The sequence below is a fragment of the Taudactylus pleione genome, unplaced genomic scaffold (assembly GCF_031769625.1).
Source record: "Taudactylus pleione unplaced genomic scaffold, aTauple2 ptg000717l, whole genome shotgun sequence".
Taxonomy (NCBI): domain Eukaryota; kingdom Metazoa; phylum Chordata; class Amphibia; order Anura; family Myobatrachidae; genus Taudactylus; species Taudactylus pleione.
In genome coordinates this window covers 160744-232832 of record NW_028285119.1, presented here as the reverse complement: position 1 = coordinate 232832, position 72089 = coordinate 160744, and the positions used below count along the sequence as shown (strand labels likewise).

At 41.5% G+C, this 72089-nt stretch overlaps 1 protein-coding gene across 1 annotated transcript; it reads right to left on the bottom strand.

Annotated features, from left to right (window-relative positions):
- Window positions 1-20998: 20998 nt before the first annotated feature.
- LOC148477415 (uncharacterized) lies at window positions 20999-70445 on the bottom strand. Its single transcript, XM_088456779.1, has 2 exons — window positions 70360-70445; window positions 20999-21929 (listed from the first exon to the last, which is right to left on the bottom strand). The coding sequence occupies exon 2, from the start codon at window positions 21908-21910 to the stop codon at window positions 21068-21070; it is 843 nt and encodes a 280-aa protein (XP_088312905.1). The 5' UTR covers window positions 21911-21929; window positions 70360-70445; the 3' UTR covers window positions 20999-21067.
- Window positions 70446-72089: the final 1644 nt, after the last annotated feature.

Here is a 72089-nt window from a genome sequence, read left to right as displayed (position 1 = left end):
GTTCCTTGCTGAATCAGGCCAAGAGACAACTTTAAGACAGTAACCTTTAAAATCAAGTCTTCTACCTCAAGCCAGAGAGGACATATGAAAGGACAGTTCCAAAAAACATGGAAGATCTCTTCTATATGACCACAGGAACGCCAACACAATCTGGATTGGGAGGGCCATATTTTATGTAGTCTGTCTGGAGTCAGATATTTTCAATAGAACAACTTTATATAAATTTCAGTATGTGAGATACATTTAGACATTTAGTAGATAGAATTAAATAGTAGAGACCATACATGAGGTTCTAAACAAATATCCAATTCTTGTTCCCATTTCAATGTAGCTTGGGTCTTATGAGGTTGTCCTGTTGACAATAGATGAAAGTACCAAAAAGAAATTCCTCCTTTGCTAGAATTTCAGGTTACATGGGATCGAACATGGGAGGGATCATTACTATTCAAACCTACCAGGTGTGGAAAGCATTGCATCCAGTGCCTAATTCGAAGAAATGTATAGAATTCTCTGGAGGGCAAAGAGAAGTGGGATTGTAACTGGGAAAATTACAAGAGGATATTACGATCAAACAAATCACAGAGAGTCTGATTATCATTAGCGTGGAATCAGTATGAATGATCAAATCCTGACGCTGGCAGACGAACAGTAGTGGAAATCCCGACAGGGGAAATTGGTGAGTATTACTAACCCTACTCCCACCCCTATCCCTAACCCTCCCTTAGGGTGCCTAACCCTAACCTCTCCCTCCAGTGCCTAACCCTTCCCCGCAGCCTAAATCTAAGTCTCCCGGGGGGGTGCCTAACCCTAACCTTCTCCCAGGGATGACTAACCCTAACCCTCCCTTCCCCTAGCCTAACCCTAACCCTCCCAGAGGGGTGCCTAACCCTAAGTCCCCAGGGGAGCCCCTAACCTAACCCTCCCCCCCGTGCGGCCATCGTCCTACTTACCTTCGATCCGCATGCCGGGCGCCGGTCTTCCGTTGTCAATATAATGACAGGCGTTGGGATTTTGATGCCTGTCATTAGTACCCTGCCGGGATTTGACAGTCATGAAGCCGGCGGTCGGCATTTCGACCATCGGCTTCCTTTCTGCATCCCATTAGCGAACCAGAAGGAAAGGGCCAGATTTGGAATTAAATGTGACAGACCCTGGATAGAAAGGTTAGCAGATAGTAGAGGAGACTGTAAAAGAACAGATAGGCTGCCCCATGCTTTGAGGGTTGCAAGTGTTGCCCTGGATATAGGTTTAGGGAAAACTCTGGATCCACAGCAAATCAAAAAAGGAGAATCTACCCAGCATGTCACTCTCCAGCTTGACCCAAGGTTTAGGAGAGGGGACCATTGACCAATCACTAATTTGATCAACCAGGCATGCTGCTTGATAAAGTTCCAGACTATAATAAACTAAGATCCCCACTAATCTGGACATAATAAGATATTTTTTAGCAAGTCTGGGTCTCTTGTTATTTCAAATATAGTTATTCAAAACTGCGTTAAATCAATTTAGCTATGAGGAGGGGAAGGGATAGACCTAAATAGTTACAGAAGTTTGGGAAGAAGTGTCATTTTGTCAGCCGCCATTCTGCCTATCTAGGAAACCTCATGGTTGAGCCAATCCTTCGTGAAGGCAACAAATTGTTTTAAAAGGGGTCCATAATTATATTCAAGGATAGTTTCCTCTTTAGCTGACAAGGAAATGCCTAAATAAAGATGGGACCTGGATTGCCAATTATATTTAAATTGTGTCTTTTTTGTATATTGTTTTCATTAAGATATAGATAAACATCAACAATATAGAAATTTCACATCTGATATAGAACATAGCAGAACTTGCTCAGAAGGCAATTGAAAAAACACAATAACCGAAATAATATACTGCATATCAAATAGAGAACATAAACAACAAAACAAACAAACAAAAAAAAAACAATAAGGAAAAAAACAAAAACAAACTTAAAGGGGAATAAAAAAATATAAAGAGAGAGAAAGGGATCATCTCAAATAAGAAAAATATATAGTACCTTTCTAAGAGTCATGAGTCATATGATAGTTGAGTTAGAAAACCTATAATTCTTGTAATCGTCTGTGATTTATACTCTAACCAAAGGGAACCAGATATTGTTAGTCAGAAAATTTATCTGGAGAGGAGTACAAAATATCTTCCATTGACATAAAGTAGTCGAGTCTTTGGAACCAATCTTTACATGTAAGTGGTGTTGTAGATTTCCAGAGGACTGGAATAACAGCGCGTGCTGCGTTACTGAAAAGACTTTCTGAACTGGGCTACCGAAGTTGTAAAGTGGTTAAGTAGCCAGAACTCTGGGCCTGTGGGAACAGAACTGCCTAAAATTTGTTGGGAGACAGAAATAATATCAGAACAAAAATTTTATAGAAGGGGACAATCCCACCAAATATGTTGCAGGGTGCCTAGAGCATTAGAACATCTCCAGCAAGAACTGGGTACAGATGGGAATATGTTGTGTAGCAAAGCTGGATATCTGTACCATCTCATTAGGATCTTATACAGTGTCTCCCTAATAGTTATACAAATAGAGCTGGTGTGAGTTTTAAGAAAAATTGTCTGCCACTCTGAATCAGAGGAGATACCTAGATCCTTTCCCCAGCTTTTGGCCCAGGGTGGGATTGAGGAAACCTGTCTAGATAATAGTAATTGGTAATGAGCAGATACTGTATGAGAAGGGGATAGAGGAGAGACACATAATCTTGCAAAATTAGTAAAATCTCTTCAAGCTAGAGCAAGCCTGTTATCTGAGGTAAAAAAAAGAATGCTCTTGTAGAAATTTCCAGAAGTCAGAGTTGGGAATGTCCCACTTTTTTGGGATCTCTGAAAAGTGTTTAATTCCAGATGCATTCACCAGCTGCCCAACTCTGAAGAGGTCTGCCCTGGTCCAAAAAGAATAATGGAAAGGGTTAATGCCTAGCGGGAACCTGGGAGTAGCCAAAAATGAGGCAAGAGCGACAAAAAGTGATGAAATGGAAGGGAGAAGCCATAAGGTTTTCCATTAAGAAAGTGTAGGAGATATAGTTTGGTGAGGGGGGGGAGATTTTGAGAAGAGAAAGTAACCATTACACTATTTCAGGGTACTGTTTCATGAAGAAGCCTTCAATGGCAACCCATTGCTTAATATATCTGTTTCTGGTCCATTCAAGCACTCTATTTAAATGCATAGCATGATAATATGACTTAATTTCCATAAACTGAAGACCATCCAACAGTTTTGGGCGTGATAGTAAATCACATCTAATTCTAGGTCTTTTCCAGGACCAAATGAACTGATGGATCAGTAAATTAAGTGCTCTAAACCAGGACTCAGGTACAGTAATCATCAAGGCCTGGAATACAAAGAGCAATTTGGGCAACATATTCATCTTAACCATGTTGATTCTTCCAATACAAGAAAGCTGTTTCAAGTGCCAGTAGTTATAGTCTGAACTAATTGAGGAAAGAAGGTGAGATAAATTAGTTTGGAAAAGATGTGATACATTTCTGGTAAATTTAATCCCTAGGTATGTAATATGAGAAGGATGCCAGGTAATTGGAAAGGATGTTTGAAGACCCATTATTTTAGAGGTCAGGGAAGAGATATTAAGGGCTCTAGATTTTGAGAAGTTAATTTTGAAGTTGGATAACTTCCCTCATTTCTCAAATTCTAACATTAGGTGAGGTAATGATGTAACTAGAGAAGTCATCAGCAAATAGAGCAAAATTGTGTTCCTCCCCTCCAATTTCTATGCCTGAAATATGATTATTTGCTCTAATGGATCTCGCTAAAGCTTCTATGCAAAGCACAAAAATTAGTGGGGATAGTGGGCATCCCTACCGGGTACCATTTGCTTATGGAGAAGGCATCCGGCAATGTGCCATTGATCCTTACTCTTGCTGATGGAGACATATATAAGGCTAGGATCCTTTGTAGGGAAAAAGGACCCAAACCCACGTGACCAAGAACAGACCTCATGAATGTCCAACTGACCCTGTCAAACGCCTTTTCACCATCACTTGCTTCTCTGCCCCTGACAAAACCCACCTGATCATTGTGAATTAGTTGTGGGAGAAGTGGGTGTAGTCTATTGGCTATCAACTTAGCATATAATTTAAGGTCGACATTCAGGAGTGAAATAGGTCTGTAGCTAGGACACAGAGATGGGTCCTTGCCTGGTTAAGAGATAACCAATATATGTGCCTCCAAAGATTGGTTGGAGAACTATATATTTGTGGAGACTGCATTGAAAGCACAAAGAATCATAGGAACCAATTTATCTTTGAATGTTTTATAATATGTGATTGTTAGGCCATCTGGACCAGGGCTTTTACCGGAGGGGGAAGAGGATATGGCCAACTCAAGTTCCTGCTGTGTAAACGGAAGTTCTAGGGAATCTCTATCTGAGGAAGAAAGCGTAGGAAACGAGACTGTAGAGAGATAATCTAATACATCTTGGGAAGAAGGAGGTGATGGCAATCAAGTAGAGGAACCTGCCAGATAATAAGCATAGAGCAGTAATCTGTAAAGCAGGAAGCAATTATTGAGGTCAAAAAGTGGGTTTTGAATAGTCTTAAATTTTGGGTATAAATCCAGATGTTCGCTGGGCTCGCAAGGCCCGGGCTAAAAGCTTCCCTGGTTTGTTCCCCCATTGGTAGAACCGGCTTTTACATTTCCATAGAGATTATTTTATTTTATCAGAAAGTAACTTGTTGAGAGCTATTCGAGCCTCTGAAAGTTCCAGGTAGGTGTCACCAGAAAGGGAAGATTTGTGAGACGACTCAAGCAGGCTTATACGCTGAAGCAAGGCTGAGACCCGTGCGGATCTCTGTTTTTTAATATAAGAACCAAGTTGGATGAGTTTGCCTCTCAGGACACACTTATGAGCTTTCCAGACTGTAATATGGGAGATATCAGGGGTGTCATTATGTGCTAGGTAGTCATAAAGAGCCAAATCAATCTCATCCTTGCAATAAGCATCTTGTAGGAGAGACTCATTAAGCCGCCAAGTCTACTGACCTGGAGAGGGATAAGGCAATGCCAATTGTAAAGAAATTTGGGCATGATCTGACCAGGTAATCGACCCAATAGTAGCGTCAGTGACCATGTGGAGGTGTCTGTGACTCACAAATAGATAATCTAAATGGGAGTAGGTTTTATGGGGGTGGGAGTAGAACGAGTAGTCGCGACCAGTAGGGTGTAAAAGAGTCGGCCAGCAGGTGATCACGGAAGCTCCATTGAACTTTGATGGTATTTAATTAGCAAAAATCAATAGGAGCTATAGGAGGTATCAAACATGGGGTCTAGGGTCCAATTGAGATCTCCCCCTAAAACTGTAATACCCTTTACCAAAGGATCAACTCATTCTAGGGCTGTCTTTAAAAAAGTGTGTTGGGCTTCATTAGGGGCATAAATATTAATAAATGTAAAGGCTTGGTTAAAAACCTGACAGGTGAGTAGAAGCAATCTGCCTGGAATCAGCTTATGAACTATAACATCAGTGACGGGTAATCTCTGTGAAAAATGAATAGCTACGCCTTTAGATTTCCCTTCAGGACTATTGTTAAAGAAAGCTAAGGGGATATGATGATCATAAAGAGAAGGTGTATGCGGGCCAGATTTAAAGTGGGTCTCTTGTATCATTGCCACACCTACCCTACCAGCCCATAAAGAGCATAATAGCTTAGACCTTTTTTCAGGCATGTTAAGACCTCAAGCGTTCATAGAAGAAACTGGAAGTTTAGTGGCTGCAGTCATCATGTTGTATTTGAGGAAAGTATGGTGGTGATTCCTGGGGCAAAAAATGAAAAAAAAGAAAAGTGAGAGAAAAATAAAATAAAAAGGAAAACAGACAGAAATAAAGTATCAAACAACATCAAAAACAATGAAATGTTTTTGTCTGAGACAATGGAATATATAAAATAATTAAGCAATAACATAAGTTATTATAATAACATAAGGTGCGGGTCGGGGGTCAAAGGGGGTCAGGGTCAAATGCCATTCTAATAGTATAGAAAATAACAAGTCTAAGCAATGACTGACATTGTATCAGTAGATAAGGCGAATTATATAAATAGTAAAAGTGTATGCGAACAGAGAAAAATTTGTGAAAGTTTGAATTATAACATGACAATATGTAATAACAATGTAAATGACAATTTGTCCCAGAGAAGAGAAAAGCAAATAACAATATGCACGGAACTGGACCTAGACAGAAACATAAAGAAAAACAGAGAAAAACCACAAGAAATATACAGCAACAAAAACATCAGATGTCATCAAACGTAGTTGGATCAGGAAGATTTCTCGACCACCGTCTTGAGTGTTGGACCTGTTTCCAAGAAGACCATAATTCCAGATGAACAGGCAAATCCAGCTGAGCCAAGGGATCTCTCCATTTGGGCATCTCAACTAGACGTAGACCCAGTGTAGAACAGAATGAAGGAATAGCGGCACAGATGGTGTAATGGTTAGCATTACTGCCTCACAGCACTGAGGTCATGGGTTCGATACCCACTACGGCCCTAACTTTGTGGAGTTTGTATATTCTCCCTGTGCTTGTGTGGGTTCCTCCGGGTGCTCCAGTTTTCTCCCACACTCCAAAAATATATACTGGTAGGCTAATTGGCTCCTAAAAAATTACCCCTAGTGTGTGTGCATGTGGTGGGGAACATAGATTATAAGCTCCACTGGGGCAGGGATGGATGTGAATGGCCAAATATTCTCTGTAAAGTGCTGCGGAATATATGTGCACTATATAAATAACTGGTAATAAATAAATAAATAAAAAATATCTGAGGGAGCGTGGAGTGAATGTGTTTTACCTGAAAAAGTTACTTGAAAGTGGGATGGAAAACCCCAGCGGTATCTCAGCTGGCGTTTGCGGAGTTCATCCGTCAATAGTTTTAAGGCTCTACATAACTGCAAGGTTTGCCAAGATAAGTCTTGGAAAATGTGAAAAGTATCTCCATTGAAGACCACTCCATACAACTGCTGAACTTTACGTATGATCTCTTCTTTTTGGGAAAAATTGTGTAATCTGCAAATTACATCCCTCAGTCTATCTGAAGAAGGACCACTATGACGGAGGGCACAATGCACTCTATCAAATATTATTTTGTCATTTGGATCATTACTGAGGATCTCATTAAAACATTTTGTGAGAGCATCGATTAGGTTAGGGGTTTGAACTTCTTCAGTAAGGCCTCTAATGTGGATATTATTCTGTGTCCCTCTATTGTTGAGAGCATCCAACCTAGACTTTAAGGACTACAGTTCCGCATATTGGGATGAGATGACACTAGTCAGTTTAGAGAGGGTAGTATCTGTGGATTCTTGACTCTATTCAAGAGATGTAAGGCTATCTGAGAGAATGTATAGATCTTGTTTAACAGATGCCATTTCTTGCCTGATAGTGGTTTGGAGATATTGTTTAGTCAGTAGTGTTTTAATATAGGTCAATATTTCCTCAATCTCATTACCCAGTGTGGAAGAGGGTCGGAGGGAAGGGCCCTCAGCAGGATAAGGGCTCGTGGGTTGGAGGGTTCCAGAGAAGAGTCAGCCCTCTTTGGAAGGAGTCAGGAGAAGAATTGATCTCAAGTCAGGTTGAGAGGAGTCATTCCAGAGATGAGGATTGTCTTTTTTCTGAGCTTATTTCTTATCTTTGCCCATAGCTTGAGATAACTTGCTGAGTTAGGTGATGAATGGACTGACGGAGCAGTGGAAATATAAAGATGTCACATAGAAGGATTAAAGGTGAGTGCAGACCCCCAGAGGTCATTATGCTAGGCCGGCATTGCAGACATCATGATCACATCCTCAATAGAGCAGGAAACTGAGCACCGGACATCTTATATATAAAGACAATGATGTGGAGGGGCTTATGGATGTGAGTGCTCTGAAATATTATAATGTTATAGATAGAAAGTACACTGCAAAAAAATTGTGATGTGTTTAAACAGTGTGGTTATTACAGCTGTTAGCCACAAGATAGAGCTATAGTCTTATAAATATGAATCAGGATGGAATATAAATAGTAAGAGGCAGCTTTATTTATTTATTGATTTATTATTTATTTATTACCAGTTATTTATATACAGAACTGCCCAGCTATTTTGTTGCTCATGGCGTGGCATGAGTCGCGCCATGGACTTGTGGCAAAAGTAAAAGTAAGACATTGCAAACTGATTGTGCGTTTAAATAGTGCAAAAGTGTCGTCAATGTCTGCGCTGTGGTGGCTGTCTGCTTCGAGGGGTTGCAATGGGATTTCATGTGCATGCCCAGTGGAATGGTTACAATGGGATCTTTAGTGCCAAGAGAGGGCTCTGTATCACAAACTGTGTGCCCAAAATGCAAAATGCAAACATGCGACAACGTAGATGCGGTCTCGGCCTTACACACGATAGCTACTTCTCTTGGACTGTGTCTGAGAGTGGTTTCTGACTGTGAGAGAGTGCTCTGTGTTCAAAGCTGACTGTGCGTTTGAAGCGCAAAATAGCGTTGCATGGCAAACTTATGACAATGGTGATGCTGTTCCAACCTTGCACACTAAGTACAATAGTACTGGGATCTGTATGAGAGAGAGCTCTCTGTATTACACGGTTGGCACTATGGTGGCTGTCAGCCATCTGCGATGGATTAGAAATGGAGGGGGTACAATGGGATCTGTGGCGCCAAGCCATACGCCATGTAGCACTATGCAATCACTGAGCATGCGCTCAGTTGGCTGTATTACTGCAGTCGGTATGCTGTTGAATTTCCCTCTCTGGCGGGCGCATGACCAGTAGGAGGGTTGCAATGGGATTTCTGGCGCATGTCCAGTGGGCCGAGAGTCATACACAGTGCATCAGGTCCCTTCCCCCAAAGCAAGTAAGAGCCTCTCATTACCATAATAAAGGATGCTTTGTTAATCCATTTACTGTAAGCAGTCAGCTCTGCCCTAGTGTCCTGAAAAATGCTACGAATAGTGACCATTGCCAAGGACCCCATCCCCCGTCTGCTAGGAGAACTAGTGTGCCGCTATGAATGTGCCTGTACTGTATATTAAAAACTGATGGTGCCATTTGAATTTAGCACCACAGAATAGTGATTTCAACACTGCAGAAACTGGTAGTGAATCTACTGTATTGAATGAGAGACAGGGCTCCGTATCACAAACTGTGCACCCAAAATGCAAAATGCAAACATGCGACAATGTAGATGCGGTCTCGGCCTTACACACGTAGCTACGTCTCTTGGACTGTGTCTGAGAGTGGTTTCTGACTGTGAGAGAGCGCTCTGTGTTCAAAGCTGACTGTGCGTTTGAAGCGCAAAATAGCATTGCATGGCAAACTTATGACAATGGTGATGCTGTTCCAACCTTGCACACTAAGTATGGTAGTACTGGGATCTGTATGAGAGAGAGCTCTCTGTATTACACGGTTGGCGCTATGGTGGCTGTCAGCCATCTGCGATGGATTAGAAATGGAGGGGGTACAATGGGATCTGTGGCGCCAAGCCATACGCCATGTAGCGCTATGCCATCACTGAGCATGCACTCAGTTGGCTGTATTACTGCAGTTGGTATGCTGTTGAATTTCCCTCTCTGACGGGCACATGACCAGTAGGAGGGTTGCAATGGGATTTCTGGCGCATGCCCAGTGGGCCGAGAGTCATACACAGTGCATCAGGTCCCTTCCCCCAAAGCAAGCAAGAGCCTCTCATTACCATAATAAAGGATGCTTTGTTAATCCATTTACTGTAAACAGTCAGCTCTGCCCTAGTGTCCTGAAAAATGCTACGAATAGTGACCATTGCCAAGGACCCCATCCCCCGTCTGCTAGGAGAACTAGTGTGCCGCTATGAATGTGCCTGTACTGTATATTAAAAACTGATGGTGCCGTTTGAATTTAGCACCACAGAATAGTGATTTCATAACTGCAGAAACTGGTAGTGAATCTACTGTATAGAATGAGAGACAGGGCTCTTTATCACAAACTGTGTGCCCAAAACGCAAAAATGCGACAACGTAGATGCGGTCTTGGCCTTACACATGATAGCTGCATCTCTTGGACTGTGTCTGAGAGTGGTTTCTGACAGTGAGAGAGCGCTCTGTGTTCAAAGCTGACTGTGCGTTTGAAGCGCAAAATAGCGTTGCATGGCAAACTTATGACAATGGTGATGCTGTTCCAACCTTGCACACTAAGTATGGTAGTACTGGGATCTGTATGAGAGAGAGCTCTCTGTATTACACGGTTGGCGCTATGGTGGCTGTCAGCCATCTGCGATGGATTAGAAATGGAGGGGGTACAATGGGATCTTTGGTGCCAAGCCATACGCCATGTACTGTAGCGCTATGCCATCACTGAGCATGCGCTCAGTTGGCTGTATTACTGCAGTCAGTATGCTGTTGAATTTCCCTCTCTGGCGGGCGCATGACCAGTAGGAGGGTTGCGATGGGATTTCTGGAGCATGCCCAGTGGGCCGAGAGTCATACACAGTGCACCAGATCCCTTCCCCCAAAGCAAGCAAGAGCCTCTCATTACCATAATAAAGGATGCTTTGTTAATCCATTTACTGTAAGCAGTCAGCTCTGCCCAAGTGTACTGAAAAATGCTACGAATAGTGACCATTGCCAAGGACCCCATCCCCCGTCTGCTAGGAGAATTAGTGTGCCGCTATGAATGTGCCTGTACTGTATATTAAAAACTGACGGTGCCGTTTGAATTTAGCACCACAGAATAGTGATTTCATAACTGCAGAAACTGGTAGTGAATCTACTGTATAGAATGAGAGACAGGGCTCCGTATCACAAACTGTGCGCCCAAAACGCAAAACGTAAACATGCGTGCTGTGTATACCATTACACCACAAACTTGTGACAATGTAGTGATAGTGATTTCATGACTTTAGAAACTTTTCGATCCCGTGATGCCCACACTACTTTGCCACTACGGTTATGACTACATTACAGTGCACCACAGACGCCTGCCGTAACGAGTGAATTAGTGTCGACGTGCGTCGTGCGATGTACAACGTGCATCACTGGCTAGTGAAAATGGCTGCTATGAGGGCAAGACACTGGTCGTCCGGCGAGCTCTTTGTCTTGGTGAAGTGGCGGGACCAAGCGTTCGCCACAAACCAAGACAAAGAGCTTGCCTACAGAAGTGCGAGCCGGGAAATATATAGTCTATACGGCGTGCGCCGCAGAGTACGCTCACTCCAGCGCAGGTGGAGTGACCTTCTTAGGAGGGACAGGCCTCGTCTAGAGCGCATTCGGAGGCGAATAATTCGAAGTAAGTACAGCATTGCTGTATAATCACATGAATTACAGTATACTGTACAATAACGAATACAGTACAATGCACGACTCTGACATACTCTACATTACTGTACACTGCACTGTAGGGTGTTGGATACTACAGTATCTGGCGATGACTGACAGTTGTTACCACAAACTGACATGACTGGCAGACATTTGATTGACATGCTGATTAAATCTACAGTACTGTACTGTACATGGACTAAAGGGTTACACACTATTGGTCAACATGGCTTGTTTGATTAATAAACCTACAGTAACAAAAGGCAAGTTGATTGATCCACCATTCTAATGTCTGTCGACCAAATCTGTTAACCTACAGTACTGCACACACTATTTTTCTGTGCTGGGCCTGCCCCCTTTAAGTCTGACATTATTACTGTACGTCATGGACAGATTCAGGGGTCTCCAATCAGCTCCCAACTGTCATCTCACAGGCTGTGTTTGAAGTGTCATCTCACAGCCTATGTGTGACGTTGCACCACTTGGTCATACCGTACTTTACTGGACTGTATATTTTTTTATATACAGTACAGTACAGTACCATACTGTTTTATTTTGGGCCCAATGCCAGCTTCACAGACTACAGTAGTTTTTGTACTACAGTATACTGTATTGGTTTGTATTTTAATCAATAGCTAATTCCCTAAGGCCATCTACAGTACTGTACCGTAATCCCTCTCCAATTTGGAATAGAGGTCTGAACTCTTGTTTTCAAATGCTCCTTAATGACAACATGTATTTTTCCCCACAGGGCAAGCAGCACCCCCTGCCCCGGCAGCGCCACCACCGCCAGCAGCTGGGCCCAGTGGGCTGAATTTTTGGAGTAAGTACAGTACACACTACTGTACACTGTTCTTTCTCTCTCTCTCTCTCTCTCTCATTTGTGTGTTTGTTTTTGGTGTTATGGAGACTCTGGTCAAGATTTGTACAGTTTATTTGTTTCAAAATGGTTTTGAGGGAAACTGACAGTACAGTGTTCTTTTTCCACAGTCCTACCTCCACGACCACCACCACCACCACCACCTTCTGCAGCCTCCTCCTCAAATGACAGTGGTAATGATTACAACAGTTACAGTATGGACACAATAGTGTAATGCTACTGCCTTTTTGATTTTTTGTATAATATTTTTTTTCTTATACTGTACACACAGACAGACTCGTCATTGATGAGGAGGCTGCAGGAAGCCCCATGCCATGTAAGTACAGTACACCACATTGTTTTCTATACCACTGTATATCTCTCCTTTTCTTTCCTTGTCAGTCTCTCTCTACCTACGGTATCTCTTTCTCTCTCTCTTTTTATCCCTCTCTCTCTTTCTCAGTGTCTCTCTTTTCTGTACTAGTGTAATAGTAACATTATTTTTTTTCAACAGTATCACTAAGTCAAGGGTACATCCCTGGGCCCAGTGGCCTCATCTGGCCACGTAAGTACACTACACCACATTTTTTTCTACAGTACTGTATATCTCTCTCTCTCTCCCTCCCTCTGTTTTTCTCTCTCTCTTTCCCTGTTTTTTTCTCTTTCTTTTTTTCTCTCTCTCTTTCTCTCTCTCCCTGTCTCCCTCTGTTTCTCTCTCTCTCGTAAAACATCTCCAACGTCTTCTCCTTACACAATAATTGTTTCTGTCCTTGTGTATTTTAGTTGAAGACATTGAAGGGCCTCAGCCCTCCCCAGGGCAAGAGGAGGACCCAGACTCCCCTCCCCAGCCAAGTACTGTATACAGTTTTATACTGTAGGACATTTTGTATTAATACTGTAATACAGTACAGTATATACTGTAGTAATGTTACAGTTGAGTATGTTTACCCTCTATTTTCCCACTGAGTACTGTACAATACTGTATTATTATTTTCTTTATGCAGAACACCTCCATATAGTGATTGTGGAGCTGGACAGCAGCATATTTTTCTCTCTCTCTCTCATTCTTTCTTTTTCTCTCTCTCTCTTTTCTGTAACATACTGTTATTTTTTTTAACAGCATCACCAACCAGTGGCCTCCCAATGCCATGTAAGTACAGTACTGTATCTCTCTACTTTATTTCCCTAGTCTCTCTCTCCCTCCCTCTTTCTCTCTTTCTTTTTTTCTCTCTCTCTCTCTTTACATGTTTTTTTCCCACAGTTCCAGAGATCGTACCCCCAGCCGGCCCCAGCGAGAGTCTGCGTAAGTACAGTATTGTACACTACAGTACATTGTTCTCTCTCTCTCTCTTTTTCTCTCTCTCTCTCGCTTTTTCTTTCTCTGTCTTTTTCTCTCTCTCTTTCTCTCTCCCTCTTTCTTTCTCTCCTTCCCTCTCCCCCCTCTCTCTCTCTTTCTTTCACTCTCCCTCTGTCTTTCTCTCTTGCCCTCTCCCCCTCTCTCTCTTTCTTTCTCTCTCCCTCTTTCTTTCTCTCCTCCCCTCTCCCCCTCTCTCTCTCTCTCTTTATCTCTGTCTTTCTGTCTCGCCCTCTCCCCCTCTCTCTCTTTCTCTCTCCCTCTCCCCCCTCTCTCTCTCTTTTTCCTCTTTCTCTCTCTCTCTCTTTCTTTCTCTGGCTCTTTCTCTCTTTTTTCTCTCTCCCTTTCTTTCTCTCCCTTTCTCTCTTTCTCTATCCCTCTCTCCCTCTCTATCTTTCTCTCTCTCTCTCCCTCTCCTTTGTTTCTCTCTCTTTCTTTCTTTCTCTCCCTCCCTCTCCCCCCTCTCTTTTTCTCTCTTTCTTTCTCTCCCTCCCTCTCTTTCTCTCTCTCCCTTTCTCTATCCCTCTCTCCCCCTCTATCTTTCTCTCTCTCTCCTTTGTTTCTCTCTCTCTCTCTTTTTCTCTCATTTTTTCTCTTTCTCCCTCCCTTTCTTTCTCTCCCCCAGTCTTTCTTTCTCTCCCTCCCTCTCCCTCTCTCTCTGTCTCTCCCTCTCTCTCTTCCTCCCTTTCTCTCTCTCTCTTTCTCTCACTCTCATGTTTTTCCCTTTCTCATGTTACGTTTTTTTTTCCCACAGTTCCAGAGACCGTACCCCCAGCCAGCCCCAGCGAGAGTCTGCGTAAGTACAGTACATTGTTCTCTCTCTCTCTTTTTCTTTCTCTATTTTTTTCTCTCTCTCCTATGTTTTCATTAATTTTTTGACTTGTCAACATTTGTTTTTCTTTGACACACAGATGACTGCTTTATCGTGGAGGCAGGCAGCAGCCCTGCCCCGATCTGTAGTGTACTGTACATTACATTGTTCTACCACTGTATACTTACTGTCTCTCTCTCTCTCTCTCTCCATGCATCTCCAACCTCTTCTCAATACATGCTAATTCTTTCTCTCCTTGTGTTTTACTTATTTTCCAGTACTGTACAGTATGTTTCGGTGACCTGTCTTTAGGTGCATACACGCTAGACGATTTGGATGAATGCTAACAATATTGTTCAATGATACAGTACAGTACATTGTACAGTGTTATTCATATCATCTAGTGTGTACTGTATGCAGTAAAATCAGAAAGGATGCATGTGCGCGCTCCCCCAAGGCATCAACTATATCCGCAGTGGGCTGTACATGCAGGTCAATCTATGGATATTGTTAACCCTCCCACCCTCTTGTCTTTCTTTGCTGCCGGCATCAGCAAGTGTGCATAGGGTACACTTGACAACGCCGGCACTGTGACGAACAATATCGCCTCATATACTGTATACAGTACCTGGTCTAATGCCCATGTCCCACACTGTACAGCAAGTGGATACTGTCATTAAAGTGTAATAATACAGTAGTAATAGTACTGTCAGGCTGAATTATTGACATTTTTCCATATTGTTTTCATGCATAATGAAACATTCTTTTTACCCACAGTGCAAGGCACAGAAGGGCAGCAGCCTCCCATGGAGGACTGGAAACAGAGGCAATCTAATTTGTGTAAGTACTGTACCGTTTTACTTTCACAGTGTCTCTCTCTCCCTCCCGTACTACAAAGACCCATCTCACTTGCTCTGGGGTTCGCGTGCGCACTGCCGGACAATCGACCCGGTTGCACGCGGATCTGAATCAGGCCCTACTGTAATTCTTTCTCTACTGTTTTGTATAACAGGAACATTCTGTTTTTTTCCCCCCACAGTTGTGCAACAAGGAAACCCCAGCGCCAGTCCCCCACTGACCCAAATTTGGGTTTTTGCCCGCGTAAGTACTGTACCTTACACTACTACAGTATACAGTACTATAAATTGTCTTCTACTGTATCACTCTCATTTTTTGTGTGTTTGTATTGGTGTTATGTACAGTATGGAGGTGTTATTCTTTCTACCATATCATCGTTTATTCTTAAACACACAGTCAAAAAATTCAAACAGGAGCAACAGCTCCCTGGCCTCTGTACGCGTAAGTAGAGTACTGTATCTTTTTCTGTCTCTCTCTTTTTCTCTCTCCCTCTCTGTCTTTCTCTCCCTCCCTCTCTCTTTTTCTCTCTCTGTCTTTCTCTCTCCCTCTCCCCTTTGATGGAAACTGTTCTTTTTCCACATTCCTACCACCAACAGCAGCAACACCACCACCACCCCCACCACCACCACCCAGTGGCGTCTCCATGCTGCGTAAGTAAAGTACACCACTTTGTTTTCTACATTACTGTATCGCTCTCCTTTTTTTCCCTTGTCAGTCTCTCTCTCTCTTTCCCTCTTTCTCTCTCTCTCCCTCTCTGTCTTTTTCTCCCTCTCTCTCTCTGTCTTTCTCGCTCTCCACCTCCCTCCCCCCATCCCTCTCTTTCTCTCTCCCTCTCTGTCTCTCTCTCTCTCTCTCTCTCTTTTTCTCTCCCTCTCCCCCCCTCCCTCTCCCCCCCCCTCTTTCTTTTTCTCCCTCTGTCTGTGTTTGTTTTTGTTGTTATGGAGGCTCTGTTCAAGATTTATGGTGCGTACACACTGGGCGATAAAGTGGACGACTCAGGGAGCATATCGTGTAGTGTGTATGCACCATTACACAGTTTATTTGTTTCCAAATGGTTTTGATGGCAACTGTTCTTTTTCCACAGTCCCACCACCACCAACAGCAGCAACACCACCACCACCCAGTAGCGTCTCCATGCTGCGTAAGTAAAGTACACCACATTGTTTTCTACAGCACTGTATCGCTCTCCTTTTTTTCCCTTGTCAGTGTCTCTCTCTTTCTCTCTCTCTCTCCATCTCTCTCTTTTTTTCTCTCTCTCTCTTTCTCTCTCTCTGTCTTTCTCTCTCTCTCCACCTCCCTCCCTCTCGTTCTCTCTCTTTTTCACTCTCTCTTTCTCTCTCCCTCTCTGTCTTTCTCTCCCTCCCTCTCTCTTTTTCTCTCTCTGTCTTTCTCTCTCCCTCTCCCCCTTAATGGAAACTGTTCTTTTTCCACAGTCCTACCACCAACAGCAGCAACACCACCACCACCACCCAGTGGCGTCTCCATGCTGCGTAAGTAAAGTACACCACATTGTTTTCTACATCACTGTATCGCTCTCCTTTTTTTCCCTTGTCAGTCTCTCTCTCTCTCTCTGTCTTTCTCTCCATCTCTCTTTTTCTCTCTCTCTCTGTCTTTCTCTCTCTCTCTCTCCACCTCCCTCCCTCTCTTTTTCACTCTCTCTTTCTCTCTCCCTGTCTTTCTAACCCTCTCTCTCTTTTTCACTCTCTCCCTATCTCCCTCCCCCATCCCTCTCTTTCTCTCTCTTTTTCCCTCTCTTTCTCTCTCCCTCTCTGTCTTTCTCTCCCTCTCTGTCTTTCTCTCTCCCTCTCCCCTCCCTCTCCTTCTTTCTTTTTCTCCCTCTGTCTGTTTGTTTTTGTTGTTATGGAGGCTCTGTTCAAGATTTATGGTGCGTACACACTAGGCGATAAAGTGGACGACTCAGGGAGCATATCGTGTAGTGTGTACGCACCGTTACACAGTTTATTTGTTTCCAAATGGTTTTGATGGAAACTGTTCTTTTTCCACAGTCCCACCACCAACAACAGCAGCAACACCACCACCACCCAGTGGCGTCTCCATGCTGCATAAGTAAAGTACACCACATTGTTTTCTACAGCACTCTATCGCTCTCCTTTTTTTCCCTTGTCATTCTCTCTCTCTGTCTTTCTGTCTCCCTCTTGTCCTCCCTCCCTCCCCCATCCCTCTTTCTCTCTCTTTTTCCTTCTCTCTTTCTCTCTCCCTCTCTGTCTTTCTCTTCCTCTCTCTCTCTTCCCCTCTCCCTCTCTGTCTTTCTCTCTCTCTTTTTCTCTCTGTCTTTCACTCTCCCTCTCCCCCCCTGCCTCTCCCCTCCCTCTCCCCCCTCCCTCTTTCTTTTTCTCCCTCTATCTGTGTTTGTTTTTGTTGTTATGGAGGCTCTGATCAAGATTTATGGTGCGTACACACTGGGCGATAAAGTGGACGACTCAGGGAGCATATCGTGTAGTGTGTATGCACCATTACACAGTTTATTTGTTTCCAAATGGTTTTGATGGAAACTGTTCTTTTTCCACAGTCCCACCACCACCAACAGCAGCAGCAACACCACCACCCAGTGGCGTCTCCATGCTGCGTAAGTAAAGTACACCACATTGTTTTCTACAGCACTGTATCACTCTCCTTTTTTCCCTTGTCAGTCTCTATCTCTCTCTGTCATTCTCTCTCCCTCTCCCCCCCTCCCCCATCCCTCTCTTTCTCTCTCTTTTTCCCTCTCTCCCTCTCTGTCTTTCTCTCCCTCCCTCTCTTTTACTCTCTCTGTCTTTCTCTCTTCCTCTCCCCTTTGATGGAAACTATTCCTTTTCCACAGTCCTACCATCAACAGCAGCAACACCACCACCACCCAGTGGCGTCTCCATGCTGCATAAGTAAATTACACCGCATTGTTTTCTACATCACTGTATCACTCTCCTTTTTTTCCCTTGTCAGTATCTCTCTCTCTCTCTTCCTCTCCCCCTCCCTCTCTCTTTTTCTTTCCCTCTGTCTGTTTGTTTTTTGTTGTTATAGAGGCTCTGTTCAAGATTTATGGTGCGTACACACTAGGCGATAAAGTGGACGACTCAGGGAGCATATCGTGTAGTGTGTACGCACCATTACACAGTTTATGTGTTTCCAAATGGTTTTGATGGAAACTGTTCTTTGTCCACAGTCATTCCACCGCCAACACCAGCACCCACTGGTGGCGTGTCACCGGCGGCTACCCCACCACCCACTCGTGTCTCCATGCCGCGTAAGTAAAGTACACCACATTGTTTTGTACAGCACTGTATCGCTTACCCTTTTTTACCCTTGTCAGTCTCTCTCTCTCTCTCTCTTTTTCTCTCTCTCTGTCTTTCTCTCTCCCTCCCCCCATCCCTCTCTCTTTTTCTCTATCTTTTTCCCTCTCTCTTTCTCTCTCCCTCTCTGTCTTTCTCTCCCTCTCTCTCTTTTTCTCTCTGTCTTTCTCTCTCCCTCTCCCCACCTCCCTCTTTCTTTTTCTCCCTCTGTCTGTGTTTGTTTTTGTTGTTATGGAGGCTCTGTTCAAGATTTATGGTGCGTTCACACTGGGCGATAAAGTGGACGACTCAGGGAGCATATCGTGTAGGGTGTACGCACCATTACACAGTTTATTTGTTTAAAAAAGTTTTTGATGGAAACTGTTCTTTTTCCACAGTCCTACCACCACCAGCGGCGGCACCACCACCAACGACGGCACCACCACCATCGACGGCACCACCACTTTCCTCTTTTAGAATGCGTCTTGCCACCCTGGGTAAGTACCATGCACTACTGTACTGTACATTGTGCTCTCCTTTTTACAGTGCCTCTCTCTTCCTCCTGTACTCCAAAGACCCATCTCCAACCTCTTCTCCTTACACACTAATTGTTTCTGTACTTGTGTAACAGGAATATTTTTTTTTTCCCCACAGTGCGGGAGCGTGGAAGGCCACAACCCCCCACCGGCCAGTTGCCGGAACATGGGCCAAGCAGCCCTCACAGGCCGTGTAAGTTCTGTACCCTGTACAGTACATTGTCTTCTTCTGTACTGTCTCTCTCTCCTTTTTTTGTTTTCACAGCGTCTCTTTCTCTCTCTTCTGTACTACAAACACGCATCTCCAACCTCTTCTCCTTACAGACTTTGTGTTTTTTTTTTATTTTTATAAAGGACATCACTCTAAAGGTGCCCATCCACTTAAAGATACCGGTATGACAACCACTGCATGATTACAACATTGTAATCGTGCAGTCGTTTTTCAGTACAGTATCTGATGAGCCTACTCTGAACAAGAAGTTGTTCAGTGCAGGGTCATCAATCATTTGCAAACATGCTTTGCAGATACTGTACAATAATAGTCATTAAATTGTGGGAGGTTACTGAACTGTATCTACACCGCACCTAAAGTATCCCTCTGTCTGCCAGCTTCAGTCAGTATAATCACCTTTGGTGTAGCAATGTTTACACTGTACAGTACTTTTCCTGCATTGTACTGTACTGTAGCCATTGTATTGTTCTGTTTGTTTATGTACTGTACAGTAGTTTGTTAGGAGCTACAGTAGCCAAACCATGTACAGTAGCACCATACCATATAAAGGTAAATACAGCACTGTTAATGTGAATATATTTTTTTCCAATACAGTCTTCAGTCAGGGACCCCCAGGGATGCAGGGACGCCAAGGGAGGCAGGGACCACGCCTGACTCGAGGTAGAGTACAGTATTTATGGTAGTGTCAAGATTGTACAATATTGTATATTAGTGTTGTAATACTGTACCCTTTTTTTTCTCTCCACAGAACAAATTATGTTCTTTTTAGGGCTCGATCACCAGATGGCCCACCACCTGGTGGATCTGTTTTTTAATTTTTTGGTAACCTTATTTTTGTTTATTTTTGATTTTTATTAAAAAAATTTTTTTCAGTACAACGTTTTCTGTCTTTACTTGATTCTGTGGATAAAGTACAGTATACTGTATTTACATTTATTGATACTGTAGCAACTAAAAGGTAAGAAAATACAGTACAATAAGTCAATTCAGTACTTTTATTAATTGCACACCACTCTTAAGGGGTGATTTAATAAAGCTTGGAGAGAGAAAAAATTGGAGAAACTGTAAATACAGTAGCACCAACCAATTAGCTACTACAGTAACTGTCATTTTTCAAACACAGCCTGTACAGTGACAGTTAGGATCTGATTGGTTGGTGCTATTTCTCTACAATTTTATCTCTGTCTAAGCTTTAACTAAATAAATACACGACAACAGTAAACTTTTTTTAGCAATCACGTATTTTTACTCCAATGGGTGAAAAAGTGCCAACCAATGTGCTCCCAACTATCATCTCACAGGCGGTGTTTGAAAAATGACAGTTGGGAGCTGATTGACTGACACCTTATCACTTTTTTATCACTTTTCACTCTGTCTCCTAACACTGCTTAGTACAGTAAATAGACCCCTTGGAGTGAAAAGACGAGACCGGCTAAAAAAAGTAAATAGACCACCCCTAAATTGAAAACGGCCCTCAGTGTATACAGTACTGTATGTCTACTGTACTGTATTCTACTGTAAGTGCCGGGCAGCTGTGAAATCACTGTGATGGGCAACAGGGATACTGTACAGTATATGACTGTGGGTGGCAACCCCCATCGGCCGGCGCGCCCCTGGTGAGTGAAATCCTGGCCAATAGGATGATACACCCCTGCATCTGTGTGTTATTGACTTTTTGTACCTTTTTAATGACAGATGCATGTGTTGGGTCTCAGGCGCACTTAAAGACTGAATTACATACAGTACAAACACCAATTGTATAAATTAATGACAACTTTTATTTAACCTACAGTAACATGCTTTACAGAGGGGGGGACTTCTTTAGCTTTCCACCCCCATAGTCCTCTACATGACAGGCGTTCCTGGTGAAAGTACAGGCATGCTTGCATTGATGATCCTCAATTCTTCAACTGACCATTCAGGCAGGCGATTTGATGCCACTGGTGTACTCTCCCACTGAGGCAGGCTGCATGATGGCACTGGTGTCATGTCATAGTGCTCTGATGCCACTGTATTGTCCATATCTAGAAAGTGGAAGGATGGGTCAGTCTCCAAGTTGAAATCGTCGTCGTTCTCCTCAAATTCAAATTCATCTGGGGTGTCCATTTCATACTGGATTGCCTGGTCATGTCTCTTCCTGGTACTCTGGGCAGCGGCCTCTTGCCATTCTTCTTTACTTTGCCGGATTGCTTCTTTCATTGCTTCTGCAATGGTGTCCTTCAGACCTTCCTTCAGCTCTTCTTTCAAGTTGTCAATTTTCGCTTCCAGTTGACCAACTTTTCCCACGAGGTCTCTCACCATCCTAGCACAACTACATGTGCATGCGTTATCATCTTGGAATGACAGTTTTCGACGAGTTGGTGAGTGGGATACATCTTCAACAAGAGGCTCAAAGGTGTCCAATTCTTCTGGCCCATAAATGACTGGTGTTTCCTCCTGGTTCTGGACGTTCATGGGTTGCTCCATGTTCCCTGGTCCATTTTCTCCGATGTCCACTTGCAAAGTGTTGTTCTTCGGCTTTGCATTCTTCCTTGCCTTGACTAGAAGAGGTACCTGTAAATTTTCCTTACCTGTTTTCTTCTTGGAAGGTTTGCTTGTAGACCGTTGTGGGACTAGTGCACTCAGCCTTTTGGTCATTGGAAGTGGGCAAGATTCATTTCCGTTGTAAAAACCTTTGCTCTTCACCATTTTGACAGTTCGGTGCACTCTGAAATACACAAGTATAAAGACACTAAATACAATGTTAAGTAAAATGGTGGAAATACATGTAGTGTATACAGTAAATGTTTCACATTACAACACTGTAAACAATTACAGTACTCATACTGCACTTTCAAGAATGTCCTGCTATTGTATTCTATACAACTCCAGTAATAACCCTATCACACAGAAAAGCAAATTACAGTACTGTATCATTTACAGTAAAGCACTTTACTGTACTTAGTGCAGTAATTTGCTGATCAAATTTTTACTGTGTGAAAGGGTTGGTTGGTAAAGTACCTTACAGTTTCACTGTCTCCTAAGACTGTGCGTGTGTTATACAGTATATACAGGTAAATATAGATTATTACAGTGCTAAAACTGTTAAAGCACTAACCACTATTGTGAGATTGTATAGAGGCACAAAATAATAAATATGATAAATACAGGTGTCTAAAAAACACTCCCTAATTATATACTGTACAGTACTGTACGGTAAGGTAGGTGTCAGCTCAACAGTAATAATATGTGTGAATATCTGAACTGATATACAGTACAGTACTGTAAAGTAGAGTGCCAAATTTGCTATTTTTATAACATAAATCAAAACTTAGTGTGTACAGTACCATTAGAACCATTAATGTAAAAGTTAAATGTGCAAAGTGGTGCAATAATGCAAACACACGTTAAACACAGCAATATTGCGACTGAAACTAAAATGGCCGCCGAGCAAAACAAGATGGCGGCGGGGACAGGACGGTCACTCATGGGAGACTATGAGGGGCAATGGGAGGCTAGGAATGATCGGTGTGTGTGTGTGATACTTACTCGATACACAAATAAGCGTCTACGGGGATGGGTGAAGGACGGGGCATACCGAGGCAGCGGGACAATAAACACAGCAATATTGCGACTGAAACTAAAATGGCCGCCGAGCAAAGCAAGATGGCGGCAGGGACAGGACGGTCACTCACAGGAGACTATGAGGGGCAATGGGAGGCTAGGAACGATTGGTGTGTGTGTGTGATACTTACTCGATACACAAATAAGCGTCTACGGGGATGGGTGAAGGACGGGGCATACCGAGGCAGCGGGATGATAAACACAGCATTATTGCAAATTCCTTCCCGCTGAAAATCTGGCCGCTGATTGGTGTATTTGAAAAATGCACTTCCTTGTGGTCCAATGGCAATGCAGAGTTTCGGCTGCAAGGTTTTCTTTGTCTCCGGTAGCATAAAAGAGTGTCTCAGACCGCACTAGCTATCCACACTGTGAATCTGCTACTTAACTGTACGGACTTGCTGCTCGGATTGTCTCATCGGCATGTATCAACAGTACGAGGCCTTGAGATGCTACTACTACTACTACCACCTGCAAAGCTGCCTGACTTCTAAGTCGCTGTTGTTGCTGCTCATTACCGTGATCTACTGTAACTCTGCCTAACTTCCGAGTCACCTTTGTTGCTGTACCCTGAGCTTCGACAGCTGTTTCCTACAATATCAACCCGCTGGTACTGTAAGTACGGTAGCTTGCTACAGTATGTTATGGTTCACGGTCATTTTGCAGTTTGCTGTGCTAGACTCTGATTTGCATAGCCAGGGTTCAATGCATACGGTACCATTTTGTTTTGCTCGGCGGCCATTTTAGTTTCAGTTGCAATATTGCTGTGTCTAACGTCCCGCTGCTTCGGTATGCCCCGTCCTTCACCCATCCCCGTAGATGTTTATTTGTGTATGGAGTAACTATCACACACACACCGATCATTCCCTAGCCTCCCGCTGCCCCTCATAGTCTCCCGTGAGTGACCGTCCTGTACCCGCCGCCATCTTGTTTTGCTCGGCGGCCATCTTAGTTTCAGTCGCAATATTGCTGTGTTTAACGTCCCGCTGCCTCGGTATGCCCCGTCCTTCACCCATCCCCGTAGATGTTTATTTGTGTATGGAGTAACTATCACACACACAGTGATCGTTCCCTAGCCTCCCGCGAGTGACCGTCCTGTACCCGCCACCATCTTGTTTTGCTCAGTGGCCATCTTAGTTTCAGTCACAATATTGCTGTGTTTATTGTCCTGTTTGTCTCCTTCATACGGTAGATGCATATTTGCGTATTAGGGGGCATACTGTATGAAAGCTTGATGTGAGATTAAATGGGGAAATATATATCACTAATTAGCTCAAAACTATCATTTATTAAACACAGCCTGCAAAATTAAATTTACTAGCTGGTTATACTGTACAGTACAGTATATACCGGTGTACACATGTTACAGCTGATATACAGTAAAAATGTAATACCCCTCTGTTTTTTAAGATACTGAACATTAAATTATGTACTGTATACTGTACTCAGTCTGTATACTCAGCAACAGTACTGTACCATATTTCTCTTGTTCTTTCCACAGATTTTGTCGTCAAACATGGCAAAAATCAGCAAAACCATCAGCAAGATAATTGCAAGCATGAAAAAAGAACACAAAACAACATGACAGATCCAGGCCTGGCTGAAAGAGTGTGGTGTTCTTGTTAGTTTACAGACTGTGCGCTATCATGCATTTGAGAGAACGCGGACCAGATATAGATTTCCTTCTAAATGCACATGGTAGGTACTTTACATCAACCTTTTTTTTATTATACTGTATGTTGCTAGATTGCTACTGTATTGTGTTCCAATTTCAACACTAACTGTCCAATAATTGCTATATGCTCTGTATGTGTTCTACCGTAGGAGCATCAAAAAGATTGTGCACAAATTGACTTGTGAGGATGATGAGCGTACAGCTTTACAAATCAAACGTATTCTAAAAGCAGAATGTGACCTGGACATCTCCTGTTCCAGTATCAAACGGATGCGTAAGGAACTGGGATGGACTTTTGGCCCTACAAGGTACTGTACATACTGTAAAATATATATTTACTGTATATTAATAATGCACTGATTTTACATGACAGTAAACTAAAACTTTGCTTTATTCCACAGGATAAATCCCATGATAAGGGATGTTAATAAAGTAATGAGAGTTGAACAAGCACGACGGTGGATAGAGAGTGGAGAGAATTTTAATGACGTAATTTTCACAGATGAAACTTCAGTTTCTCTCGAGAGGTTCTCAAGACTGTCCTTCCGACACCGTGCACATCTCTCACTTAAACCACGTCCGAAGCATCCGTTAAAGGTCCATGTATGGGGAGGTATATCTCGTTGGGGTGCAGGACCAATCTATATTTTTGAAGGTGCAGTACAGTAATGTTTGTTGTAAAAATTATTTACAGTCCTGTACAGTGTATGCTTGTTACTGACAATTTCTCATCTCTTTAGGCATCATGGATAAGACCTCCTTCCAAGAAAAAATAGTAGATTGCTGTATGGTGCCATTTGTGAGAAAATGCTTTCCATCAGGACATCGATTATTCCAGGATAATGATCCAAAACATTCGGCTTCAGCAAAATTCATGGAAGAGAGAGGGATAAATTGGGAACGCACACCACCAGAGTGAGTATTGTCCTATAGTACTGTATTAACTGTTTATTGTACCAAAAAGTATGTACAGTACCGAGCAGTAATTATTCTAGTAAACTTTTTACTAAAGTACAGTAGTGTGACTGAATATTTGATTTTTTTTTAATTTCCTGTAGGTCACCGGACATAAATCCCATTGAATTGGTCTGGGCCCAGTTGAAGAGGTTCATCAGGTCTGATGTGAAACCAACAACTAAAGAGGAACTTTTGGATGGGATAATGAAGGTTTGGAGAACAGTATTGATACGTGCCCAGTGTAACAATTATATTGATCATCTCCATAGAGTCTTACCAGTTGTCATCGAAAGAAACGGTCAAGCAACTGCTATGTAGCTTATACAGTACTGTATATAATTTGTAATGTGGAGGAGGGGTTTAACTTCCTCTTTTCAGTTTGTGATCCAGACTGCTAAGTACTATACACTGTGTCCATACTGTATGTACAGTATTGTGGTTGTGCTTTCTGTCCCTACATTATACAGTATACAGTATTCTCCTAATTAATTTTATATGCTCTTTATTTACAATAACTTTCCCTTACTGTACCTTATGTACTGTACTTCATACTTTTCCTCTTTTCTTTACACCTACTTTTACTGTACATTGCCCCCTGTTCCAAGGCACACATTGGCATCATCACAGATTGTGCTGCAGCTGCCAGTTTCTGCTACTGCACTTGATGTTGCCGCTTGTAATGCAGATGTTTCAAGTTTTCAGGTTCCTTTGGTTCATATACAGTACAATAGTAGTGGCTGCTTCAACATCCATACTTGCAGACATACAGTACTATACAGTAGTGGGTGCACCGTGCATTGAGAGACAGATTACTGTACATCTACTGTATGGTTGGAGCAGCGGTCCCTTCGACATCAGAATAAGGTGAGAAAAGCATTTTTTATAATGTTAGTGCTCTGTTATCGCATTCAGAGGAATCTTCTCATACTTCTAGCTCCCTGCCAGTTTGTTCTTTGGGAAACCCAGGGCCACCTGCTGCTACAGTAGGGGAGGGGGGGTTGGAGTTATTTTCACTTTTGACCTCAAAAAGACAGCTGGTGTTCACCTCCATCTGGGGCACCCAAATACTGTCTTGTTTCATGTATTTTTTTTTTAATCGTTATATGGGCTGTGGGCCTAGGGGCACTGCTTACAGTATTTCACCACCAGGCTTAATTATAATACAAATTAGTTATTAATAAATTTGTTAGGCTGGTTAGTTAGGGCATATACAGTATATTAATGTGGAGAAATGGATTAGTGTGACACTGTTAGAGCAGGGAAGGGCCCTGCACAGCGGATTCTCTCTCCTACAGTACAGGGTGTGTGGGATCAAGCAGGATGAAGAACAAGAGCATCTCTGGTGAGAACCTGTGTGTCTGTCTTTTACTGTCTGTTTGTCTCTACCTATCCTCCTTTCTTCAGGGCGTACAGTGGACCTTGCACTCTGATGCAAGGTAGAGTAAGCACCTGGTATAGGTGAAACTCTGGATCTGAGGCCAAAAGTGCCAGTGATTATTTTAACTTAAAAGCCTAATCTTTTTGTGTACTGTAGTCCTCGGTCCAGTAGGGTCGGCATTGAGGAAGGACTGTTCTCACGTCATCTCCTTCCTCCTACTGTAGGTACTGTACAGTAGTCATGTCCGTGTCTAGCTTGGAATTCCAGGACATGCCAGCGGTAGAAGAAAGAAGCGTGGGACAGTAGAGGACTACGGGGGTGGAAAGCTAAAGAAGTCACCCCCCCTCTGTACAGCATGTTACTGTAGGTTAAATAAAAATTTTCATTCATTTATACAATTGATGTTTGTATTGTATGTACTGTAATTCAGTCTTTAAGTGCGCCTGAGACCCAACACGTGCATCTGTCATTAAAAAGGTACAAAAAGTCAATAACACACAGATGCAGGGGTGTATCATCCTATTGGCCAGGATTTCACTCACCAGGGGCGCGCCGGCCGTTTTCAATTTAGGGGTGGTCTATTTACTTATTTTAGCCGGTCTCGTCTTTTCACTCCAAGGGGTCTATTTACTGTACTAAGCAGTGTTAGGAGACAGAGTGAAAAGTGATAAAAAAGTGATAAGGTGTCAGTCAATCAGCTCCCAACTGTCAGTTTTCAAACACAGCCTGTGAGATGACAGTTGGGAGCACATTGGTTGCACTTTTTCACCCATTGGAGCAAAACCACGTGATTGGCTAAAAAAAGTTTAGCAGATTACGTCATTTCGCCAACCGTAAAATTATCGTTGTATTCAATTTGAAAGCTTTTCCGCCTACAGTAGGCGGGAAGTCAATGCAATGTACAGTAAGACAGTATGTGAAAAAGTTTTGCCTACTGTGTAAATAGCAGGCGGAAATAATTGGTGAATTGGGGTGCAACGTTGCGGGAAGCCTTCAACGTGCAGCCTTAAGACAGTCCCCTAAAGGTACTGTAAACTGCGTAACATGTAGGGGTAAATTTACTAAGATGGGAGTTCTATTTAAGAAGTAACTGTACTGTATGTTGCCCATAGCAACCAATCAGATTCTACTTCTCATTTATCTACAGTAGCACCTTCTAGAAGATACAGTAATACCTGGAATCTGATTGGTTGCTATGGGCAACATCACTTCTTAATAGAACTCCCATCTTAGTACATTTACCCCCTAATATATAAAATGTACTGAGTTTAGTAAGGGTTGGATAACAATACTGAACAAAAGTAGCGAAGACTTTTAAAAAAAAACAAAGCGCTACATGGGTATACTGTAGATCTGGGCATGCGCCTGAGATATGATGTACAGTATTGTAGGAAACACTCAAGCCAGGTGCAACCTTGGTATTGCAGGCGGCTGTAGTGTAATGGTAAATAATCAAACCAATACATTATGGTGCCTGTACAACCCTTTTGCGGGTTCGAAACTTGAAAGGTTACTCTTTTTATTTTTTATTATTATTACACAGTCAAGGTTACACTTTTTTGTCATAAAGTACTGTGGCATAGAAATACCACAATTTCTGGATAATGTATTAGTGAAGATTTAAAACAAAATAAAATTACCGTATACAGTATACCTTAAAGATTTCGAACCAGCGGGACAAGAAAATGGTAGATGCAGTAGGGCTAGGCATTAGCCCCCTAGACTACTGCATCTACTGTACTGTAGTTCCTAGAGTCAGGGAATCACTACAATGTCTACCGTATTGTAACGTACTTACTATAATACAGACAACTGGGCATGCGCAGTGCTATGAGTACTGTACGCCATGGTATAGCGCTACAAGGGTATGGCTATGGCGCAGTACTGTACGCCATGGCATAGCACTACAAGGGTATGGCTATGGCGCAGTACCACTGGCAATGCATTGCAATCCCGCCACTGGGCACGTGCCAGAGATCCTATTTGTACCGTAACCCATCAGAACTGGCTATAAAAGTCACCACAGCGCCAACTGTGCAGACATTGATGCAATTTTGTGGTTTAAACGCAGAGTCAGTTTGTACTACAGGGACCTCTCTCTTAAACAGAGTCAACTATCAGTTACTGAACACATTAAATTACTACAGTTTCCAAGTCTAGGACAGTATTGTCATTGACGCAAGTTTGCGCTCTACATCACAGTCAGTATGTAATACACAGACTTCCCTCCAAACTAAGTCCACTACTGTAGCACTTTCTGAAGTCATGAATTTACTATTATGTATACTGTTCGGTAAGTCTCGGACAGTGCAGAATGGCACAAGTGTGAAAATTCACCAGTACTGTAGCAATACAGACAACTGGGCATGCGCCATGGCATAGCGCTACTTAGTGTATGGCTTGGCTCCACTGGATATGCGGCACACATTCCATTGTGATTGAAACCCGACCACTGGGCATGCGCTGACATTGATGCAATTTTGCGGTTTAAACGCGCAGTCAGTTTGTTATACAGAGACCAGTCTCTTTAACAGGGCCCATTGCCACTTGATGGTCATAAAAAAATCACTATAATGTCCACGTCTATGTCAGCGCTGGCATTGACGCAAGTTTGCGTTCTAAGGTACAGTATAGTATGTACAATAATAAAAATCCTAGTTTCGCTGTTTGACTCCTGAAGCACTGGGCAGACATGCGCTCCACATGTACTGTATTGAATACTGAATATTTTAAGTGAAGATTTTAAAAATAATTAAAAAAAACATATTTTCTATCTCGAACCCACGGAACAAGAAGAGGGGAGAAGCAGTGAGACTAGGCATTAGACCGCTAGGCCACACGCTTCACCCATTACTAGAGTTCTGTACTTTGTAAAGTCTAATGTCTAAGTCTGGGACAGTGCCGACAGTATTTACATTTGTGCAAACACAGTATGATTTCAACCGCACAGTCAGTGGGTAATACAGAGTTTAATGATTTCAAACTGGATTAGACATTCTTCTACCGCTTTATTATACCGTACATTCCTGATGTGGAAAACGCTGTAATACTGTATAGTGTACGGAATCACCGCTTCTATCAAACAATCATCGGGCGGTGATACGGAACATACCGTACGGTACATTGGAAGTCACACGCATGCGCTATGTAGTTTAGGAAAAGTGACACCTGGTGGGCAAAATGTTGTATTACACGTAATGACTTTCTTCATTACTAAACTTTCTTTGTGGCACGACTCATGGCGTGGTGTGTGGCGCGCCATGCGTGGCGTGAGAGATAACGTTGTGATGCCACGTTATAGCTGGGCATATCGGTAGCGCACACATATTCTGCAGTGCTTTTACAGAGAGAATATTTGGCCATTTACATCAGTCCCTACCCCAGTGGAGCTTACAATCTATATTCCCTACCACATACTCACACACATACATGCTAGGGTTAATTTTTGTTGGGAGCCAATTAACCTACCAGTATATTTTTGGAGTGTGGGATGAAACCGGAGTACCCAGAGGAAACACACGCAAGCACAGTGAGAATATACAAACTCCACAGTTAGGGTTGTAGTGGGATTCGAACCCGTGACCTCAGGCTGTCAGGCAGTAATGCTAACCATTACACCATCTGTGCTGCCCGACATTTGTGCCAGCAGAAAAATTTTTCAAAAATGGCCCTGGGTACTATAAAAATATTCTTTCAGAGAAGCCACCGGGTCACAGTGGCGGGCATTAGATTGGTGGTCATGTGATTCCATGACTGTAAGCCTGGAGGAGATCATGGTTGGAGGCAAGCCCAGATGATACCAGGGTCCAAGGGGAGCTCCATAGGGCAGTGGAGTCACAGTTGCTGGTAAGCAGGGGGAAGCCTGTACCAGGAAGCCAGAGAGGGTGGATCAAATTGCTGGGTTAAAGAGGAAATCCAGGCCCAGGATGTGATAGGGTGGACATGCTGCAACCCGCAAAGACACAAGGAGCATCTCCTGATTCTGCAGTCCATGTCCCCCTGTAGCACCAAACCTCAGGAATGCATGAGGGTTGGTAGAGAGCCCCTATATCCACAATGGAGCTATATATAGGGCGTAAATAGGATGCTGCTCAGGAGATGATGTAATACACATCTGCTGTAGAAAGCAGCCAGGCCACGACCCCCCTTAACTTGTGTTTTAAGAGAAAGCAGGGTATTGGGTAGAACATTCAATGAGAAAATTTACATTTTAGATGTGTTCTATTTATAATACAAGGCTGCTGAATATTTATAACGTAACTGTTGTATGTTTGGAAGAGAGGTTTCTGGATGGGTAACAAATAGAAGGACATCATCTGCAAAAAGATATATTCTATGTTGAAAACCATTATTAAGGGGCCCACTAAGAAGAGAAGAAATACGTATACATTCTGCTAGGAGTTCTATTGCCAGGAAAAAAATTAGGGTCTGGTCCCATTACTAATAGTAAACAGGGAGGAGAGGAAACCATTGTGATATATACTGAGTCCCTGATGAAGAGCAAAGCACTAATATAACATCCAAAAACCTCTCTGTAAAACCAAATTTGAGGAGAACTGTCTTCATGTATCCCCAGTGGAGCCTATCAAAGGCCTTTTCAGCATCTAGAGAAAGTGCCAGCAATGGGTCCCCAATCTGTGTGAAAGGCTCAAGTAATATTAAGAGCTATGGGTGTATTATTGGGGGCTTGTTGACCCTGCACAAAACCCAACTGATAAGGATTGATCAGGTCTAGTAGCAGCGAATTTAACCTATTGACTACCAATTTAGCGTACAGTTTAATATCCATATTTAAAACTACTATGGGTCTATAGGTCTTTAGCAAGTTTTAGGATGGAGAAAAGTTAAGCCTCAAACATTTCAGGGGAAAAGGAGCCTAGGGAGGCCACCGCTTCAAACACTTGAACCAGCGTCTGAATAATATCCACCTGAAAAGTTGCATAAAAATTGTTAGAGAAGCCATCAGAGGTTTTAACACTCTTCGAGGTTTTTATGGCTTCTCTTATGTCACCTTCTGTCCAGAGAGCATTGAGGGAGTCTAAGGACTGATCATTAATAGGCAGAGATAACTGAAAGGAAGGCAGAGATGGACTCCAAAGAGGGTTGTAATGTGCTTACATCATCCTTCTCATTATAAAGGTGGGCATACGACTCTGTAAATGCATTAGAAATGTCTAGTGGATTGGTCAATTTAGCACCAGAACAGTTTTAGAAGGCCTTAAATGAAGCACGGACCTCTTTCCCTCTCAACTTCGGTGATAATTTTATGTGTTAATGAATAGATCCCAGAGTCCACGAAGAAGTTAGAAGCTAGAATGGCCACACAGAAATTTGGAGAATAAAGAACTTAGGATGATGGTGACACAAAGTCTTCTGCACACTGACAATTACAGGTAGGGAGCAATAAATAGGTATATTTGAATGCTGTGGCTGGGAAATATATATTCACAAGGCACAAGTGTAGCAGTCACTCACATGCAGGGGACAGGGCAAGGCAAGTCAGCGAGGCATGTCCTCAGATGTAAGGTATAAGGTTATCCAGCCTGGGGCAGAAGCAGGGAAACCCATAGTGGAGAAAGAAAAAAGGGGATACTATTAATGCCTATAAGGACCTAGAGTGCTTCATGCTGCATCCCCAATAGCTCCTCTATCCATTCCTCCCTGACACCACCAACAGGTGGAAGTACTACCTCCACCTTTCTACTGTATATGTTGTTAAGCTCAATAATGTCATTAAGTCCATTTGGAACAAGTGTACCCAATTTAGAAACCCAAAATGATTATTTTCTGCAAAGCTATTGAAATCTATCACCCCTCTCCCCTTTCTCATTGATTTTACATGTTCAATTTCATATCTCTCATAGGAAAATTGTAAAAGACTTATTTTTAAAGAATACATCTTCTGTTTTCAAGAAACCTCACACTGTAATTTCTAATAGTGTGGCCCACGTATTGGAGTCCACAATCATATATTATGTAAATAATGTAAGATGTTTGTTAATTCAAAAAAAGAGAGTCAATCCTATAACTGCTCTTATACAGTATGTGTAAGATGTTATTAAATTATTCTTATGTTCAGCAAACACACGTGTGATATTTATTGCATCTGGAGAAGCCATTTGGTAAGGAGGGGCTACCATTCTAGTTTACATTCTGTGAGCAAATAGCTTATCTACTTTGAGTAATGAGGAATTTTTCTTTATTATTCTTTTATTTGAGGGGCAAATTAATTAAATTGTGTTATAAATGCCATAGACCTATTATCTTTAACCATTACTTCCTTTCTCTTTAAATTGGGATTGAGTTCTATCCTATCAGTCAAAAGTGTCACTCTCTCAACTTGAGTCACCTCCTATTGGACCTCATCAAGAATAAATTCAGGATAATATTGCTCAGTGAATGATGCATACTGTACATACTATGGCTTTGGATTGTTCAATGACTATCTCAGGACTTGAGCAGTAACTTCACAACCAGAGGGTTTGCCCCTTGTGGATGTTATTTTTCCAGCTCTTATATTGGAAACTTTTGTAGTTGAGGTATTTGTTACAGTCAACACATTTAATGTATGCTGTTGTCAAATGTTTGTTGTCATTAACCTTAATAGTGATAACCAAATAAGTAATCTTAGTGTTACTATAAGTGTTCATGAACCTAAAACCAAAATCATTAGTGTTAAGGTGTTTAACAAATTGTGCAACCGATAACTCAACCCCATTCCACATAAAAATGATATCATCTACTGTATATACCTGCCATTGGTAACCAGGCTCACCCTGAACTTGCCTCCCGATATGTAGCATTCCTCAAACTGCCCCATAGAGGTTGGCAAAGCTTGGGGCGAACTTATTGCCCATGGTTGTCCCAAGTGTTTGTAAATAAAACTGTGATTCAAATGAAAAGTAATTGTGGTGAAGAATAAAACCAATAAATGAGAGAATAAAGTCTCTGAATTATAACTCTGATAATGATGGATCCTGCATAAGATATTATTTTATTGCTAGTATACCCAAATTTTGCGGAGTATTGGTATATAAAGCTTCAACGTCACCGTTGAGTAATTTATAAGTACTTTCACTTAATATTTGTAGTTTTTTTGTAAAAAAATTATGGTATCCCAGATATAGAATTGCAGAGAAAGCACTTGACTCTGTAAATAAGAATCTACATCAGCTGACAAATTGGTGGTAAGTGAGCCTATCCCTGAAATTATGGGGAATCCAGGTGGTGAAGCAATACTTTTGTGGATATATCAGTATGTTGGAAACAAAAATTGCCAAGTCTTTTTAGATATAAAGTTGTTGTCCAATGCTTGATCTAACAAATGTTTAAGGTCTTTTTGAGATATCATAGTTGGCAGGTAATGTCCTATAAAATGTTTTATTAATGTTACAAGTCACGGTCATGACTTGTCTCCCTCGAGCAGTTTACCTTCTCAAGACATTGTTGTTCTGGTTACCTCAGTTGCTAGGTGATCTGCACACCTCAGGAAGTCATGTGTTATCCACACCATGGTATGATTGGATTTTCCTCCTATTTGTGCACACTGGCCTTTTGCCGCCTTCCTGACTATATCTTTCCTGTAAGTTCTCTCGGCTTGGCTGCATGGTCAGCATTTTGTATCACCTTGTGGAAGTGTATTCTGGTACTCCAGTGGAATTACCTTGCTCTTGGCTCTCTGCCTCTCCAACGGCTTTTTAGCCACTCCAGCAGCTTCTGTGCTGCCAGTGGCTTACCAGCCTATCCAACAGCACCCTTGCTGCACCAGCAGCTGCTGTGCTGCCACCAACTCATGATCCTCTCCAACAGCTCCATAGCCACACCAGCAGCTTCCGTGCTGTCACTGGCTTACCAGCCTCTCCAATGGCTTCCTAGCTGCACCAGCAGCTTCCATGCTGCTACCATCTCTCAAACCACTCTGCTGGCTTCTCAGCCACACCAGCAGCCTCCGTACTGCCACCAGCTCTCAAAGCTATAGCACAGTACACAGACTTGTGTACTTGCTCTCAAAGCCACAGTACACAAACTTGTGTAATGGCTCTCAAAGCCACAGTTCACTAATTAGTACACAAAACTTGTGTATTGGCTCTCAAAGCCACATCCATTTTGCATACCAACTTCTGTTATTGGCTCTTGCTGTACCATCGGCACCAAAGCCGCACCATCAACTCCCAAAGTCACACCATTTGTACACCAACCTCAGCAACTGGCTCAGGCCACACCATCGGCTCCTAATTAGCACCCCTGGCTCCCAAAGCCGCATAATTCATACACCAACCTCTGCTACCGGCTCTGGCTGCACCATTGGCACCCAAGCCATATCTTTGGCTCTCAAAGTCGCATCACATTCATACCGGCTCCTGCCACACCATTGGCTCACAAGCCATACCATCGGCTCTCATAGCAACAATACTTGTACTCCAAGTTCTGCTACCAACTCTTGCTGCATCATTGGTTCCTAAGCTGTACCATCAGTTCACTAGTCGTACCAAGCCTTACCTCTACTTGTATCTGTTCCTGTTGCTCCTCTCATCACTGGAGACCATTGTACCTACGTGTGAATCACTACTACCCTAAGTTTTAATACCAGGTGGCTGCCTAAGTACCGGTGAAGGTGTCTAAATTCTAAGGGAACAACGGGTGGTTGTTAGTGGCAGAAGACCTTGCTAGCCTGGGTTCTAGGGGGTTAACACGGAGCAGGCTTTGGGATTAATAACAATTATCCAATTGTCTATGTGCTTCTGCAAGATAGTCCTGAATATTATGTATAACAATACTCCCCCTTTATCTGCCTGTTTAAGTATTATCTCTTTGTTAAGTCAGTTTTTTTAAGATTATCTCTTTTTAAGACATTATCTATTCCCTCCTTGTCCTTGCTTTTGTGCAGAGAGTCCTAAAGTACTCTATTGTAGTTGTGTAAAAGCTCTCTATAAAATGGCCTCTAATGTCTAACAGGTAGAAGTCAGAGGTCTTCCTAAAGTTTCTACTGTTAATATTAAAGATTTTTCCATATATTCTCCACTACTATCCATATTTTTCTTTTCATATTGTTTTAGGGATTCTAACATCTCTACTGCTGTTTTGTCATCTGAGTCTTATTCAGTAGGAGTTCCTTTAATCTCTTTCTTCTGAAGAGCCTTTATTGCAAAATATCTCTTATGGCTTAGCATTCTCTCGTATTTATTCAAATCAACGAATAGATTGGGTTTTGTAGACAGAGCAAATTTTAAGCTATTCTTTTTAAGGGAAAGTTCTTCATTAGAAAGAGTTATCTGATAAATTAAAATCCCCTTTGTTTTTATTTCTATTTAGATTTTTTGTTTAGGTCTCTTAAAGGACCTCCCTCCTCAAACTCCACTTTTTCTTCCACTCTTTCCCTTTTTCCATTCCAGCCTTAATTGTAATCCTTCTTTGTAATGGTGGTGACCTTGTTTGATTTTAGAACCTCTAACTCCCTACAAAATGTTTTTGGGAATTAAATCAGGGTCTATGTTAAGATCTAGGTTGTTTGTCATTATTATTTTGAGGATCATTCTGATTGTCTAGGACTTCAAATCTGTTCAAATGTTTCCAATCAGACCATGACAGTTTTTTACTGTTTCTCCTGTTAGACTTTATTTCCTTCTTATTATTATCATACCTGTTCTTCCAAAATCTTGGATAGAGCGGTTCCATCTGTTTTCTATTACTGGTGCTTCTATATCAATTTGTTCAATATTTCTTATAATTCAGTGGGGTTCTTGATCTCCCTCTAGTAGAAGGTATCCAATGTATCTTATTATAGGTACACACCTGGTCATTTTCATTGGTTTCATTTTCCCAAAACAGCTTATCATCTTTCTTCATAATTAGATTTATTTCGAAATCCTCAATCTTGCAATTTATTAGTTAATCCTTATCCTCAAAACCTGGGTATTTTCAAATGTGTAATACAGTATGTACCTTTTCTATTTCTTCCTGTATTTTTGTAACTTTGTCCATTCTATATTTAATTAACAGCCTGATTAGGGTCTTGAAGCAACCATATAGTGCAGCATTTGTCAGGAAGGGCTGGATCATCTTGAAAAGATGATATTTGAAAATCCTCGAACCTCTGGGGATTAGAATGCTTTCTAAATACTTCTGCAAAATCTCTTGATCCCACTAATGATGGGTTTTTGCTAGACATAGCAATTCTATTTTGTTAAATATTTTGTGCATATCATTATTTGCATTAGAGACAATACCATTATTCATGCCATTAAAAGATGTACTCAATAATTGTCCTTTTATTCTAAACATGCAGAAATGCACCTGAGACACAGAGGTGTCCAAAAAAGCTGCACAGTATCTGCAAGGAAACAAAAGTAAAAAGTAAAAGAAAAAGTTGAAGTGCTAATAGACCAGAAAATTCATCCTCTCAATATTTATTTATTCTTACTGTCTGTGGATTGCTGCTCCTCATATAAGAGGTGCTTAAATTCTCCTAAGATTTTTATACTAAAGTAAAGGACAAAAAGGGAGTGCTGTCTACATACAGATAAAACTTTAATTACTAAATCATCATAAAAAAGACTTTTGCTTACAATTATGTTTTTTTAAATTACAATAATATTTCTGCATACAATATATACATTTAGTAGTTCTTATAAATAATTATGAAGATGAAGAATTAAATGTAATCATCAACTTATCAAAGGAAGTCTATATTTGTAATATAAAACAGGGACTTATCACACAACTGTCATGTTAGTATTCAACACAAAATTACAAAAGTGTCACAAACCGTAGTCGGATCAAGCAGGGCCTCCGCTACTCACCGCTCTATAAACTTCACCTCTGTCTCTTTATCAGGCTTGCAGCCTCCCGCCAGTCAGCGGTTCAGCCTGGGGTTCAGTATGCAGCATTTCCCCAGGAAACAGGGCCTTCTCTGAAATGCCAGAGGCCGGCATTCTCCATGTGTACAAGAGACAGAGAGCCACCATCTTTACCAGGATCAGCTGATCGGAACACTGCCAATCCAGAGCTGACTGTGTCAGCTGACTGCTGCATCCAATCCCCGATGGTCAGAGGGGATAAAAGGAGCAGTTCAGGAAGTCTCAAGTTGCCAGTGCCACTGTATTCCCAGCCCTTGCTGCATGAGAGAGGGCACTCCTGTGTTTATTCCTTACATTGATTATTGTGCTATCTTCACCTGCACCTCTGGCTCCATCTGTGCTGCCGATACCCACAGTCTATCAGTTCCAAGCTGATACTCACAGTCTATCAGTTCTAGCTGATGCTCACAGTCCATCGGTCCCAGCCAATACTCATAGTGCCTCAGTTCTTATTAGTAACCACAGCTCTTCAATTCTTACCAGTATCCACAGCTCATCAATTCTTACCAATAACTTCAGCTCATAGGTCCTTATCAAACAAGCACAGCTCATTGGTCATTGTCAACAACCACTGCTCATCAGTCCTTACCGATAACACATCGGTTCTCACCGATAACTACAACTCATCGGCTCTTACTGACAATCATAACTCATTGTTTTTTTCTGATAACTACATCTCATTGGTCCTTACCAATAATCATAATTTACTGTATAATTTCTTTCAAAAAACTACAACTCATCAATTTTCAACGATAACCACAGTCCATCTGTTCTATCGATAACCACAGACCATCGGTTCCTACCAGTAACTACAGACCATCGGTCCTTACCGATAACCACAAACCGACAAGCACAGATCCACAGCTCCTGTCTACTTCCCTAGTTCCAGTGCTAGTACCAAGTCTTCCAGCCAGGAGGTCATGACCTGTTTGTCCCTGGTGAACACCGCCGGTGGAGAAGCCTACAATTTAATCCACAATCATTCCGGCAATGAATGGAAAATGGCATTCAACAGCAAATATTTGGTTATGCTCCAGCTCTGTTCCAGAATTTCATAAATTAAATAGTCCGGGATTTACTTTACCAATATGTAGTGGTCTATCTTGATGACATTTTAATTTTTTCTCAAAATTTGAATGATCATCGCCAACAGATGAAGGAGGTGTTATGAAGACTGAGAGAAAATCAACTTTTTTTGCAAGCTGGAGAAATGCATTTTTGAGGTATCCTCTATAACCTTTTTGGGTTACATCTTTTCAGACACCGGACTTCAGAAGGACCCAGAGAAAGTTCAAGCAATCCCCAATTGTATTCATCCAACTACGTTAAGGGCAGTTCATGTTTTCTTAGCTTTGCCAGTTATTATTAAAAGTTTATTAAGTGCTTCTCCACCTTAGTCACTCATCACTGCTCTTACTAGAAAGGATGCTGACACATCTCACTGGTCCCAAGAGGCCTACTCAGCCTTTCAGTCCCTGAAAAAAACCTTTACTTCTGCTCCAGCCTTAAGATAAACTTTGCCTTGTCCAAGGGTGTAGGAGCCGTACTCCTACAAAGTTTTGAGGACAACAAGATGTACTCTTGCGGTTATTTCTCTAGAAAATTTCTACCAGCAGAGAAGAATTATGCCATTGGTGAACAAGAGTTACTGGCAATCAAGCTAGCGCTAGAGGAGAGACGTTACCTTCTTGAGGGAGAAAATCATCCTATAACCATATACACGGAATACAAGAATCTGCTGTACCTTAATCCAAGGCAGTCTCGTTGGACCATGTTCTACACTCAATTCAACTTCAAGTTGGTTTCTCGACCTGGTTCACAGAATGGCAGAGGTGACGCTCTATCTAGATTTTTTGTTCTGAACCCGAAGAATCTGTAAAACATCCGATATTGTTTGTATCTACCAAGCTTACTCCTTTAGTGGGGAAAACTTTTGTGTCTCCTAAACTCCAGGAAAAATTATAAATATTTCTACAAAGACTGTACTGGTGTCCTTCTATGAAAGCTTACGTTCTTGAATTTGTTACTTCTTGTCTTAAGAGACAAGCGCAAAAAACTCCTCAACGGACTCCTGTGAGACCCCTTCAACTTTTGCCTATTCCTAAGCAACCCTGGACCCATATTTCTATGGATTTTATTACTGATCTTCCATCCTCCAGTGGTCACAATACTGTCTGGGTTGCCGTTGTTCCTGAACTTAAAGTTGGAGATCAGGTCTGGCTGTCCATTCAGAGTTTCAAATTTCAGGTTCCATCCATAAAATGGGACCATGTTTCATTGGTCCTTTTCCTATTGAAGGGATAATCAGTACAGTAGCGTATAAATTAAAGCTTCCTCCTTCTCTCCGGATACCTAACTCCTTCCATATCTCCCTGCTGAAGTCCCTGATCCTAAACTACTTTCATCCAATCCTTCCGAAATCTCCAAAGATCAAGTCTCAATGTGGCATGAAATTTGAAGTCAAAAGAATTGTGGATTCGTGCTGCCACCTTTAGACCTCTTCAGTATTTAATAGATTGGAAGGGCTGAGGAGAGGTCCTGGGTCGACGCTTCATAGGTTTAGGCACCAGATCTGGTTTGTAAATTTAATGTAGAACCCATCCAAGCCCAAAGGGTGTACAGAGTCCACCCCAAAAGGGGGGGGGGGTGAGTACTGTCACAAACCGTGTTTGGATCAAGTGGGACTTCTGCTACTCACCACTCCCTGCATTTTGCCTCTTTTAACAGGCCTGCGGCCTCCCACATGTTGGCGACTTAGCCTGGGGTCCAGTGTGCATTATTACCACAAAAAAGGGCCTTCCCTGAAATGTCAGTGGCCGGCGTTCTCCATGTGTACAAGAGACAGGGTGCCATCACCTTCTCCAGAATCAGCTGATCAGAACACTGCCAGTCCAGAGTCAACACTGTGTCAGCTGACTGCTGCATCCAATACCCACTGCTATCTTCACCTACTGTAGCACCTCTGGCTCCATCGGCACTGCCAATACACACAGTCTATCAGTTTTAAGCTGATACTCACAGTCTATCAGTTCCAACTGATGCTCACAGTCTATCGGTCCCAGCCGATACTCATAGTGCCACGGTACTTATCAGCAACCACAGCTCATCAATTGTTACCAATAACCACAGCTCATCAATTGTTACCAATAACCACAGCTCATCAATTCTTACTAATAACCGCAGCTCATTTGTCCTTATCAAATAACCGCAGCTCATTGATCCTTGTCAATAACCATTGCTGATTGAACCTTCACAATAACCACAGCTCATCGGTCCATACCAATAGTCACCACACATCGGTTTTCACCGATAACTACAACTCATTGGGCCTGATTCAGGGAGCTCCGTCGTGCGCATGCGCCAGACGCGATGAGCGAAGGACTTTCCTTCGCTCGGTGTCTGATCAAAGGGGGCGTGCTGTCGATGTTGATTGACAGCACGCCCCCTTTGGTGGGCGTGCCGGGGGCGTGCCACCCTGACGGGGGCGTTCCTAAGGGAACGCCTACCGTCAGAAGCCGGCCCACTGACATCACTAGTGATGTCAGTGGGAGTGATTTTGGCTCTGATAGAGCCAAAATCACTCCGGGCCTTGCGGTTGAAAAACTCAACCGCAGGCTCCGGCTCGCAGTTTCGATGGTCGCGATGGTCAAGACCATCGCGGCCATCAAACTGCACGCTCGTATAGGCTGTGGGTGGTGACCCACAGCAATACGAGCGTCCAGGAGGACGCTCCATAGTTATGGAGGACGGCCCTCATTCAGAGCGTGCGCTCTGCTCAGAGCGTACGGCTCTGAATGAGGGCCATTGTCTCTTACTGATAATCATAACTCATCGGTTCTCTCTGATAACTACAAATCATCAGTCCTTACTGATAATTATAATTCATCAGTTCTTTCTAACCACAGACCATCGGTTCCTACCGATAACCACAGACCATCGATTCCTACCAATAACCACAGATCCACAGCTCCTGTCCATTTACCTAATTCCAGTACTAGTACTGAGTGACGCAGCCAAAGGACCGCAACCTGCCCGTCGGACGCTGCAAAGTCCATATCTCCTTGTGGGAGTCACTGGTGAACACTGCTGGTGGGTTAGACTCTGCGGCTATGGTCTGGGTCTCTGCCAATACTCAGTACTAGTGTCAGTACCCAGTCCCACACATAAGCAGGAGTTACATCCACCCTGCAACCTTTATTACAGAATCCACAGAGTTCCTGTCATGTCCAGACCTTTGTCCGGATTCACAAAAAACCCTATCCATGACAAAGGGCTTGATATAGATATTTTGTTGCAATTCTGTCACAGCTCTTATAATAACAATTTATTATGTAACAATTTTTATCCAAAATAGTCTGTTAGTAGTGTTAATTGAAAGGAAGTATATCCAATCCAGAGTGGTTGCAATTTATGCCATAAGTGATATTTGCAGCTGATGTGCTCAGTCTGATCGTCTGAACACTAGGGGCCAATGTAATAGGGTGAGAGTTTATAAAATGTGAGCGTTTAGCAGGAAATTCTCACATTGTAATTTAAAAAAAAAAAAAAAACACCTGGCGCCTACTCCAACACACACTTGTATTAAGTTAATCCAATTGGTGCTGCAGCTATCTATTTAAAGGAGATTGCCACCCCTCTCAGCTAATAGAAATATGAAAAAAAAATACCATGTAACAGATAGTGCTGCAAAATATTGGGATTAACCACACATTAAATTCAAATATTTTCCAATAAGATGTATTTATTAATGAATAATAATAAAAATGGCCATATAATATCCAAAAAGACAATAATGGGATGTATCCCTAAAAATTCTAAATTTAACAGACATACATACAATAATTAGCTTTTTCCAATTTGAAAACAAAGAGCAGTTCAAATGCATTACTAATTGGAAAAAGCTAATTATTGTATGTATGTCTGTTAAATTTAGAATTTTTAGGGATACATCCCATTATTGTCTTTTTGGATATTATATGGCCATTTTTATTATTATTATTATTATTATTATTTATTATTATGAAATACATCTTATTGGAAAATATTTGAATTTAATGTGTGGTTAATCCCAATATTTTGCAGCGCTGTCTGTTACATGGTATTTTTTCAACTCTCACATTGATCAAGTTTTATCTTTGAATTGGGAAAACATCTGGATGAGTTTTTTGTGTCTAAAACCATGTGAGTTTGCATGTTCTCAGACTGCATTACTGTACATTGGGTGAGCTTAAAAAGTTTGAGAGTTTGCTGCTAAACTCTCACACTATTAGATTTGGACCCAGGTCTTTAATGTGTGGTTAGGTGATCCTGCTAAAAAAAAATAGCATCTGTATAGCCTCCGAAGTGTCGCTATATATTTAGTGCCTGCACGTGATAATATAAAATAACTGCCGCTAAGGGCTAATTGCTCCCGAACGTTATTACACAGTCAATCAGTGTCTCAATGGCACAAGTTAACCTGAGTGCACCGGTATTTAAAACATAGTTCTAAGACTGTTCATCAATTACCTCCAGTCCTGTGGCTGTACACATTTAAATGACACACAGAGCCCTAAATCTGCCTCACACAATGAAATGGTCTTACAGGTCCTAGTGCAGAACGTGACCATGGAGCTGTGTGAAGGGCATATGTGGCTATGGCCACACTCCTGCTTATATGTGGTCCGACCGGCGACCACACACGCCTCAGTGTGGTTCGGCGGGTATGGAGGTCAGAGCAGGCATAGCAGTAATCACCAGGCAGGCGGGCTGTTGTAGAGTCTGTGTGTTGGAGAAACAGTCCTGCTGATGTCAATAGGGGGTGTGGCTTGATGTGTTTCCCAGCCCCCTAAATTGACTGTTTCTTCAGAAGTCCTTCCCCTAGTTCCTGGATACCTTCTATTTTCCAGGTAACCAACCAGATATGTTTAGTAATTTAGCACAACAGTTTCTATTTAGAATTTGAAATATAATTACTGCATCCCCATATGGCCTGGTATAGCTCTTAATTCCATCAGCCTTTTGCATCTTTTCTATGTAAAGTATATATATATATATATTAGGGGTGAGCGGGTTCGAATTTCTGAAATCCGCACCCCCCCGATCTGAGGCCGATCCGAGCCAGGCTTGACTTTTCCCGCCTGACTCGGATCTGAAATCGAGGCAAAACGTCATCATCCGGCCTTCCGGGTCTCGCGGGTTTTGGATCCTATATAAGGTACCCGCATTTTCTCACTCGGCTGTGGACAGTGAAGAGGGAGGGTGGGAGTTAGGGCTGGCTGAGCTGTGTAGTGTAGTGCAGAGTAGTGTTGTGCTGTGCTGTGCTGCGCTGCTGTTGTCCATAGGGGCTGTGTCCACTACTTCAAAGTCCATAGGGGCTGGCTGTGTTGTGCTGTGCTACTGTTGTCCATAGGGGCTGTGTCCACTCCTCCAAAGACCATAGGGGCTGGCTGGACTGGGTTGTGTAGTCAGTTGTCCATAGGGGCTGTGTCCACTCCAAAGTCCTGTGCAGTGTCCCAGTCCTAAAGAGGTGCTGTAGTGTTGTCCAGGGGGTGCTGTGTCCATCAGGGGTGCTCCCCCCAAGTGCTAAAAAAAAAAATATTTTTTCTGTGTTTGTGAATTGTGTGCGCAGTAGCCGCACGTGCATCAAAGTAGTGCCAAGCGTGCGCCTGTGTCATAAGTAAAGGGCCGGCTAGCTTGACCATTAAAGGGTGCTGTAACCCCCAAAGTACACTCCAAACCAAATAAAAAAATATTTTCTGTGTTTGTGAATTGTGTGCGCAGTAGCAGCACGTGCATCAACAAAGTAGTGCCAAGCGTGCGCCTGTGTCATAAGTAAAGAGCCGGCTGGCTTGACCGTTAAAGGGTGCTGTAACTCCCAAAGTACACTCCAAACCAAATAAAAAAATATTTACTGTGTTTGTGAATTGTGTGCACTGTGGCTGCACGTGCATCAACAAAGGAGCAGCGCCAAGCGTGCGCCTGTGTCCCATAAATAAAGAGCCGGCTGGCTCATTTCTTAAAGGGTGGTGTAACCCACAAAGTGCACTACTCTCCAGCAAAAATGAAAAAATATTTTCTGTGTTTGTGTGCGCCTTAGCCGCACGTATATATCAATATAACATAAATGGAGGACCAAACTTTCTCCGATAAAAATAAAATAGGGAAAGATCAAGAACCACTTCCTCCTAGTGCTGTTGCTGCTTCTGGGAGTTGTTCATCATCCCAGAAAGGAAGTAGCAACACCACTACTTTTACTAAACAATTGACCCTCCAACAGTCCTTAGCAATGAGGATGAAGTATGACAGCAGTCATCCTGAAGCAAAACGTATAACTGAGGCCTTGACTGCTATGTTGGTGTTAGACGTGCGTCCGGTATCCGCCATTAGTGCAGTGGGATTTAGACAATTGATGGTTAGTGTGTCCCCGGTTCCAAATCCCGTCTAGATTCCACCTGCATCCTCAAAGCAGCAGCGACAAGCGTGCGTCTGTCTGTTAAAGGGTGGTGTAACCCTCAAAGTGCTCCAAAAAATAAAAAACTATTTTTTTATGTGTTTGTGACTTGTGTGCGATGTAGCCGCACGAGCATCAACACAGTAGCAGCGCCAAGCGTTTGCCTGTGTCATAAGTCAAGGGCCGGATTGGACATCTGGTCCGGACTGAAGGACGTGCCAACAATTTCTGACAAGTCTACTGTCACTGCATATGATACTGTCCTCAAAGCAGCAGCGACAAGCGTGCGTCTGTCTGTTAAAGGTGGTGTAACCCTCAAAGTGCGCTCCACAAACAATAAAAATATTCGTCTTTTTTTTTCTGTCTTTGTGAAATGTGTGGGCTGTAGCCGCACCTGCATCCTTAAAGCAGCAGCGACAAGCGTGCGTCTGTCTGTTAAAGGATTATATCGGTGACAGCATCCAAGTAGGCATGTCAGACAGTCCGTACCTGTACTGGCAGGAAAAAGAAGCAATTTGGAGGTCCCTGTACAAACTGGATCTATTTTACCTGAGTTGCCCCCCCTCCAGTGTGTACTCCGAAAGAGTGTTTAGTGCAGCCGGGAACCTTGTCAGCGAAAGGCATAGGAGGTTGCTTCCACAAAATGTGGAGAAGATGATGTTCATAAAATGAATTATCAACTCTTCCAGGGAGACCAGCTTCCAGAATGTACAGAGGGACCTGTGGTTGTGGATTCCAGCGGGGACGAATTAATACTCTGTGAGGATGAGGATGTACACAACACTGAAGAGGGTGAGGAATCGGTGGATGAGAAGGATGAGGACGACATCTTGCCTCCGTAGAGCCAGTTTGTGCAGGGACAGATTAATTGCCAGCTTGTTTTGTGGGGGCCCAAACGAACCAATCATTTCAGCCACAGTCGTGTGGCAGACCCTGGCGCTGAAATGTTTGGTTTGTTAAAGTGTGCATGTCCTGTTTATACAACATAAGGGTGGGTGGGAGGGCCCAAGGACAATTCCATCTTGCACCTCTTTTTTTTCTTTGAATTATGTACTGTTTGGGGCCTAGTTTTTCAAACTGCCATCCTGTCTGCCACTGCAGTGTCACTCTTAGATGGACCACGTGTTTGTGCCGCCCACTCGTATCTCTTAGTAAAGTCATCCAGCTACCTTTGGATATAAAAATACTATTGTGAGGTGTTCAGAATAGACTGGAAATGAGTGGAAATTAAGGTTATTGAGGTTAATAATAGCATAGGAGCAGAAAAACCCACAAATTCTGTGATTTTAGCTGTTTTTATGCTTTTTTTAAAAAAAATACAGATCCAAAACACAAAACCCAGAACCCAAAACACGGAAGGGTGGTTTTGGCAAAACCAATCCAGATCCACAACACGAAGAAAGATCCAAAACACAAAAAGTGGCCGGTGCACACCCCTAATATATATATATATATATATATATATATATATATATATATATATATATATATATAGTGGTAAGAGGGGTGGTCTCTCACCTGAATCACCCACATTCTGGTTGAATCAGCTCCCTCCAAGGGAGAGGAAAACAAGATTGGCATTTTCTGCACCTGCAATGGAAGTTTGGAATTCCAGGTTTTCTGGGCTACACAGGTCAAACTGGAAATATAGAATTCGGAGTTTTCCAGGTCGCCCAGAGCCAGAAGGGTTTAAAACTCTGACACACCTTTTGCTCATTGCTCCAGATGCCGGAAAAACTGGCCAGGCAATAGGCTGGGGTTTGTGGTTAGCATTAGGGTGACACACAGAAAAATGGGCGCTCCAGAAAAGAATAACTGAGAACTACAGATATTATTGCAGCTCAACAATGAGGGCAGATCCCTCAAATTACTAGTTATAAAAGAAAAAAACACAGGTGTGGGAGCGCTAACAATATGTCAATGAATAAATCTGATGAAATACAGTAGATTAATAAATACACATTTAATAATGCAGATACACAAATATAAATTAGAAAGGAATATGTTCATGAACATTAGATTGAAAAATAAACATGAAATACCATTAAAAACGATTGTGACATGTAACAAAAAATAGAATAAATGCGCATATATGACCTAATAATAGGAAAAGGATATCCTGATGAATAAAAAAAACCAAATAATGAGTAAGTCATTTGGTCCTTAAAATGGACAAAAAATGGGGCTGTGTGCAGTGGAGATGTAGGTAGAAAAAGATTAATATTAGTATAAATCCAGAATCCAATAGCCTGATATTAGTGTAAAAATAAAGCCAAATAAACGTGCTGGATCTCTTCAGTGGCTTACCCGTTCAATGCAGTTTGTAATGTGGGTAATCGGTGGCAAAGGATCTGGATGAAATATCTGCTCGTGAGTCCCGGCAAGGAGAGCAACTGATAACAGAGTCTTGTAGTGTTGGTAAGCGGTGCGGCTCTGTGACAGAGCGGCTAGTTGGTATGCCGCTCTTACAGCTAGCGACGTCTCGCTTAGCTGTATCTGACCATCCGGAGTCACCTCTTAGTCAGCCGCAGCATGTGGAGCCGGAATCAGTCAGATTTAACCAGAGCATATGTTGAGAATAGCCACTGGCTGGTATAATAACCGCTTCTTGGTGGGCAAGCTTCTTAACAGTGGTCAGTGGGACCTATGAGCAGAAAAATGTGTATAGATGGGAGCACCTAACACATTTCTCGGCACTGGTAATCTGGCCGTTTCCTCAGAGGTATAACTCCCATAGCAGGACATCCGTATATATCTCTCCAGGTGGACATGTTAAGTTGTTGCAGGTGGACATTACATCTGTTACTAATTAAATTAATAGCAACACTGTGTAACAGCCATTTCAGTATAAAGTGTCCATATCTTGTCGAATATAGAAAAAAACTTTTTTCTTATATATTACCAGGGAAACATATCTCAGTATCAAAACAAATTGTATCTATAGACTCAGATCAATAAAATGAGATGTGTATACTTGAATACAAGCACAATTGGAAAAAATAGAAATAAAATGAATAAAAAATAAATATATATATATATATACACACACACACACACAATCCAATGGACCGGCACTCCGTGGGCAGCGCTCCAGCACAATCCTTGCTCCGGTGCCCTCCTGTGGGTAGAACACGCAACACCGTAAAATAGCACAAACGATGCAGGCGGCACTCAGAGACTCCCAAAGTAGTAGTTTGTTTAATACAATGTCAACGTTTCGGAAGATGAGCCTCCTTTCTCAAGACAATACAATAATGGACAAACAAATAAATACCTTCCACCATGTCTCAATCACTTCTCCCCGCCCGATCAGCACGCGCACCTGGTTTCCGGCATCACGAGGGTATGCGTCAGTACAAGGCGCAACCCCCAGCCATCACCATAGGCCACCCGCTGATGACGTCAGACATTGTTGGATAATGCCAGAGCGCTGGAACCAGGCAACCGTAAACAAAATGGGATCCAAATGCCAGACGATCAAAGCAGAACCGCACATGTCTGAAATTGAAAAACAAATGTAAAACATGAAAATAGCCATATGACATACACATAATAAACATAAAAAAGAATGAAAAAAGCAATAACTATATGTAAAGATAATATATGGTGTCAAAAATAAATATATCAGTGTAATGACACATATAAACAAAAAACAAAAGCGGACAAAATTAGAACCCAAAATATTAAACATCAATACTGGTATAAAAATAAAGAGGTTTGAAAAAAATCAAACTATGTTACTCATAGAACAACATACCAAAAAAATAACAACATGGAAAAAATATTTTATATATTACAAAAATATTCAATAATGCACAAAGATGCACCAAAGCCAAAAAAAGAAAATTACAAAATACAATTCAAACCCAAGGATTCATTCAGACCCCTGGGCGCTAAAGTATCCAATAAAAAAATCCACTTGGACTCCAACTGCAACAAACGTGGAGCCGATAAGGGTGGCTCAATAGTAATATGTGATTTATGTGACTATCGGGACGAATGTACTAGGCTTTTGTCTGATACTTCCACCTATGTTCCATTATTGTCTGATCCCACTGCTACTTTTAAGCGAGAGTTGGATAATATTTTGTCTGAGGCTGTTGCTGAGGGGTTAATGTCTGTTGATTTGGCTAAAGTTTTGAGTGTGGAATTCCCGGTGGCACCGGTTTTCTACACCATACCCAAAATACACAAAGACGCAAAGTCTCTGTGCCATTCTGTTGCTGTTTACTTTGATTCATTATTACAACCATGCATCCAAGTGTTACCTACATACCTTAAGGATACGTCGGCATTATTGCTCAAGTTGTTGGATTTTACTACATTACCTGACAATTGTTTTCTTTGCAGTGTCGATGTCGCAAGTCTCTACACTTGTATACCTCACAGTGAGGGACTTGTGGCAGTGGAAGGTCTTATCACCAATAATGAGCTCTATCAGGGGCCTCGGGTTGATGTGTTTGTGAAACTTTTGCATTATATCTTAACACACAATTATTTTTTGTATGATGGGCGTTTTTATTTGCAGCTTTCTGGATGTGCGATGGGGTCCTGTGTGGCCCCATCTTACGCTAATGCATACATTCATAGTGTTGAGCAGAATTTGTTCTTCAATAGTCCTGATACCCTTTGTGGGATTTGTCTATATCTACGTTACATAGACGATATATTGATTTTTTGGACAGGCTCAGAGCAGGCGTTTTGTGATCTTATTCAGAGGCATAATGCATCAGACTCTCCGGTTAAATTAACATATGTCATTGACACCAAGGAGGTGACTTTCTTGGATGTAAAAATCAGTTCTAACATGGGTGTATTACAGACCTCCTTATTTGTTAAACCTACTGATCGTAACACTATCCTTAGGCACAATAGTTTCCATCCGGCATCTACCATCAAGAGTTTACCTTACTCTCAGATGTTGAGGGTGTGTAGAATCTCTAGTGACCCCATTGATAGAGATGAGAAATTGGAAGTGATGGTACATAAATTTTTGGAAAGGGGTTATTCCCTGTCTGAACTATTGCAAGCCAAACGGAAAGCTTTAAATATTGCTAGGAGAGATTTGTTACAGCCATCTACTAAACCAGTTGATTCCAATGTTATTACTTGGGTTAACAGGTTTAGTACTAGCAGTAGATTCAGCAATAGCAAGGCTAAACAATTGTGGCCTGTTATCCAAACGGATCCTGAGTTACCATCGTTGATTGACTCTAGGATTCGTCCATGTTATACTAGGGGTCATAATCTCAGTGATTTTCTTGTCAAGACTGACATCACAGGGTTTTCACGACAGTTACCTACTCATTTTCTACACCGCAAATTTGGTTGCTTTAAATGTACTGGGTGTTTAACCTTAGTTATTTGATAGTAGGGGATGTTTTTTTTCACCCATATTCTGGTAGGAAATTTAAAATTTATCATTCCCTTACATGCAGTTCCAGATTTGTTGTATATCTTCTGTCTTGCCCATGTGGGTTACACTACGTGGGCAAGACGGAAAGACAGTTCAAGGAGCAGATGGCGCAATACCGTTCCGCTATCAGGGCAGCCATTTGGCAGCCAACATGGGGTTGCGACATTACGCTACCGCATGATTGACCACGTCCCTGTTTCATTGAAGGGTGGCAATAGACCTAAACGTTTGTTGCAGTTGGAGTCCAAGTGGATTTTTTTATTGGATACTTTAGCGCCCAGGGGTCTGAACGAATCCTTGGGTTTGAATTGTTTTTTGTAATTTTTTATTTTTTGGCTTTGGTGCATCTTGTGCTTTATTGAATATTTTTGTCATATATAAAATATTTTTTCCATGTTGTTAATTTTTTGGTATGTTGTTCTATGAGTAACATAGTTTGATTTTTTCAAACCTCTTTATTTTTATACCAGTATTGATGTTTAATATTATTTTGGGTCCTAATTTTGTCCGCTTTTGTTTTTTGTTTATATATGTCATTACACTGATATATTATTTTTTGACACCATATATTATCTTTACATATAGTTATTGCTTTTTTCATTCTTTTTTATGTTTATTATGTGTATGTCATATGGCTATTTTCATGTTTTACATTTGTTATTCAATTTCAGACATGTGCGGTTCTGCTTTGATCGTCTGGCATTTGGCTCCTGTTTTGTTTACGGTTGCCATGCCAGCGCTCTGGCATTATCCAACCATGTCTGACGTCATCAGCAGGCGGCCTATGGTGATGGCTGGGGGTTGCGCCTTGTACTGACGCATACCCTCGTGATGCCGGAAACCAGATGCGCGTGCTGATCGGGCGGGGAGGAGTGATTGAGACATGGTGAAAGGTATTTATATGTTTGTTTGTCCATTATTGTATTGTATTGTCTTGAGAAAGGAGGCTCATCTTCCGAAACGTTGACATTGTATTAAAATTTTCCTTCTACTACTTTGGGAGTCTCTGAGTGCCACCTGCATCGTTTGTGCTATATATATATATATATATATATATATTAGGGATGAGCGGGTTCGGTTCCCTGAGAACCGAACTTCGGGGATCCGGGGCGATCCGAGCCCAAGCTCGGATCTCCCTGTCTGCCCCGGATCCCTCTCCCGAGGCAAAACCTCGAGATCTGCTGTCGGATCTCGAGGTTTTGCCTCAAGCGGCCATTTTAAAAAAAATGCCTTTGCCTTTAATGGGCAAAGTGCTGATTGACTGACAGAGCCGTCTGTCACGGCTCTCAGCCAATCAGCATTATGGTGCTCATTTGCATGTAGCACGGACTCGTGAGATCCGTGCTACATGCATCTGTGTGACTGACAGTGACACAGAGCACAGATGGGTCAGTGAGACCCGTCTGTGCTGCTGTGTATTTCAATGACACAGATGCACGCACGGACCAGGAGATCCATGCTACTTGCATCTGTGTCATTGACACAGAGCACTGACGGGTCCGTGAGACCCGTCTGTGCTGCTGTGGTAAAAAAACAAACAAAAAAACCTGTGTAAAAAAAAAAAAAAAATGGCGTGCCCCCCCCCCCAAAAAAGAGCAACCAGCCCCGGGCATTAGTGACCCAGTGCTGGGTGTGCTTAAATACAGGGGACAAACGACATAGGGGTCCCCTGTACTTAAGCACAACCAGCACCGGGCTAGTCAGAACCAGCGCTGGTTGCCAAAATACGGGGGACAAACGACGTAGGGGTCCCCCGTATTCTGCGCAACCAGCTCTGGGCTCTGATCCGGTCCTGGTTCTGGAAATACAGGGGAAAAAAATTAGTAGGGTTCCCCTGTATGTTCCAGAACCAGCATTGGACTTTTTCTAGCGGGGGGCTGATGCCACAGCCAGGGGAGCCCTTTCACCGGGCCCCCCAGCCGCAGCATCAGCCCTGATCGCTAGTCAGCCCAGGCCGGGAATCCCTGGAGAGCTGGGGACCCCCCCAATAAAGAGGTCACCCTCTCCAGGGCACCCCAGGCCCAGGCTGATAGCCCGGGGCTATCCCCGCCACCCCTGGTTGGCGGTGGGTGGCGGGTTGATTGTGTGGTGTGGTGTAAATAAAGAATATCAAACATTGTCTTTACAAGTAGAACTGCAAGTCCCAGCTAGCCTGCCCCGCATGCTGGTACTTGGAGAACCACAAGTACCAGCATGCAGGGCATAAAGGGCCCACTAGTACCTGTAAAAAAAATGTTTAAAAAAAACACAGGACACACACACCGTGACAGTATAAGTTTATTAAACATACATACACACACACACACACATACACATACTCACCTATGTAACATCGTCCACTTGTCCGGTAAAGTATCCATAGGGGACCTGTGAAAAAAAACATACTCACCATCTCCTATGCGAGGTTCTGTCCTCTTCGTTCCAAAGTTGGCATCCCCGGACTTGGCAAAAAAACAAAACGAAAATGCGATCCACGAACTTAGTACCGTTCTATAGAATGGTACTTCCCGAATGAGAGCTTAGCGGCGGGGTATCACCATGGAAACCCCGCTGCTAAGCGTTAATTGGCTGAGAGAGGTCATCTCCCGTCTCTCAGCCAATGAACGGCTCCCTCCATTGTAGTCAATGGTGGGAGCCGCAAGGTTATTAAAGTTTACCCTGCGGTTCCCACCATTGACTACAATGGATGGAGCCGTTCATTGGCTGAGAGACGGGAGATGACCTCTCTCAGCCAATGAACGCTTAGCAGCGGGGTTTCCATGGTGATACCCCGCCGCTAAGCTCTCATTCGGGAAGTACCATTCTATAGAACGGTACTAAGTTCGTGGATCGCATTTTCGTTTTGTTTTTTTGCCAAGTCCGGGGATGCCTACTTTGGAACGAAGAGGACAGAACCTCGCATAGGAGATGGTGAGTATGTTTTTTTTCACAGGTCCCCTATGGATACTTTACCGGACAAGTGGACGATGTTACATAGGTGAGTATGTGTACGTGTACGTGTGTGTGTGTGTGTGTGTGTGTGTGTGTGTATAATAAACTTATACTGTCACAGAGTGTGTGTCCTGTGTTTTTTTAAACATTTTTTTTACAGGTGAACTACAGGTACTAGTGGGCCCTTAATGCCCTGCATGCTGGTACTTGTGGTTCTCCAAGTACCAGCATGCGGGACAGGCTAGCTGGGACTTGCAGTTCTACTTGTAAAGACAATGTTTGATATTCTTTATTTCCACCACACCACACAATCAACCCGCCACCCACCGCCACCAGGGGTGGCGGGGATAGCCCCGGGCTATCAGCCTGGGCCTGGGGTGCCCTGGAGAGGGTGACCCCTTTATTGGGGGGGTCCCCAGCTCTCCAGGGATCCCCGGCCTGGGCTGACTAGCGGTCAGGGCTGATGCTGCGGCTGGGGGGCCCAGTGAAAGGGCTCCCCTGGCTGTGGCATCAGCCCCCCGCTAGAAAAAGTCCAGTGCTGGTTCTGGAACATACAGGGGAACCCTACTAATTTTTTTCCCCTGTATTTCCAGAACCGGATCAGAGCCCAGAGCTGGTTGCGCAGAATACGGGGGACCCCTACGTCGTTTGTCCCCCGTATTTTGGCAACCAGCGCTGGTTCTGACTAGCCCGGTGCTGGTTGTGCTTAAGTACAGGGGACCCCTACGTCATTTGTCCCCTGTATTTAAGCACACCCAGCACTGGGTTACTAATGCCCGGGGCTGGTTGCTCTTTTTTGGGGGGGTGCACGCCATTTTTTTACACAGGTTTTTTTTTTTTTTTTTACCACAGCAGCACAGACGGGTCTCACGGACCTGTCATTGCTCTGTGCCAATCACACAGATGCATGTAGCACGGATCTCCCGGGTTCGTGCTACATGCAAATGGGCACCATAACGCTGATTGGCTTCCTGTCTGCCACTGCAGTGCCACTCCTAGATGGGCCACGTGTTTGTGCCGCCCACTTGTGTCGCTTAGCATAGTCATCCAGCTACCTCGGTGCAACCTTTTGGCCTAAAAACAATATTGTGAGGTGTGAGGTGTTCAGAATAGAGTGGAAATGAGTGGAAATTAATGTTATTGGGGTTATTAATAGCGTAGGAACAAAAAAAGGCCCATTTTATGTGATTTTAGCATTTTTTTTTATTTTTTAAGAAAAAATCCAGATCCAAAACCCAGAACCCAAAACACGGAAGGGTGGTTTTGGCAAAACCAATCCAGATCCAAAACACGAAGAAAGATCCAGATCCAAAACACAAAACACGAAAAAAGTGGCCGGTGCACACCCCTAATTATATATATACACACATATATATACACATATATATATAAAACACGTAATTGTAATAAAAATAAATATAAATAAGTAAATTAGAGTATATAATCAGAAAATGTACTATGTACAGATAATATCAAAAAATTAATTAAGATTTAAATAACAATGCCAAAAAATGTTTTATTTTTATTTAAGAAAAATAAAAACACAGATTGCATACATTCTATGGCGAAGAGAGACCTATATTCTACGTCAAACTGGTGTCACATTGCACCAATGACCAGGATGCAAGGACATCCACCACAGGATGTACATGATAGGAAACCACTGAGCAGATAATTTAAGAATGACATATATAATGTAAAGAAAAAATTATTATAAGCTAAAACCTCCATTAAACCTCTCATATAAATTGCTCTCTGAGAGCTTATATACCATGTAAATAAATGATGAAGGGTGTTAATTGGATATAAAGCATACATGCCGCTGCAATGGATGTTCCCAGAAATGAGATATATTTAAACTCCAATTTGAGGGGCCAGGCAGTGGCGCAACACGAATTATTCATAATCCAAAATATGTATATCAGAAATCTTACTAAAAACAAACATGGGGTAATGGTGATATAATGGGCTAGGTTTTCTATGAATAAGTAGAATAAAATCTATATATTGTGAACCCGGCTAAAAGACCCAATCTCTATAAGAAATTGTAAAAATAAAATAAATAGTCGGAAAGAATGATCATGGCAATAATAATATCTAGATATAACCATGAAACATATATACGAATAATTCATTGATATAAAAGTAATATATAAATAAACAAAGGGAGACAGAAAATAAATACATATGTGAAAAAATGTGCATTGCTGTAGTGGCCAAACCCAAACAATTAGATATATTTAGACTCTAGGGATGGCCAGTGGTGCAACACACATATTACTCTGAAGAAAAAGAGAGGTGGAGATGGTATCTTGTAGGCCCACTGAGCATCCATGTGAATGATGCGCAATCCACCCCCAGGGACCTAGGGTCTGGATCAGCACAACCACAGGGACGTCAGCAGTGGTTGAGTTCAATGGTATCATTGAGGCCTTTAGGTGAAAGAGTATCTAGATTAAATATCCAAAATGCTTCACGTTTGCATAAGAGATTATACCTATCTCCACTTCTAGTAGTGAAGTGAATCTTTTCCAAAGCCGTGATGATAACATCTTTCATCTCTCTGGTTTGACAATTGTTAATGTGACTTGACAAGTTGTGTTGTTTAAAACCTTTCATAATGTTCCTTCTGTGTTCTAGGAACCTAACATTCAGGATCCCTGTGGTCCTTCTGACATATTGTATGCCACATTTACATTGAGTAACGTAAATGACATATGTCGAATTGCAGTTCAATAAGCTCTTTATGGCAAATTCACTTGTTGTGATGATATTTGTGTTGTGTCTCTATAGCGTACAGAGAGTCTTCGTTCTCTATTAAAAGAACGGACTCGATCTGTATCGTAATCCTCTTTATCTCTTAACATTTTTTTATCTTTCAATTGTATAAGGGTTTTTTCATAGTCTTCTAGTTTGCTATTAAGCCTTGAATCTTGATTATCAAAGTCTGGATGTTTAGAAAATTTAGAAAGTGAAGTTTGTGTAACTTCAATTTCTTGTTGTATTTCATTAACTTTATTTTCTCTATATTTAATCAGAAGATGCATGAGTGTTTTGGAACATTGGTCCAATGTTGTATTCCATTCAGTGGTAAATATGGGATCATCTTTAAAGGAGCAGGATTTAAATATCCTAAGACCTCTAGGGATCATGTCTTTCTCCAAATATTTTGTGAGGGTGACCTGATCCCACCAGTGTCTGGTCTCTGATAGAGATAGGTCTTCAAGTTTATTAAACAGTCTATAAAAATCAGTTTTTGAATTTACAATTGTTGGATTGGGAGTATGAGTATCTTCGTTAACATATCTCTGTCTCCGTTATAATCTTTCTGATAAGCATTTAAGTGAGGACATTTTAAGTGTATCAGAAATAGAAAAAAAGTACCTCAGTAATTATTCTGATGCAGCCCAAAGGTTACCCAATAATAAAATATATAGAGAGACACACAGAATAAATGGGCGCTCCAGAAAAGAAAAACTGAGAACTACAGATATTATTGCAGCTCACCACTGAGGAGATAAGCAGATCCCTCAAATTACTAGTTATAAAAGAAAAAAACGCAGTGTGGGAGCGCTAACAATACGTCAATGAATAAATAACGTAAATGACATATGTCAAATTGCAGTTCAAAAAGCTCTTTATGGCAAATTCACTATGAGTACTGTGTGAAATAACGGTATTGGTGCCATTAACCATGTGTTTGCAAGTTATGCATTTATCTCGGCCACATTTAAAAAAACCTTTTGGCTTAGGTGGTAACCAGTTATTCACAGAAGGTGTAGGTGTTGAAAGTATATCTGTAGGGAAGGCACTGGGGGCTAGTTTCTGTTTCAGGGTCTGTGCTCTCCTGAATGTCACAGTACTAGTAGAGGGAAGTATGGAGCCAAGATATCTATCGTGACGTAGAATGGTCATATTGTTGATCTCATTTGCAGCTGTATTGAATTGAGTGATGAAATTGAATGGCCTATCGGTAAATGGATTATTTGCAACTTGATTAGGTTTTTTGGAAAAAAGGGTAGGTCTAGGTATCTTGACAACTTTATCAAGAGCTTTATCTAAATTCTGGTCATTGGTGCAATGTGACACCAGTTTGACATAGAATATAGGTCTCTCTTCGCCATAGAATGTATGCAATCTGTGTTTTTATTTTTCTTAAATAAAATTAAAACATTTTTTGGCATTGTTATTTAAATCTTAATTAATTTTTTGATATTATCTGTACATAGTACATTTTCCGCTTATATACTCTAATTTACTATAATATTTTCTAAAGTGCTTTATATATATAGAACAATTCTCAGTAATTATCTGAATTAAGTGAGAAAGAGCACTAACAAATACTGACAAGGGATGGATAACACATAAGGAAAGTCAGGAAAAGCAGGGAAGGAAAGAAAAAGAAAAAGAGGGGGGAGGAAAAGAGGAGTTAAAGAAATGTGACGAAATAATTTAGACGACATTGGCCCTTATTCAGAGCCGTACGCTCTGAGCAGAGCGCATGCTCTGAATGAGGGCCGGGCTCCATTTTCATGGAGCGTCCTCCTGGACGCTCGTATAGCTGTGGGTCACCACCCACAGGCTATACGAGCGTGCTTTTTGATGGCCGCGATGGTCGAGACCATCGCGACCATCGAAATTGCGAGCCGGAGCCTGCGGTTGAGGTTTTCAACCGCAAGCTCCGGAGTGATTTTGGCTCTATCAGAGCCAAAATCACTCCCACTGACATCACTAGTGATGTCAGTGGGCCGGCTTCTGACGGGAGGAGTCCCCGTGGGAACACCCCCGTCAGGGAGGCACGCCCACCAAAGGGGGCGTGCTGTCAATCAACATTGACAGCACGCCCCCTTTGATCGGACACAACGAGCGAAGGACTTTCCTTCGCTCGTCGCGTCGTGCGCATGCTCAGTGCATAACATCGACCCACTTGCGAGCGGACAGCCGCTCGCGAGTGGGTCTGAATCAGGCCCATTGTCTTTATCAAGTTGACTATAATTAGAGTCTAACAATAGCCAAAGTAGCAATGGGAAATGGATATGAACTATAAACCCATATCATTTCTATTTTAGGCTCTATGAAGAAGATAAACGTCGAAGTAGTATCCAATCCGTATTTTCAAATAACTGAAAAATGTGGTCTTGAGTGGATTTATTCAATGTTATAATATAAGGTTCCCATTTATCATAAAACTTTTTCACTGCTTTATTTATGTCAGGTAAAGTTGACCTTCTGTCATAATATACTAATTGTAGTAATTTATATTTGACTTCCATCAAAGAAGGAGACGATCTATTAATCCAATGTACTAAAATTACTTTTTTTGCTACCGTAACTATATTAATAATTAATGAGAGTTTTGTCATTTTATGTGTCCCTAAATCCCAATGTTGGAAATTAGCACATAGACATGCTAATGGGTTAGGTGATAAATTTAATGTAAATATGTTATTAATCATTTGGACAACTTTGTACCAAAATTTCCGTACCTTTCCACATTCCCACATGCAATGGATAAATGTAGCATCTGTCATGTGACATTTGGGACAAACGCCCATTTCCGACTCAACCATGTATTTACGCTGTGCTGGAGAAATATATGCCCTGTGAATCGTCCGCAAGTGTACTTCTTGCAAGTATGATGATTGCAATTTTCTTAAAGTTGATTCTAGGTGCATTGTTAAATCAGAAAGGTCAGGTATGGCCATCACATCTTTCTTCCATATATTATGTAATGATATCCACTGAGCAGCAGAGAAATTATTAACCAAATGTGCATATAACATGTTGATTTTGTATGGGACATTAACTAATATTTTTAAAAGTGATCTAAGAGTGGTAGATTCAATGTCATTATCGGAAACTAAAGGAGCAGTAGATATGTAATGTCTTGTTTGCAAATACATGTAAAAATGTTGTTTTGGCAAATGATACTTCTGTTGTAAATCAGCGAAAGACAATAAGGAGCCACCTGGATCAAAAACTTTGGTGATACTTGATAGGCCTTTCTCTCTCCATCTAAGATAATTGCTGTTAGTCAAAGAGGGAGGAAAGGCTGGGTTACCCCATAAGGGAATGTACGGGGAATATAAATAATTACTTCGTAACTTTTTGTTAATAGAAATCCACGCATAATAAGTATCTTTAAAGATAATATTTTGTAAAATAAAAGGAGGAATATCTTTAATTTTGGAATGTAATAATGCACTAGGGAAGTATGGTGAGAATAATGCCCAATCCAATCGTCTATCTGTATACTCTTCTTTGTCTGATATCCAATCATTAATATAACGGAAAAATATAGATAACGAGTAACTCTTTAGATCTGGGAGACCAAAACCTCCTTTAGATCGAGTATTAGTCAACCTAGTCTGTGCTATACGAGGGCGTTTACCTTGCCATAGAAAATGTAAAAGATTTTTGTTGAGAATTTTAATGTCTTTTAAGGACAAACCAATCGGAAGCATTTGCATCAAGTAGAAAATTTTTGGAAAAATAATAGATTTTATTACTGCTATTCTCCCCAATAATGAAAGGGGTAAGGATTTCCAATTATCTAGCAATGATTTTATTTTAGCTATCATTGGTATATAATTGGCCTCATATAAGTGTGATAAATCTGAAGTAATGTGAACACCTAAATATTTAAGTGTGTTTGAAACACCAGAAAATAATGGTATAAATGGTAAAGAGTTAAAGTAAGTCTTTGATCCACATATAGGCACTATCTCAGATTTATCTAAGTTAACTTTATACCCTGAAATTAATCCAAAAGAGGATATAAGATCCATCACTGCTGGGAATGATTCCTGGGGATTGGAAATGAACAGCAGCATATCGTCAGCAAAAAGCGCAATTTTCAAAGTGACGTCACCAATTGAAATTCCTTCTACATGCGGGGATACTCTTAATGCTATAGCCAAGGGTTCAATTGCCATGGCAAATAAGAGTGGAGATAGAGGACATCCCTGCCGTGTTCCTCTGTATATCTCAAATGGTGAAGAAATATATCCATTGCAAGAGACCTGTGAGAGTGGGTTCGTATATAATGTTTTTAAAACATCAACAAAAGATAAAGGGAAACCAAATTTAATTAATGTTGAATAAAGATGTTCCCAAATCACAAGGTCAAATGCCTTTTCGGCGTCAAAGGAAACTATCATATGGGGATTGGAACATTGAGAAAGTCGAAGATGCTGAATTGCAGCTAACAGTCTTCTAACATTTACTACAGAATGGCGACCCATAATAAATCCGGATTGATCCGTATGTATGATTTGTGGAAGGATTTGTTTCAATCTTTCCGCATAAATTTTTGTCAATATCTTATAGTCGATATTAAGTAAAGATATCGGTCTGTAAGAACCTGGGAGTGATAAATCTTTACCAGTTCTAGGTAAAACTTTAATTATTGCAGAATTAAAGTAAAGTGGAACTGTTTTAGTGTTGATAATATGATTATAAAATGAGACCAATGTGTCTCCAATCCTTGGTAAAAGGATTTTATAAAATTCTGACGATAAGCCGTCTGGTCCGGGGGCATTAGATGACTTCAGCTGTTGCACAACCCCTGTGACCTCCTCAAGTGTTATAGGATCAGTTAGATAATTTGCTAAGTCTGTTTGTATCTGAGGGAATGAGAGACTATCCCACCAAGAAGAAGCAATATTATTAGATTCAGTGGAAGTAACATTAAGTGAATAAAGTTTGGCATAGAATGATCTCATAACCTCTGTAATTTGGCTACTTGAGGTGGTCAAAGAGCCATCGTCATTTTGTAATGGGTTAACAACCATTGGTTTCCTGGTTCCTTGCAACAAATTAGATAACAATTTCCCAGTTTTGTTGCCAAATTTATGAAATTTGTAATTAATCAAAAATAGGTGTCTGTCTCCTTTATTTTTCCTGTATTCATCGAAATGAATTTTAGCTTCATTATATGCCACTTTTGATGAGGGAGTCGGGTTAATTTTAAATAATTGAAATGCATTAGTGAGTCTATTTTGAATATCTGAATATGCAACAGCTAATCTCTTGTTCTCCACCGAAACATATGAAATAATATTGCCACGAAGGACTGATTTCGCTGTTTGCCAAAATAATGACGGATTAGACTCGCCATGAGATATATTAGTGTGTTTATAATCCATCCACCCTGTTTCCAATTTATTACGGAAAGAAATAGACTGCGAAAGGTATGCTGGAAATTTCCAATGTCGATATGGACCTCTATCTAGAGTTGTCTGAATAATCATCCAGACCAACGCATGGTCAGATAAAACTATAGACTCAATATTTGCCTTTGACACTTGTGGAAAAAGGGAGTGAGATGCCAAAATGTAGTCTATTCGTGAAAAAGTATGATGAGCTGAAGAGAGACACGTATAATCTTTTTCAATAGGATTAATAGCCCGCCAAACATCTACTAATTGAAGTCTAGATGCTATAGTTGGGACTCCTAACTTAGGTAAAGATATTGTAGAAGAGGTTTTCTGGGATCTGTCTAAATATGGGGATGAAATTAGGTTGAAATCACCACATACTATCATTGAGTCAGAATCATATACCAATAGTTTAGTTAACAATGACTGAAAAAAGGATTTTTTATATATGTTTGGAGCATATATATTACAAAGCACATAGTTAGTCTTATGGATACATATTTTAATTATGACATAGCGACCGTCTGGATCAGCGTCCATAGAGATAACAGATAAAGGAATGGATCTTTTGGCCAGAATAACAACCCCTCGCGATTTAGAATTAAAAGGAGCAGCTGCTATTAATTTCCACTGAAGCATTTGTAATTTAGTTGTCTCTTCTGCCGTCAAGTGAGTTTCCTGAAGACATGCAATATCTATTTGTTGTTTAGAGAGATACATGAGAATTTTACATCTCTTTACAGGATAATTTATTCCTCCTACATTCCACGTGCCAATCTTAAGCGCCATAGTGACTCATAGAAGGTTATAATAATTATAAGAATAAATCTTATATACCTGAAGTCATATATTTCCATTCCTCTTAAAATGATATAAAGTAATGGGGGAGGAAAGACCACAGGGGAAGAAGAACAAACAGACAAAGACAGGGGGAAGACAAAGCATATCATACTCCATTTTGATATTATATCAATGAACTCTAGCCCAAAGATTATTAGGCAAAACAATATTTGCATCAATAAACCAAGAAACATATTTAGACAATAAGGGTCTACAGACCCCCTTGTCATAGCCCTCTAAAAAATATTAAACAAGAGAGCTAGTATTATAATATCCTTATCACTAAGGTAAATAGAAAAACAAAAAATGCAAAGATAATATTTCTATAACCTAGTGGAAAATCTTCTAAGATCACGTAAGGATAAAGATCAATTATTAATCAAAATATACTTATCCAATGATGAAATAATTATGCAGACTATTTTTTAGGACATCAACCTCTATTGAACCGATAGAAATGGTATCAGTCGAAACGTTGTCCACTTTTTATAAGTTTGGCCAATTTAGTTAAAATGAGATCATGTTGGTGTAACAATAGTATCAGAAATAGACGAAGCTTCTTGTTCCTCACGGATGTAAGCCATAGCATCTGAAGGATTGGTAAAGTCCTTATACGTTGAACCTTCAAAAAGTCAAAGTCTGGCTGGGTAAATAAGGGCAAATTTGCATTTATCTGCAGCTAGTTGTGAACAGATAGGGGAAAACGCTTTCCTTGCTCTAGATAATTCTACAGAAGAGCTTTGTACTCTCCCAAAGAATTGGCATAGTTCTTTTCTTTGAGGCCGCCCAAAATGCCTGTTTATGTAGGTAATTAAGAGATCTAAAAAGGACAACTCTTGGACGCATGTTAGATGAATTGGGAGCTTGGCCCAGACGATGAACTCTCTCCACCACTAAGTCACTACATTCTTCTTCAATTTCGAGTAATTTGGGTAAGGTATTACGAACAAAATTAGCCAATGCTGGGCCTTTAATTGATTCTGGGAGTCCAACAAATCTAGTATTATTTCGACGGGACCTATTTTCTAGGTCGTCTAGTTTGTGCCATAAATGGTAGTTGTCTTGCTCTAATTTCTTCACTGTGTGCTTTAGTTGTGAGACATCCTGAAAGACTTCTCCCATCCTTTGTTCTGTTACAGTAACTCTATGTGTTAACTCTTTCAACTGTGACGTGATATCAGAAACAGCTTGCGACAAGAGTGGACCCATTGTTGTTTTAATGGCTTCCACCACATCCTTATAAGTAATGGGAGCGTCTGACACACTACGATTCTGTTTAGAAGACTGAGTGTCTTGAGGTAATATTACTTTCTTAGCTGCAGGTGATGCAGGATCTTTATCCTTTCCTGGAGACATTACCGTTTCAGCTCGACGTTTTTCCTGTCTCTGCTGTTGCGGCTTCAGCGTGGCTGATGCAGAAAAATATTTTTCCATAGAAATTATATATATTATAAGGCTTTATAGTCTCGGCAATATTGAAATAAAGAAGTTGCGGGTAACAACAGGGCTCTGTTTAGGAGATATTCTCTACTTCATAATTATATTGAGAGTATGGAGTGTAAATTCAATACCACCTGGAATGTGGGATAATCATGGAAAATGAGTATGACCTGTCCAGCAGTGCCACTTATTATTGATGTCTCATCCAGTGGTTGTGGGGGAAAAGCAGGGTGATGTTAGCTCTGTGGATCTCTATATGTATCCAGGAAGACCTCTCCTGTCAGTCTAACATTCAAGGCCTGAATATTATCCAATATGGCCTGCTTCACTACCAGCTTTGTGTATTACACCACAGTAGTGTATCCTCAAATATAATAATCTGGGACCCCTTTGTTCTTTTACCAGTACTACTGTGCCCACCTTAGCAGCCCGATTATGTAGTGCCGCAGGCAGAGAGCAGTATATATTCCGGCGTCTCCTCACTTCCGGTTTCCGTCGCGATCGTGCTGGCCTGAAATCGAGGCCGCGGTCTCAGCCTCAGTGCTAGGCCCGATCAAGGACCGGAGACGAGTATGCCGCGAAACGGCTTAGACTTATGCGGCAGACTCCGGAGGACTGCCGCTTCATATAGTAGCCGCTCACCAGTCACTGGTGCACCCGTGAGCCTCTCTTTTGTGCTTGATCGCCGGGAGCGCTATCGAGAGCACGTCTTCCCGGATCCACATCCAAGCCACGCCCATATATATATATATATATATATATTATTCATTTTATTTCTATTTTTTCCAATTGTGTTTGTATTCAAGTATACGCATCTCATTTTATTGATCTGAGTCTATAGATACAATTTGTTTTGATACTGAGATATGTTTCCCTGGTCATATATAAGAAAAAAGTTTTTTCTATATTCGACAAGATATGGACACTTTATACTGAAATGGCTGTTACACAGTATTGCTATTAATTTAATTAGTAACAGGTGTAATGTCCACCTGCAACAACTTAACATGTCCACCTGGAGAGATAAATACAGATGTTCTGCTATGGGAGTTATACCTCTGAGGAAACGGCCAGATTACCAGTGCCGAGAAATGTGTTAGGTGCTCCCATCTATACACATTTTTCTGCTCATAGGTCCCACTGACCACTGTTAAGAAGCTTGCCCACCAAGAAGCGGTTATTATACCAGCCAGCGGCTATTCTCAACATATGCTCTGGTTAAATTTGACTGATTCCGGCTCCACATGCTGCGGCTGACTAAGAGGTGACTCCGGATGGTCAGAAACAGCTAAGCGAGACGTCGCTAGCTGTAAGAGCGGCATACCAACTAGCCGCTCTGTGTCACAGAGCCGCACCGCTTACCAACACTACGAGACTCTGTTATCAGTTGTTCTCCTTGCTGGGACTCACGAGCAGATATTTCATCCAGATCCTTTGCCACCGATTACCCACATTACAAACTGCATTGAACGGGTAAGCCACTGGAGAGATCCAGCACGTTTATTTGGCTTTATTTTTACACTAATATCTGGCTTTTGGATTCTGGATTTATACTAATATTAATCTTTTTCTTCCTACATCTCCACTGCACACAGCCCCCTTTTTTGTCCATTTTAAGGACCAAATGACTTACTCATTATTTGTTTTTTTTTATTCATCAGGATATCCTTTTCCTATTAGGTCATATATGCACATTTATTCTATTTTTTGTTACATGTCACAATCGTTTTTAATGGTATTTCATGTTTATTTTTCAATCTAATGTTCATGAACATATTCCTTTCTAATTTATATTTGTGTATCTGCATTATTAAATGTGTATTTATTAATCTACTGTATTTCATCAGATTTATTCATTGACATATTGTTAGCGCTCCCACACCTGTGTTTTTTTCTTTTATAACTAGTAATTTGAGGGATCTGCCTATCCCCTAAGTGGTGAGCTGCAATAATATCTGTAGTTTTCAGTTTTTCTTTTCTGGAACGCCCATTTTTTCTGAGTGTCTCTCTATATATTTTGATATCACCAATGTTTCGGAGCGTTTTATTTCTGCCCCTTCATCAAGGTAAAGCATTTATAAATACATATAACAAGACCTTTATACTCAAATCTCCCAACGTTTAGTCTGCACCGCGCAGCATCCGGGGCCGAGTCCCATGCTGATGACGTCATCACTACTGTCCCCCACACCGACGCTCTCACCACATAAGTCCTAGGACAGTGGAGACGCCCACAGCTTGCATCCTCGTCACCCTAGCAACGTGCAGTATCTGGACACAGACAAACTAGAACATGACACAATATACATACAAAATCGATTAACATTACAAAAATTACACATTTAAAACACATAAAGCAAAATATGCAAGATCAGGACAACATATTTCCCTATTATAAACCAAGTGAAATACATCATATGGACAATATAAACACAGAAAACCGCAGTAAATGTCACCCTGTATTATGGAACCATGCATATAACTACATATAATAAACTTGAACAGAACAACCAGACAGATATACCTCTGATTCTAATAGCTACACATGGTGCTGCCCAAATTTATAAGCAACACTAAAAAGACCAAAAATATTAAATTGAGATCATACACTAGAATGGTTATAACTACTATAAAAAAACTGACAGTTTGGAGAGAACATACAAACTCTATCCACCATGTCATACTGCTACAATATAATACCTGCAATCTGTAATAAAGAGGTTCCAAAGGCAGAATATTCTCAAAGAAAACAATAAAGACTCAGATTTTCATTGAGGCCACGTGGTGCCAATGCATCTACTGTAATTTGAAGATTCAGCGGGATTGACATTTCAATAACCTGCAAGATCTATCGCCTCCACGTTGAGATTTAGGTCTATGATCAATGATCATGTAACATAGAGAGGCAACATTGTGACCACTAGAAACAAAGTGGCGAGCCACCGGTTGGCTGCTATCCCCAGAAGAAATGGCGGCCTGAATAGCCGACCGGTGTAGGGCCATTCGCTCTCTCAGTGTTCTATCGGTTTTCCCCACATACAGTATATATGCTCACAAGGACAGGTGACGACATAAACAATAAACTTAGTAGTGCATGTCAGGCGGTGACGTATGGTAAATCTACGTTCGCTATATGGATAGCAAAAACTATTGCCTACCGATAGTGAACGATAGGTCATGCAATTCAAACATCTAAAGCATTCTAATTTAGGCCGCAGGAAACACCCTGTATTAATCCTGCTCATACTACTAATATCAGTTTTAACAACCCAATTGCGTAGATTACCTCCCCTGGTATAACAGGGCATGATATTAGTATTATGCAGATTTAAATTCGGGTCAGTGCCCACAATCGGCCATAATTTATTAGTGGAACTTCTGATGTCATTGCTCTGGGAATGACAGGGGCAAACGCAGAATTTCTAGAGGGGGGTTTCCAAATGCTTGATTTTAGGATTTTAGAGTGAGTGTGGCCAGTCCATGAAGAGGGCATAATTAGCACATATATAGCTTTAATATGCACCATACAAAGTGTAGTATGTGTCATAATTCCAGCATATACAGGACCAGTGATCACAGTAAGCTATTACATTCGGCAGTAGGGCCATCCTGCCTGAGCTGAATCTTTTTATTTTAGATGTGGGGACCATTCCAGACAAGTCCTGGAGCCTGGGCGAGCAGCAGAAGAACCTAGCACTGCCCTGGACATATATGTACATATTGGGCTCTATAGCAGTGCATCCCTAACAGTGCATGTTTTCCAGATCTCCTAGTTGGTGCACAGGTTATTTATTACTGGCTGATACATGTTAAAAGATCCACAGGTGGTGCTAATTATTTCATTTGTGATACTGATAAGAACATGCAGCACTAGTAAATTCCATTATATTACTATTTCTAATGTGGTCATGTTGTGGGCTGGAGAGGGGGTTTCCAGGCAGCCAGAAAACCCCCCTGCATTTGCCTATGAATGAAAATGATCAGGACCTTCCTGAATACATGTCTGAAATAGAGAGACAGCTGGCTGATACTACAGTTTAAAGACTACTTGATAATAATCCAATGGATGTATTTATGAAACAGTTGCGGGACAGATTGGATCTAGCTGTTGCTGAAGGGATTATTCCCAGTGATTTAAAGGAGGCATTGATTCCCAAATGCCCCACTGTGGCTCTGCTGTATACCTTACCCAAGATACACAAATTTTAAGGGTGGGTTTTGTCAAGTGAGAAAAACAAAAAGAAAAAAAATCTTTTTGGGGGCACTCTTATATAATTGCGATTTAAAATGATTATTTATTAGATATACATTAAAAAATTATTAACATAAACTAGGGATGTGCAGGCTCGGTTTTACTCGGATTTACTCGGTTCTTATCGCCACTTTACCGCAAATTCGGATTTATTATATTGGTTATCCAAAACACATGATAGGCGATAGCCAATAAAATGCCGTTTAAAGATCCGAGTAAAACCGAACCCGCTCACCCCTAACATAAACACATAAAAAATACACATAAGACAAAAACACGAAAAAAGAGCATAAAGATAAAGGAATTCTATATATTGTCTTTCACAAATAGACAGTAAAATAACTATCTATAGTGATAGTGGGAAGATATCCCAAGAACTTAGGGGGTCATTCAGACCCACTCGCAAGCGGCAGTACGCTCGCAAGTAGGTCAATGTTCCCCACTGTGCATGCGCACGACGGAGGGTGCTCCGTCGTGCGCATGCGCGAGACCCGGACTGCAACAGCCAAGCTGTCGCTCCGGGTCTCGCACCAAAGGGGGCGTGCTGTCGATGGTGACTGACAGCACGCCCCCTTTGGTGGGCGTGCCGGGGGCGTGGCGGCCAGACAGAGGCGTTCCCATGGGAACGCCTACCGTCTGAAGCCGGCCCCACTGACATCACTAGTGATGTCAGTGGGAGTGATTTTGGCTCTGATAGAGCCAAAATCACTCCAGGGCTTGTGGCTGAGAAACCCTACCGCAGGGTTTCCGTCGCAAGTCCGATGGTCGCGATGGTCAAGACCATCTTTTTGGACGCTCGTATATGCTGTGGGTGGTGACCCACACCTATACGAGCATCCAGGAGGACGCTCCATTTTAATGGAGGAGGGCCCTGATTCAGAGCAAGCACTCTGGTCAGAGCGAGTGGATCTGAATCAGGCCCTTAGTCCTTAATGGTTGGGCGAAAATATTATTTAAATATCACCTCTGCTCAAAATGCAGGTGCTAACACAATACTGATAAAGGCACATATGATTAGGTAAATAGAGTGTATATAACTTGATTTCCACAGGTAACCAGAAAGAGAAAAATCATATATAACCAAAACAAGCCTGGTAACGAATTGAATAACCTCAGTCTGGTAGTATTATTGTGTCAGGTGTTGCTCTGTCCATAGACACGCAGTACATAGAACATGACAATTTCAATATTAGACAAATACCACAATATATATATATGCAACATGCAGGTTTAGAATAATGATGATGTAAATCTGCCAACATGCATTTATATAATAAATGCAGTGGTCTCCACCATAATTTTTTTTCTGGCAGATAGTGATTTAAACTTCTGGTAGCATTGGATTTATTCTGCATGAGCAAATGATATATATCTTTTGATGATACCACTTGTGATTCCACGGATATCAAAAGCGAGATGCAAGGAAATATCAAAACATGTAATGACTTGAACTCACATTTAGCTGGTTTGTAACAGTACCAGGTTTTCCAATTTTTTGTTTTTATAAATGGTCACTGTGTCTTTAAGTGCAGATTCTATGCAAGCTGTTGACAAACATGAATAGGCTCCAAAGTATCTGTCTATGGTAGCAGACTATCTAAACTCAGATGCCACACAATAATAGCACAATGTCACATTTGCATTTGTAACAGTGCCATGTTTTCCAAATTTTTGTGTTTATGCAAATGGTCACCATATTTTTGTAAATGTTAATCTCTCTAAACACCTGCCTATAATAACATGCTGTGTCACAATAGTACAAAAGATCAGCAATTATAGCAGTACCAGGTTTACTGGTTTAGACAATGTTAATGATTGCTGTGACTTGAAATAAACACATATTATACACATATCTTTCCAATTATTTTTGAAGATATCTTAATAGAAAGAAACAACAAATTTTGCACATATCCTTTCAGTGAATGTAAAATATCTAGGTATAGTATTGAGTACTAGTGAGTACTCTGATGGAAGAATTGTCTGGCAACTAGAGCACAACTGCTTCTACTGCTATTCCGTGTGGATGCTAGTCCAGGGAACGGAAAGTGAGAGAGCAGCTGGTAGGGCAGACAGAAGTAAAGTATAGAGACGCTTCTGCTGTCAGGATTTGCTAACGTCCACCACCCTGTTGTTATAAAAACATTGCAGGGAGGTAAGGGCGGTGCGCGTCCAGATGAGAGAGCATTGAATGGAGAGTGTACCTGTTTAGATATGTATGCTGCGATAAGCTGGTCTCAACAGCTGGTTCCTGCAGTGAAGGTGCCTGATTCCGGGACTCGTGTGTGCACCATGAGTACCCAGAAGTGACGTGAGTATGACTCACGTTTCGCCCCCTACTGGGCTTGATCACATACAGCCTTTTGTGCATACACTGGAACTAGGCTATATTTACACATACGGCCAATTGCGGGCTGCACCTGCCTGATTGACAGCACATACAGCCAGTCATACATCTGGCAGCCCATACAGCCAGTCAGATCAGAAGTGAATAAAAAACCACGTGACTCTGTAATCTTTAAAGCAGACAAGGAAGAGAATAAGAACACAATGAATGAGATTCGATTTGTAGGAAATTTCTGTACAGAATGGAGAGAAATTAGATCAATCATACAGAAACACTGGCCCATATTATTAACGGATCCTGACCTCTCCGAAAAGCTGAAAGAAACAGTCTCAATGAGCTGCAGAAGGTCTCCTAATTTCAGAGATGAACTAGTACAGAGCCACTATACTAGAACATTACCAAGGAAACCACTCAGAACAGGAACATATCCCTGTGGAGAATGCAGAGCCTGCAAACATATTTTAAAGACTGATACTGTCATAGATAAATATGGAAACTTAATTAAAATCAAAGAATTTATCATCTGCAAGGCAATCAATGTAGTATATTGTATAACATGCTCTTGCAATATCAAATATATTGGTATGACATCAAGGATGTTGAAACAAAGAGCTCTGGAACATATAGGCTCAATTCGTAATGCAGCAAAGGATCTCCAAAAATTCAAGCAACTAACAACAGTTGCCACTTTCATTTTGAACACAAGGATACTTATGAAGATCTACGTATCTTTGGTTTAGAAAGAATACATCTGGGAACAAAAGGTGGGGACATCACGAAAGAACTCCTGAAAAAAGAAAGTATGTGGACTTTCAAGTTAGGAGCATTATCCCCAGGAGGACTTAACGAATATATAAACTACAGTGTTTTCTTACCAAACTAATCTTATGTGATTCATTTTCTCATAGGAATTCTTTGAAAATTTCTCTCCATTAGTCTAAGGTTACTTTCTGTTAGGCCCCCTTAATAAAACTTCACCTTTTCATATATGTGTATATATGTGTGTAAATTTCATACACCATATATGGTAGCACGTTGATATGTGCAGTTTGCATTTGCACAGGTATACTTTTTCATTCACGTCACTCAGTATTTTACCTCCCTTTTATTAGTTTTCAAGCACATACACATTTGAGTGTGTATGTACATGTATGTATGTATGCATATATGTACATATACTCAAAATTCAAGCTCAATATCTCCAGCACACACAACTGATAATTTAATTCCATCTCTATTTCTATTTACAATTTCACCATCTAATTTCATGTCACTATTGATATCCTTCATAATATTATTATCCAACACGTTCACATAATACCGACTATATCTATATTTTATTTTATTATGGTATATACAAATACACTTTTCCTAAGTGTACAAGTGTGGGTGCATACGATAAATATGTTATTATCTTATTTCCACAATTCTTTATCTTTATATAATTTTAGTATTTAGCAATAATTGTGTTCACTGTTACTAATACCACATATAATATATGCCAGATAACAGTGGTGGGCTGGGCCGGGGGGCAGGGTGCCATCTGCCCCCCGGGCCGCTACTATGTCAGTCCTTGGGGGCCGCTAT

Excerpts from the sequence above, each read along its gene's own strand:
- LOC148477415 (XM_088456779.1), bottom strand. The coding sequence starts at position 21,910 with ATGGTGAAGAGCAAAGGTTTTTACAACGGAAATGAATCTTGCCCACTT.